This window comes from Dicentrarchus labrax, unplaced genomic scaffold (assembly GCF_905237075.1).
Source record: "Dicentrarchus labrax unplaced genomic scaffold, dlabrax2021, whole genome shotgun sequence".
Lineage (NCBI taxonomy): Eukaryota > Metazoa > Chordata > Actinopteri > Moronidae > Dicentrarchus > Dicentrarchus labrax.
In genome coordinates this window covers 28948540-29001100 of record NW_026136714.1, presented here as the reverse complement: position 1 = coordinate 29001100, position 52561 = coordinate 28948540, and the positions used below count along the sequence as shown (strand labels likewise).

The window sequence follows — 52561 nt, the reverse complement described above, 5'->3', positions numbered from 1 at the left end:
TCTCCCAGTATTGAATTTATAGTGATTTTATTAAACTGAATTGTATTTGGTTCTTATTATACCATCATTATCTTAAATATCACCCACACTTCTGTTGTAACAATTAGTTTTTTTCTCATATGATTGACAGTAAGGACTGTTTGATTACATATAAATATACACATATGCACATATATGCAGCACACATATGGCCGCCCAAATACTCTGTGTGCATATATACATAACAACAACATCATCATCATCATCATCATCCGCTTATCTGGGGTTGGGTCGTGGGGGTAGCAGGTCCAGCAGAGGACCAAACTTCCCTTTCCATGGCCACATCGGCCAACTCTGACTCGGGGATCCCAGTGTGGAGATATAATCTCTCCACCTGGTCCTCGGTCTGCCCCGTGGCCTCCTCCCAGCTGGACGTGCCAGGAACACCTCCCTCGGAAGGCACCTTGGAGGCATCCTCACCAGATGCCCGAATCACCTCAACTGGCTCATTTCTACGTGAAGGAGCAGTGGCTCCACTCCGAGACCAAGCTTCTCACCTTATCCCTAAGGGAGACGCTGGACACCCTGCTGAGGAAACCCATTTTGGCCGCTTGTACCCGAGATCTCGTTCTTTCGGTCATGACCCATCGCTCATGAGCAAAGGTGAGGGTAGGAACAAAGATCGACCGGTAGATCGAGAGCTTCGCCTTTCGGCTGAACTCTCTTTTTGTGACAACAGTGCGATAAAGGCGAAAAACCTTTTCTAAGAAAAAAGCATATAAATAAAGGGACCTATGTATATGTGCGAGTCAAAGAACAATTTATATTTAAATTGTTTATTATAATTATCTGTAAAGTCTTTAACATCTCCCTCCCTCAAAACATGTATGGAAGGATGTACAACTGGCACTGCATCTAACAGCACATATGAGAATGGTATATATACTTACATACTGCACAAAGCCTCTACTGTGGTTACATACAATAATGAATTCTGAATGCATAGAGTATTATGTTACATTCACATCAGTTGACAATAATTAGGTGCTTAGTTGCATGTATGAACGCAAGCCTGGCCATTCAACTACATAGACTGAGGAAACTGCAATTGTACATGCTGTAGGAAATAATGATAGTTTTACCATATATTGTATATATACAGTATATACACAGTACAAGGTTGTATAAGAAAATGTACTTTTTCAGTTTCTTCATGCTACACACAGAATAAGATCATTTAATTTATAATAAAACATATTAAATAAAATAAGCCAATACAGCTACTTATAGATATCATAATAATATTGTTATCATGAATCTTTTGACCGCGATAATCATGTGGTGAAGGTCTAATATCTTGACAGCCCTATTCTTACCCCAGTGTTTCTCTTTCGGACCATTTTAGCTGCTGATCTTTCTGGAATGCAGATGTCATGAAATTTATGTCTAAGCTTGACCTAATTGTGTGGGTTATCATCCAAGTTTCTCAGAATAGCAGTAGCTAAAATTATCCATCATCATTGACATGACAGAGAAAGATTACTGTAAGCAAAAGACAGGTAGGGGGGATTCTTTTACAATAAAAACCTGAGAACCTCAATACTAAATAAAATAAAGTTTTGGATAGTGCTACAACTTCGAAACATGTGCATAAAATAGCCTGTTTCTGAAAAGGCACATAATAATCTGCAAACAGGAGTACGTACAGTACTTTTCCCTGATCAGCATGATGGGCAGTTTGTTAAAGTGTTAAGCCTCTTTGAATTTCTCTCTCCTGATTGAAATGAACGCTGGCGTTTCGCTACAGGCCTATCCCTCCCCCCAGCTACACACCCTTAATGACAATCCACACGTACAAGTGTTGACATGCTATGGACGTCTGTCACTCACCCAACGAATGGAGGTATGCATCCTTTTTATCAGATGTATCAGTGTAAACTAACTCCACGTGAGTGTGGCGAGCGTCATCATGGGAACCCTTGGGTTGGTTGGATTTTTTTTCTGCTCAAGAGACTATTTTTCAAGAGACCACACAGTTGCCTGCTGTAACCGATTGATCATGTGGATTAAACAGACTGGAGGATTATGTAGAGCTCACATCTCACGTTTAATTCCCAGTTACATTCTATAACCTACGTAAAAAGCATACTACTTCCTTCCATTGGTACTGAATGAATTTAAAATTCCATTCATTATTCATTTAATGTTGAATACAGCTTTATTGAATTGGCACTTGCACAGTGACTTGGAAGATAATGTGCAGGAAATGAAGGGTTGTTATAGCGTTATGTTGTTATGTGTTGTATGATAATGAGTATGGGAGAGGACAGAAAAGTATAATAATAACAGTAATACAAATATTATGGAAGAAGATTAGAGTTAAAGTCAGAACTCAAATACATTTTTCAAGGTGGGCCTAATCCTCTTCTGTTCTAATAGTAATAATAAAGATAAAAAATAAAAATAAAACCAATAATGAAGACCTTTGAGACTGGTTCTGCAGCACTCCAGACCCCAGGTTTGCAACTGCCTAATTTCTGTTCCAACTTCCGTGCCAACTAAAGAAGTTCTCGGATGACTCCTCAATTATTGCAATTAGGGGGAAAAGGGTAGAGATGATGGACACCTACAAGTTCCTGGGGTTGACACTCAATAACAAACTGGACGGACCACACTGAGGCCCTCTACGGGAAATGACAGAGCAGGCTGTTCTTTCTGAGGAGGCTCAGGTCCTTCAACGTGCACTCGGCTACTACGGATGTTCTACCAGTCTGTAGTGGCCAGTGTCATCTTCTTTGCTGTGGTGTGTTGGGGAGGAGACAGTGTGGAGGCTGTACTGAAAAGAGGATGAAAGGGAAGCTGAAAGCCATCTTGGACAACCCCTCTCATCCTCTCTACTCTGAGCTGAGGCAGCTCAGGAGCACTTTCAGCCACAGACTGTCCAAGCCCCGAGCCTCAAAGCGGTTTGGAGGCTCGTTTGTTCCATCTGCCATCAGACTCCACAACGCCACAGCACGCAGTACCTCCAACCCCCCACTGACTAAGAGTGGTTTTAACTTCAACCTACTTTGTACTTGCATAGTTCTTGCACTACATTCCCTATGCTGCTGTGTCTGACTTGAAATTTTCCTGTGGAGGATCAATAAAGGTACATCTTATCTTAATAATAATTCAAACAGTAAAAAAATAAATAATAATGATAATAATATTAATAAAAATTATAAATAAAAAGTTTTATAACCAGGTTCGGAGACAAACACCACGTCTTGCACTCATCTCATTTCCACTCATAACATACTTAAGCACACCTTATCCGTTCACTCCCTCCTTGACTCATTTTCCACATCCCTCCCCCCCAAACCCTTTCTTTTTCTCTCCCTCTCTTATCCAAATACAGGAACCACTGGGGCTCTCTACAAGAGATACAAAGAGACAGCTCCCCCACTCAGTCTCACAACCCACTCGGTTACCTCTTACCATCGTGCCAAGCCCCTCCATCCATCCGCCAACAAACCTTCATTCCTCAACCTTCAACCCTTCATCCCTGAACTCTCTTCCCTTCATCCCTCATCCCAACATCCCTCGACCCTCATCCCTTCATCCCTAAAACCCTTCCCCTCATCCCTCAGTATACCACATTGGTTCACATTTGTTCATTATGTGCAATAAACTTTTCTTATTTAATACATTCAATAGCCAACTGTCCTGAGTAACAAAGTCAATGGTCTTTGTTAGTGAATATTAATGATACTATGTATTGAGGAGGGAATAAATGTGTAATGAATGATGAAAAAAGAAAAGAATAATAAATAATGTGAATACATGTACTGAGAAAATAAATAGTGATAAGTGAAAAATTGTTTAAAGGATTTGAAGTCAAATTTAGAAGGAAAAAGTTTTTTAGTCCAGCAATGTGGTGACTACACCAAAATCATCTCACCCAGAGCTGTTCCTGGAGGCTTGGTTTTGCCACATTTAGGCTGTCCTTACAAAACACTCATCAAGTGTGCACCAATGCTTACTTGGTGGTTGTTACAGAGATAGATGAAATACCTTTGAGCAGAGGTGGGGAAACTAGGGGATGTAAAAAAAAACATTATGGAGGGGAACAGAAAAGAGGTGAGTGAGAGTGCTTAAGAAAGTTCATATTTACAAGAATGTGTTCATCTATCCTCTAAAAGTAAAGTAGTGAAGTACATACAAATAGTGAAATAGTCTAAATAGTTTTTGTTTCAAGAAGCAGCTAGATATCCTGGACTTACCTGAGCAATGTGCTGCTAGATGAGTGCTGATCCCTGAACAGCTTTGATTTGTTTATTGTCTCCTTGGTCTGATCAGCTACTACAGCTTATGCCTTTAAAGCTGTAGTAGGTAACTTTTATATATACTTTCATATTTGCTGAAACGTTCACTATATCCTGACAGTAGTACATTAGACAAAAAATCTGGTTCCTCTGGCTCTTGATTCCCATAGTACTCCCAATGACATTTGCAAGAATACACCGGGCCTGAATGAAAATGTTTGTTTTTGTCCAGGGCTGGTATATTCTTGTATCTTTAATAGATCTACAGAACATGAATGCTCCAGGTTTCTACACTCCTACCTCTGTTTGGTATGCATTCATACACCTTCAACCCATTGACGATGCCTCTACAGCTTTGTAACAAGAGTAAAAGTTTGTTATGCATACATGCATTTAAAAAGTTATCAACCATACTTTCATTGTTTTGGAGATGTTCATTTTATAGGGAAACAGTAAAAAGAACACAACAGCTAAGCTCAGGAGCTAACAAGAACAGGAGCAAGGCGTCTATCAGTATCCGTGGTGATGGATGTTTCCTGAGAGCGCTGAGTGTATCCCACAATTTACTTGTTTATTTATACCCGCCCCCTAACAATCCACAGCTGTGACTGTAGCTTCATGTGGAGATATTCTCTAAGTGCTAGTGTGGGAGAGCAGTTTTAGAGAGGTTCCTTAATGTCCAACATTAGCAATCTTCTCTACCACAGGAAGCAAAATCTACTAAACATCAGCTTACAAGGTTACCGCAGCTATTGGTTCAAAACCATTTAAAACTGCTTGGAGGGGGGTTGCCAGGAGTGGAGCTCAAAGGGCACAAAAAGGTTGGCAGCAAGGTTGGAAATGTGGCTCATGGGGAGCTCATGTCACATATCCCATGAGCTCCCCAGAAAGCTTTAAAAATTTAGGGAGAACTCTGAAATATCAAAATTTTCTCAAAATTGCGTGATTTTTTAAAAAGGAGTCTGGGGATATTACATTCGTCAGCTGAACAGTTTGCATTTACGAGGGAGCCCAAACACGTCATTTACATTACAGTGAACCAACCCTTCAGTGTGGCCCAGAACACATTGCGTACACACTGCTTAAGAAGAATGTGTTCATGTGCGACCCAGACTACGTTAGTATGGATTGGATCTGCATGCATCCTGAATGCATCTTGGGTGGATTCACACCTGTACTTGTAGCTGTCCACTTGTGATCACATCACCCATGAAACATGTTAATACCTGGGGCCTCATGTACTAAGACTTGCGTGGATTTTCTACTAGAATGTGGCGTACACTGAAAGAGTGAAAGTTCCCTACGCACAAAAAAATTCAGATGTATCAAAACGTGCGTACGCAGAATCCCACGCACATTGGCTTTGTACATCGCAATCAATGCGAAATTGAGCGCACATGCACGAGCACAACGCTCCACCATGTCCCCTCCCTCAAATACACCAATTTGAATATGCTAATTAGTATAAATAGGCCTAGATAGTGCTGTCTTTAGGAAAAGGGCAAAAGCCAGGAAAAAAATAAATTTTACAGAGTGTGAATTGGAGGTGCTGCTGACGGAGGTAGAGGCCAAAAAAAAAAATTATTTTGCGTGGCACAGGCAGTAAACTCAGTAGGGTCGGAGAACCGCACCGAAGCGGAGTTGAAAAGAAGTGGTCAGATATGAAGACATATCTGCCCATCGCCAGAGCCTTCAGGCCACAGGTGGTGGAGTCCCTGTATTACGGTAGACTGATATACTGTACTGCTGTATTGTGAAAGGGTTACGGTACGTACAAGACGTGACGTCACCACGATCCCAGTGAGCACGAGTTGTTGTTGTGTGTGAGCCATGCTGATGAGACGGCGGCACATCGGTCCGCACTTCATTGTTAACTGTTAAATAAATATGCCGAGAGGCTAAAGATAATTCGAGTGTGTTCTACTTCCTCCATACGCAGTAGAGGACTGCACGCTGCAGTAAATAACCCCTTAACACAAATAATCTGCAAATGATTTAAAATTGTGTAATTGCTTGATTGATTGTAAATAATAATGACTTTTGCATGCAGTGCAACTATCCGGAGAGCAATTGTTAATGTCGGCTTTGCAATTTCAATGCATCGCCTGTGAGTGTCGCCAACTGACAACTAACATAAGCAAAAAATATGTACGTACGCCAGCAATGAAACTGCCGTGGAGGACCACACATTCTCACGTTCATTTCACTTTTAGTACATCCGAACGTGAACGTGAAAAATGGCGTATGCACGAATTTTGTGCGTACGCAACGTTAGTAAATGAGGCCCCAGGTCTAAACAGGGCCTTAACTTTGGTTAGTTTTAAAGGGATACATCCATAAAGTTAAACTTGCCAGAGACAAATTTTAAAGAGAATAGACAAAATCAAAGCAGGAGAGGCTGAGATGAGATTTTTGGCTCAAGTGCCAAAAACACTGGATCCTACAATACCCATGATGCAACTATAATCGTCTTTCATGAGACCCTCCCTGCCTGGTAAACACAAGTCTGTCAAACTCCACACCTTTCAGTTCACAATGCAGACAGATGTCATGGATTTGCAGTCTCTAAGCCCAAGCTGAGCTAATATGAGAATATCATTATTGTTTTGCTTATTTTATAAGGAGTTCCATCTAGAACTACCCTATTTGAAGTGTCCTGAGATAACTTTAATTGAATTGAGAACCCATTTCTGTCACAAACAGATGCAAAAAAATAAATAAAATACTACATACTACATACTTACTACATTTAAATGTCTGCCAAGTTGCAAAATGGTGATAGTAAATATATCAACAAAAGGTTCACGGAGAGTGCATTTCATTTCTTATCTAGCAGCAACTAAAGCATGCACTTTCTTATGGTTATGTTTAGGCACTCTTGGTTAAGGTGCTTAAAGATTCAATTCAATTTTAGTTTGTGGTCTAGTCCATGCTGACTTCAATCCTAACAGGATGATTTTAACCAAAATCCTTAATCAAAGTGCTCCAGTTGCTTAAACCAAACCAGAATGTGAAACATGGTCTCTGCCATGACAATCCTGAACTTTGATGGGTTTTTAAGTGGTTCTGAAACAGTCTCAATTAAAAACTTAAAAATTCTCAAAATCCTCCTCAACTAAAAGTAGAGAAGCATTATCAGTAAACATACTTAAATGACCAGTGCGTAGGATTTAGTAGCATCTAGTTGTGGTGACGTTGCAGATTGCAACCAACTGATTACCATTCGCCTTCCAAGCATGTAGGAGAAACTACAGTGGCTGTGAAAGATGTTCAAAGTACCATAGGCCTCATCTTAAACCAGTGTCTGGTTTGTCTGTTCTGAGCTACAGTAGAAACAACATGGCAGAGGACCTGCTCCTTCTAGATAAAAACAGCTCATTCTAAAGTAATAAGAACACAACAATTGGGCGGCTGTGGCTCAGGCAGAGAGGGTCGTCCTCTAATCGGAAGGTTGGTTCGATCCCCAGCTCCTCCTGCCACATGCCGAAGTATCCTTGAGCAAGATACTGAACCCCAAATTGCTCCCAATGCTGTGAATCGGTGTGTGAATGTGTAGGAACGCATTAGTTTCCGTTCGATGGCCTTTGCCATCACTGAGTGAATTTGTGTGAAAGGGTGAATGTGGCATATAGTGTAAAAGACTAGAAAGGCGCTATACCAGTACAGGTCCATTTACCATTTACAATTCCTTTATTCAGGTGATTATACACTAATGAAAACATACCTATGAATATTATATTCCATTTCTGACAATAGAGCCTCCTAAATGTTACAATATTAATATTATAATGTTACCTATTATCATATGACATTATTAGATTGCATCAATGCATAAGTAGCATTTTTCTGCTGTAGCTGGCTGAAGTAGGCTAGTTGTTAGGTAGTTTAGTCTGGGGGTTCTCATCTGGCCCATTCCAAAGGGACACACCTGGGGGCTTGTGAGAAGATTAATGGGGTCAGACAGAAGAAAAATATAGTTCTACATCAGGGATCTCAACTCAAATTGTCTTAGGGCCACCGTGGGTGTTCTAATCTCATAGGAGGGCCACTGCAAGTACTGTTCAAGTACTACAAGAAAGAGCAATATTTCTGAAAATATTTCCCCCAAAGCTGACAAAAAAAAATTAAACAGCAGTTTCTATACATTTTTACTAAATTATTTTATATATTCCTTGTCCTAGTTCCTGGTCAGTGCCCCTCAGCTTCTAAATATTATACTGAAGGTATCCCTCTTGTTACTTCTGGATGCGCAGGGATCTGCTGTCAAGTTAGCAATAATAAATGGGCAACATCAGACAATACTTTTTTGAAAGTGTGTCAGTTTCACATTAACCATGTGGTTAGGATTAGCCACAAAAACTACATGGTCACGGTTAAGAAAATACATTGTGTACCTGACGTAACTTATTCAATTCAATTCAATTCAATTCAATTTTATTTGTATAGCGCCAATTCATAACAGAAGTTATCTTAGGACACTTTTCAAATAGAGCAGGTCTAGACCGAACTCCTTATAACATTATTTACAGAGACCCAACAGTACCACCATGAGCAAGACCTTGGAGACGGGGGCAAGGAAAAACTGCCTTTTAAGAGGCAGAAACCTAGGACAGATCCTTCGGCTCTAGGTGGGTGGTCGTCTGCCTCGACTTATGTACTCCTGTCATTTCTGGACATGTCAAGTTAGCAACAATATGTATTATCAATACATATATAGTTTTTATTAGTCATTTCTACAAGTATAGTTGTTACTGTTGCTATTGTTGTTGCTGTGCATCCTTGTCTCTCGCTTCTGCATTTTTTGTAATAAAATGTGATTGTTTAACTGCATGGTTAGGCACGGAAACTACTTGCCTATTTCCAATCACTCCATCTCATTTGTGATTTTAGCCAGTGTTTTTGACAGTATTCCTCTGAGGGGTTTTGTAGCTTAATAGTCAGTTGCATTAGTACCCCAGGCATCAGGAATGTAACAGTACAGGATCAACTAGGCCTGCATCATCATTCATTTATGGTAATTTATGATTAAGCTAACATCAGTGCACATGCTGTTCAGATTTCAGAGACAGAAAAAACTGTGTTGACATTATGCAGTTGCATGTGGGACTGGAAAACAGTGGCATCCAGGCGGGATGTTTGTAGTGATGGCTGAGGATTGATTGGTATCAATGTAAACATCACAGCGGGAGCCACTCAGCGTTAGCCTCAACAAAGAAAGCTCATTTCCCCATTATCCTTATCAGAAAGGCTATGATGTCCATGTGGACATTATCCATCTGGCCATCATCTGTTGACTTGGATGACGTCAACAACCTTTTATCAGATAGAATTCTCACACTCTACAAGGCCAAGTTGACAATTTGCAGTGGAATGCATTCCCTCTCAGCTTTGGAAGAAATGGCTTCCTTCCTTCTTTACTTTATACTTCCTTTCTCATTAGTCCTGTACATCTATCATGGTTGTTTGACTTTCCTCCTGCCTACCATGCTGTGTTTTTTTTTTTTTGTTTCACTTAATTTTATAGAAAAATATAATTTATTATTCTGAAAATAATCACTAAAATACTGACATTTCAAATGAATATCTCTGGGACAATAAATGAAAGGAACCTTTTACTCCATGACATTAAAAACAATAAAGTTTTTAAGACTTTGACAAAATGATTGCATCTAGGAACAACATTTACAAATCCTTTATCACAGCAGAGAAGACTCAAAATCTACTTAGTAAATAACAGATTATTCAACCTGGTCTCACTCTTAAGTCGTCAAATACTGCTGCTTGGTCGATTGCCCCCCGCTTCAAAAATGTCTGCATGTAATTTCTGGATGCTCCACAGTGAAATTAGCAAAAGAAAATATGCAAGGTCCAGCTAGAGTTTAAAAATAAAGCTTTTAAAAGCTAACGTTGTGAAATGGTCGTACTTTGGTCACACTTTTGGTTAAGTTTAGGCACAAACACAACTATTTCCTTAGGTTTTAGATTTAAGTAAGTTACATTAACTGACTTTTGTATGGAACTTTAAGCTGCAGTAGGTTACTTTTATAAAAATAAGTTTTTGTCATTTGCTGAAACTTTAACTATATCCTGACAGTAGTACGTGGGACAGATAATCTTTGACAAAAACAGGTTCCTTTCTAGTCTTCTGATAGGAAGGCTGGTATTTACAAGATCCTAAACCTTACCATTGTGCCTGAATGGAAGCAACCAATCAGAGCCAAGAAAGATAGTTGATTGTTTAGTGTCCTTCACAAGTCGTCAAATACACTTTGGGTCCTGGGAATGAGACTCAACCATCAACTATTTTCAAGCCACCAGAGCCAGAGCAACCTGATTTTTTCCACTTAAAGGGGAACTTTGGCAGATTTTTACTCTAGTCTTGATCACTGTAGGTCCCCGAGTACTGTCGATAGGAAAAAGAACGACCAGAATTGGTTCTAGCAAACTGGAGATCCTGCAGCTAATGGCCAGAGCTCCCAGTTAGTTATGATACACTTCTTGGGGGCATATCCTAAAGAGTGCCTTTTGCTCCTCTTAACAGACACAAAATGCAGTTAAAATGTCTGTGCAACATGCCCAGGGCCCTTACGTGACAACAACATGCCTTTTCAACTCATACGTTGTGCAGAAACCGTACAAAACAGTACTGTCGCCTACCTGTTTTTCCACCGCTCGCTTCACCGAAAGCCCAGAATAATCGATCACAGAGATAATGCCTTCACGACGAAAAAAAGTTTATTTCCCCTTCAAAAATGTCAATGTCTTCACACACTACTCTCGGATTTGCACACTTCCTGCAACAATCTCTTCTTCTGCGTTTACCTGCAACAAGTGAAATCCCACGGGACTTCAGCCCGGAAGGTGTGGAAGCCATCCACGGAGACGATCTGGTCCATAATGTCCCTGTGCAGCCATGTCTCAGTGAAACACATCAGACTGCACTCACGGTGGGTGGCTCCATGTCAGCGCCGTTAGCTCGTCCATTCATGAGCAAGCACTTGGCGACGGCGGCAAGGAAAAAACTTTTAAGAGGCAGAAACTTCGGACAGACCCTGGCTCTAGGTGGGTGGCTGTCTGGCTCGATCAGTTGGGGAGTGAGAGAGAGAGAGAGAGAGAGAGAGAGAGAGAGAGAGAGAGAGGAGAAACAGAGGTAACGACAGAGACAAAGGTGCACAGCAACAACAGTAGCAACAACTACACTAATGGTAGTGACTGATGGTGATAATGATGATGAACATGAAGAAGATGATGACGACGATGACAACAAGAACAATGGGGGACAATGAGCAGTGATTATAGTAATAATAGCAACTGTAATAATAATAGTAATAATTATAATGACAATAATATCAGTAATATTAGCAATGGGAGTCAATGGGAGTCAAGCAGCACCATAGTAGGAGGCTCCACCAGGATCAATGAGAACCTGCAAGATGAGAAAGCACAAGAACTCCGGGGAAGAAGTGAAGTTAGTAACATGCATTAATGGGACATGAATGAGTGCAGAAAGAGAGGGAGAGGATGAGAGGAGCTCAGTGCATCATGGGAAATCCCCCAATAGTCTAGGCCTATAGCAGCATAACTAAGGGATGGTTCAGGACTCACCTGAGCCAGCCCTAACTATAAGCTTTATCAAAGAGGAACGTCTTAAGCCTACTCTTGAATGTGGTGAGGGTGTCTGCCTCCCGAACCACAACTGGAAGCTGGTTCAACAGGAGAGGAGCTTGGTAACTGAAGGCTCTGGCTCCTGTTCTACTTTTTGAGACTATAGGAACCACAAGTAGCCCTGCATTCAGAGAACACAGTGTTCTAGAGGGGTAATAGGGTGCTATGAGCTCTTTAAGATATGAAGGGGCCTGACCATGAAGAGCTTTGTAGGTGAGGAGGAGGATTTTAAATTCTATTCTAAATTTTACAGGGAGCCAGTGCAGAGAAGCTAGTACAGGAGAGATGTGATCTCTTTTCCTAGTTCTTGTCAGTACTCGTGCTGCAGCGTTTTGAATTAATTGGAGCATCTTAATGGACTTATTGGGGCAGCCTGATAATAAAGAGTTGCAGTAATCCAGCCTTGAAGTAACAAATGCATGGATTAGTTTTTCTGCATCTGTCTGTGATAGTATGTGTCAAATTTTTGTAATATTACGTAAATTAAAGAAGGCAGTCCTGGAGATATCCTTTATGTGGGAGTTAAATGACATGTCCTGATCAAAGGTAACTCCAAGATTCCTGACAGTGGTGCTAGAGGCCAAGGTAATGCCATCTAGAGTAGCTATATCTTTAGACAGTGATTCTCTAAGCTTTTTGGGGCCAAGTACAAGAATTTAGATTTTTATGAGTTTAACATCAGAAAATTGCAGCTCATCCAGGATTTTATGTCCTTAAGACATGTTTGTAATTTAGATAATTGATTAATTTCATTGGGCTTGATCGATAGATATAACTGTGTATCATCTGTATAGCAATGAAAGTTAATGGAGTGATTCCTAATAATGTTGCCTAAAGCAGTATTTCTCAAATAGTGAGGTGTCGGGGGGGCGTGAGAGGCAGGGGGGACTGACGGAGGAGGAGAGATGGAGAAGTTTCTGACAGAAAGCAAAGAAAAGCAAGTGACAGTAACCGGCATAAACCTAATAAGAGCAGGAAATACAATGAAGCCTACATAGCCCTTGGGTTTACCGTGAATACGGTCGGAAATGAGGAAAGACCTGTGTGTTTTATGCCTAAAAACTCTGACAGCGGACTTTAGTTCGGCATGAAACCAAACTAAAGACGGCACCTGGAGAACTTACACCCCAGTTATGGCAATAAGCCACTGGACTTTTTTCATCGAAAACTCGATAAGTATCGCCAACAGGCCGGTCATTTTGTGTGCGCGGCATCAGTAAATAAAAAAGCACCGTTAGCCTCATACAATGTTGCCCACCACATCGCAAGGTGCGAAAAACCTCACATGATAGCAGAGGAGCTAATACTCCTGGAAGCATTGGACATGGTCATAATCATGCTAGGTGAGAAAAGTGCTGAGACACTGAATACTGTCCCTCTCTCCAATGACACTGTCGGGAGACAAATATATTTGACATTTCAGACGACCTCCAAGAACAACTTACAGAACATCTAACAGACAAACGTTAAATATAAGCAATATACCTTTTGAAAAGGAATAAGCTGATGAAGCTGACAAGTGACCAATATTTACGGTTTAAAGTTTTGAATGTTACTGTGTTAAGTCTATAAAAATGCACATCCCAGTGAATCATTTGCACTTTTTTCTCTGTTTTGAGAATCACACAGTCTTGTTTAAATGTTACAAATTGAGTTAATAAACTGAACTTGGGAATTGTTTTAAGTTGTTGCAGATGTTATCTCAGCTCATTTTATTAATCTATTTTGATAATCAGATAATTGTATGCAGAATGCTGGTGCCAGCAACTCATACAGGGGTTTGTACAGATAAATTAATAAATACTATCAGGTTCTCAATAGTATTTCAATTCAGGGGGGGCAGAATGTTTGTACCCTAGGGGGGGCATGACAGAAAATAATTGAGAACCACTAGCCTAAAGGGAGCATATATAAAGTAAATAGTATTGGTCCAAGTACAGAACCTTGTGGAACTCCATGACTAACTGTAGTATGTATTGAAGATTCATCGTTAACATGTACAAATTGCGAGCGATCTGATAAATATGACTTAAACCAGCTTAGTGTGGTTCCTTTAATGGAAATTTGATGCTCAAGTCTCTGTAAAAGAATATTATGGTCAATGGTGTCAAACGCAGCACTAAGATCTAATAATACAAGTACAGAGACAAGTCCATTGTCAGAAGCAATCAGAAGGTCATTATTAACTTTAACCAGAGCTGTCTCTGTGCTATGATGAACTCTAAATCCTGACTGAAAATCCTCAAATAAACTATTGTTATGTAGAAAGTCACACAACTGTTTGGCGAGTACTTTCTCCAGAATCTTAGAGAGGAAGGGGAGGTTAGAAATCGGTCTATAGTTTGCTAAAAACCCTGGGTCAAGAGTGGGCTTTTTAAGAAGGGGTTTAATTACAGCTACTTTAAAGGACTGTGGTACATATCCTGATAATAAAGAAAGATTAATCATATCCAGTAAAGAAGTGCCAATTAAGGGTACGACTTCTTTAAGCAGCCTAGTTGGGATCGGGTCTAATAGACAGGTTGATGGCTTCGATGAAGAAATTATTGAAGTTAACTGATGAAGATCGATAGCAGAAAAACATTCTAAATATATATCTGATTTTACATTAGTTAAAGTTCCTGAACTTGGAGAGCCACTGATAACTGTTAAGGGCATTTGGTTAGTAATTTTCTCTCTAATAGTAATAATTTTATTATAAAAGAAGCTTATGAAGTCATTGCTACTTAAGTTTATGGGGATATGTGACTCAATAGAGCTGTGACTCTCTGTCAGCCTGGCTACAGTGCTGAAGAGGAACCTAGGGTTGTTCTTATTTTCGTCTATTAGTGCTGAGTAATAGGCTCCTCTGGCATTACGGAGGGCCTTTCTGTAAGTTTTAAGATTATCTTGCCAAATTGAGCGATATTCTAATAATTTGGAAGAGCGCCATTTCCTTTCCAATTTCCTTGTTTTTTGCTTCAGTTGGCGGGTTTGGTGGTTCTACCATGGTGCTAATCTCCTATGTTTGAATAATTTCTTTTTATAGGAGCGATAGAGTCTAACGTTGATCGTAGTGAGCCTGCAGCACTATTAACAAGATTATCAATTTCGGAGGGACTAAAGTTATTTTAGGACTCTGTTATATTCAGACATGGCATTGAATTAAACACTGATGGAATCTCCTTCTTAAATTTAACTACAGCACTGTCAGATAGACATCTGCTGTAGGAGGTTTTGCCTAATGGCTTATAATCTAATAATAGAAATTCAAAAGTTATTAAATAATGGTCAGATAGAAAAGGATTATTATATTATTATTTCATTAAGGCTAACATACTCCTCGTGGTACAACCAGGTCTCAGTAAGACAAAGTAAATCAATGTCATAATCTGATATTAATAAATTCACTAAAACAGCTTTAGAGGACAGAGACCTGATATTTAACAGTCCACATTTCATTGTTTTATTTTGTGCTACTGAGGAGTTGGTTTTAATTTTTATTAGGTTTTTATATTTAATTCCTCTTGTTTTTATTTCTTTAAATAATTTCCGTGATCGGTCTGAAATGTATTATTAAGAACAAGAATCAATGGAGATAGCAAGGAGGCTGTATAGCAGTAGTGTACTAATTCATCATCTTCTAACTCTGTCTTATCTTTAGACTCTCTCTCACACACTCACACACACAAATGAAAAGTCTCTCAAATCATAAGAGTCTGCAAAAATAACTGACTTTAGGTTTTCGACATGGTATTGTAAGTAGGGTTGTGTTTGTAGCAGGTGTATAAATACAGCACACTCATGGAGCAACTCAGTCTAAGTATAAAGATAGCCAGTTTGAAGAGAGCTGTCACATGGCCATTGTTGAGAATTGCCCACAGCTGCCTCCACACCACTGGTTACCAAGGAAACAGCATATTATGCTTACTAGCTTAGTAGTTTCCTCTTGACTTGTTACTTTGACAACAGGAATGTCAATTAGCTGTGCTCGCAAAGAAAAAGTTTGACCAGCCTTTGTTTGCCCACCTCATTTCTTGTAAGGGTGATTGGAGCTGCTATAACTAAAAGCAGTAACGGTTTCTATAAATCAACATGGTTTCTCATTAACAACTGCCCCCCTTTAGACATGCATTCCAACATGATGCTACAGCATGTCAACATGTGTGCTTTTGTTTGCTGCATGGATGCTGTTGTTTGCAATCTGATACTCAGTCGTGTTAAGATTTTAAAACTTGATTTATGATTAATGGAAGGAATGCTATGTCTTGATCCCCATTGTGTCATCTGTGTTTTGTTCTTTCCTGTGTGATCCACACAGAGCTCACTCTGCCTGATCATATGACACACTGGTGACAGTTATGAACTTGAAATATACACCGATCAGCCATTACAGTATGACCACTTACAGGTGAAGTGGAAGGACACTGATTATAATGTTATCATGGCCACTGTCAGTGGGTGGTGGTGTCCAGGTACTTATAATGCTGATCGGTGTATATAAAATCACCAAAGCATGTTAGAATAAAGAAAAGTAATAGCATGCATCTCGTGAAGAAGATGTACATTTTGACATTAAAACAAAGTTTTAGGACAGAACAGTACAGAAACAGATACCTGGCTAGACATTTTTGGTTCTAAAAACATTCTGAGAAGGTTAATGTTTTCAGCAGGAAGTTCCCAGAATGTTCTTCTTAAAAATGAACAAAAGTGGGACCCCCATAGAGGTTGCCAAAGCATCACAGGGTGTGTGATTTTAAGGGGCGTAAGTTTAAAAAAAAAAATATTGATTCCTTTGTATAAAGAAAACTAAATGAAATGTTCTTTTTTCAAAACTTGAACACAAGCTATATTCATAGAGCCTTCACAGTCACAATGCAATGAAAAAGAAGCCTATTAAGCATGTCTGATGTTAAAAATGTGAAAATACACAATACAGGCAGATAATTGTATAAAAAGTTCCTAAAAATATAAACTATCAATAATCACAGGAAATAATCTGCTCGAAATTCATTCAAATCACAAATTTTACATAAGCTTCCTGCAGTTAGTTAGTTTAAAGTCATCTTCCTTGATTCATTTATAGTTTAGAGTAAACTTTATTCTCAGAATTATTACTTTTCTTTTTCTATTTTAAACTCAGCACTCAAATAATTTTTTCACCTGTGGCTCTAATCCTCTTCGGTACATAATGTCCAACAGCAGACTAACATAGAATAACAAGGACTTTTAATTATTCTCTATACTTTTATCCATAACACATCTGGGTAGATTTTTATTGTGGCTGTACAAGTTTGTTTTTTGTCTTTTTCCTGCCCACACCAGGAGGGAACGCAATCATTTTTAATCTCCTCACCAAATCTCCTCAAACGGACCATTCAGTTTCCTGTTTTATTTTATGTTGTGCATGAGATGTTGATTAATTGATAAATGTATGGCAATTACTTACTTACTATTTATGTCATATCTCTCTTTCTCTCCATGTTTCTTGTCTGCTTCTTCATACTGTTACCACAGGGATGTTGAGGAAAATTCCCAGTGGATTAAAGGATGTTCTACTATCCCCTGCCTTCCATTAGACTCAATTAGCAGGAACATCTCAGCTTGTTTTTACTCTGTAAATGTTTAGGATTTGGCTCTACTGTTGAGGAAAAACACCATTTAGAGTCTCTCTTGTGTTTTGGAAATGAAGTCCACGGGACTTCTGATATGTCCACCACAACTCAGAGGAAATCCAAACATGATGCCCCCTGGAGATTCTGCAGAGGAATGTGGAACTGTATATAGTTAAACTGTGTAATAAGAGTACATGCTAACCCTAACACTGGTCCATCATTTCTTATTCATTTCCAAGAAAGATTTCTGGAAATAATTTGGTCCAATTATACACTCTTAAAACAAATGTTTTGGTTCACCAAACAAAATTAATGCAGCAGGTTACATCAATCTTTTCCAGTTTTACTGGAATGACATTTTAAAATAAAGTTATGTTCAACAAATGTATTATATTGAGTTCGGGGAATTAGCTTTTCCTCTACAATCAAAAGGTATTTTAATTACCACTTACTTAATAAGTGGAAGTGTTTACACTATACTACACTACACTGTAAAACAAAATAATTTAATCTAACTCAAAACATTGTGGAAACTGATTACATCTAACACATATTCAATTTTGTAAGTTAAAAAAAAACTTTCTTGATCAAGTAGCTTTAGTAATTTTAAGTGACACTCAATTTTATAATTTTTGATGCTTCATGAAGAATCTTGTAGAACTTTTTGTGAAACTTAAATCAATAAATATATATATACAAATAATTTTCAATGTAAGCCATTTCAACAATCTTTTGAGTTAAAATAACAGCACATTACAATGCACTCATAAAAATGTAATTGTTTCAACAAATTTTTCCATTGGGTCAACACAACTTATCAAAGGGTTATTAAAACGGTTATCTAAATCAATAGTTATAATGTTTATCTTGCAAGCATGCATTTAATTAAGTGGTGGTAATAGGTTAACTGAATTACTTTCTACAGTGTACGTAAATGATGGGGGCAAAGTTTAATTTAGTACAATATCAGTAATTGAATTGCAAACGTAACCTAGAGTCATTTAATCAGAGCATAACAGGTCTGCTAAAAATGCAAAAGAGCCACCAAAAAATGTCTAGGATGCTGAATGCATTCATGTGGATCTTGCTCAACTCCCATGTTATTTTTACTTTATTGTTATTGTAATCATGTTGTTGATACTGTGTCCCTGTCATTTCACCTCATCTTCATTTATATTCATTTTAAACAAGCAATGTAAAGGTATGACCTGACTAACTAACATGTCTAATGTGTCAAGCAAACTCAATAATATCATCTATTTGTTGAAATATAGGCGCAGGTAAAATACTTTTACAATTTCGATGTTCGACCTTTATAATTACATGTATTATTCTTTTTTCTTATTTAATGATTATATAGTTGTGCATTGGCAAGAATCTATCTATCTCAATACATGGGTTATGATGGAGTATATTGTGATATACTGTAATACTGTAAACAAGGCAATATTTTAGGAAAATTGCATAGTATAAAGAACACACACCCTTAAAATCAGAGTTTACTTGTTTTATGCAACCAGAACAGTGGCATTTGCATATGTTTCTAACATCCAACATCATAAACCTCAGTTTACGTTACCAACATGGCTATCTAGCTGTTGGGAGTTTAAACACAAAAGTCAATACAGTGTTTGAGAATCAATACAAAATCAAAAAACTAAATATCACAATACAATATTTTTCTATATTTTCTTACATCCCTGTCATTGTGGTCATCATTTAAAGAGTAACCACAATACTTATTGAAGGGGACTTCTTATGCTTATTTTCAGGTTTATAATCTCAGTCTGAGACTCCACTAGAGGAGCTTTGCGTGATTGACTCTTCAAAAACATCCTCATTTATCTTGTTTATTTATCTTATCTTGTCTGGGCTTTAATGCAGTCACTCTTCATCCTCTGTTTGAAACAAACCGTCTCTTTCTCTGAGCAGAGCAGTGGGATAACGTAGAGCCCTGGTTCTCAAACTGTGGTACATGTACCACTGGTGGTATGCAAGCTGCCTCTAGTGGTATACGGAGGAATCTCTGAAATATGTTTTCAAAATTAAATTAATTAATTTGAACATATATACTGTCAAAATACAACACCATTTCAAAAGAAAATACTTCCACTATGAGATCATTGAAATATAATTTAAAATAAGTTTTGCATTTCCCGTAATATCTTCTTTCACACGCATATATCCATGATTAGTGAGTATATAAATGTGATGGTAAGATGGTAAGTGGAGGTCAAAAGAATGGTTCAAGAACACTGCAATCGTGGCTCCAAATGGTTCCATTCAGGATTCTACAACAGGCAGCAATAAATAATCCTATTAAGAGTAAACCTGCCTTCTGTGTGAACTGTCTGTAGCTGAATAGGGTCGGCCTCTGGTCTTGTATTTTAATGTCGGTCATAATGGTGGTACTTGGAGAGCCTGATATTTTCTGAGGTGGTACAAGGTGTACAAAGTTTGAGAAACACTGATTTTGACAGACTGAGCAGGTCCCTGTACTTTGTAGGAATGATCAGGCGTGCTCTGCCAGGAGCAGATAACCATATAAAGAAATATGTGATGAGCCAACATTGGCTAGTCGCGCAAAGGAGAAAAAGGGGTTGGAATTGTTGCATTCAGAGCAATCTGAATTATGAGCTTTTTGCTCACAGGTTACTTTTTGCACATGGGTTACTTTATTTTAAATTATGTCTATAGCAGAAAGTAAGGAAAAGCACAATAGGTCTTCCTTAAGACAATAGTAACAAGGTAGTGCACTTAGCAAGTGCATAGAGTACACAAAAGGTAAAATGCTGTCTTACTTATTCACTCTTCCACACCATAGCTAGGACTCAATCAGACCGGAGTGTATGTTGATGAAACTATCATTAAGTGTCACAAGCAAAACACAATCATAAATAAATGAAGAGCTGTTTGTAAATAAACACATTTCTGGGACAGCCTGAGCCATTTCCTGTATTTATACAAGAAAATGTTTATATCTCATACAGTGTTTAACAGTCTGTAAAGAACTTCCTTCATTAGCCAGTCTGGAAGACATGATGCACAATAATCCATCTGTGCTCATGCTGAGATGAACACTTAAAGGTCCAGTGTGTAACACTTAGGAGGATCTATTGTCAGGGGCCCGTTGCACAAAAGTAGGATAAGGGATTAAGCCGGGATATCTTGGTTATCCTGGCTCAACTTATCCGTGATCCGGTTGCACAAAAGGGGGCAGTAGGATATGTTATGGTATAAGTTACCATGGAGATTTATTCTGTGGAGCTAGCGTGCTCCAGACCAGGCTAAATTCCAGGATCTATTTAATGTCATCCCTTATCTCAGTCAGCAGTCACCACAAACGGAAACCAATAGTTATTCCTCTGCCCACTACACATTGTTATCACATATAACTAGACCCACTGTCATTATTTAAACGTTTGTGATCATTAATTTCAATCATTTTGGATAAATTATGATTTTAGATGATGTTGCTATCATTAGATAATTTACAGTTTCCCATAGACTATAAGGCTATATATAAAATGACGGAATATTAGGGCCACAGAGAAAAAATTAAAATTCAGACTTCGAGAATAAAGTCATAATATTGTAACCCGTTGTTAACCCGTTGGAGGAGAGTTGTTAAAATGAGGGCTGTGGAGCATTTTGTGGAATTGTACTTTAGTATAGGTTTCACAAACAAGGAGATACTTAATCTTTTGGCACATCAGCATCATATTGTCATAAGTATCAGGACCTTAAAAAGAATATGCAAGAAAATGCATCTTTTCCGCAAAAAGAACCAGTCTCATAAATGTATGACTTTTTCTTTCTTCCTCAGTGTGGCCCTAATACTCCGTCGTATAAAATACATATCCCATATAAATATAAATACACATCAAAGTGTAACATTATGTTCCTTTATTGAATAAGGATAAAGCAAAACAGGTAAACCATCAGCTCCTTTCCAAACTGAAGTCACACAGTGACTCTACAAGATGGAAAGCACAGAATCAAAGCATATTATATAACATAAGGATAAATACACATTCAAAGGTCTGTATATAATACACCCCGTATGCCTGCACACTGAAATAAATGCAGGACAAATCCATACACATCAAATGAACAGACAAATGAATGGATGCAGTAGCCTCCCTGCAAGCCTGTATACACGCAGTATACAGCACAAACATCATAAGAGGCCAAATCAATTTAAATTACAAAAAAATAAAAAATAAATAAAAACACAAATTCCTCTGCCACTGCAGGACATATTTAACTTAAATTCACAGCATGCGTCTCTACCACTGCAGGACATATTAACTAAAATAATTTAACACATATTGGTCCCTCACTAGCCGACCACTGTCGTCATCAGGGAAGATTGCAGGATTGTCCCAGTCCATGGGTGGTGGCACTCTGGGGGCCCTCTCCTTCCTCAGGCAGGCCACATTGTGGAGGACAGCACAAGCCACAGTAATGTCACATGCCTTCAAAGGGCTGACCCTTAATTTGTGAAGACAATGAAAGCGTGCCTTCAGGAGGCCAAAGGTCATTTCAACTCTGGCCCTGGTCCTGGCATGGGTATGGTTGTAGGCCTGCTGTGCTTCCTGGGGGTCTGTGAATGGTGTCAGGAGAAAAGGCTGGCAGGCCCCTGTCTCCCAGCAACACACCAGAGAATTCACCTGTCAACACAAAATCTCATCATTACAACCTCATAAACAGAGTGACATTCTTGACACAGCCAAGATGATGTAAAAAGTGGTTATTAATAGGGGTTGTGTGGCTCACCTTGTGATAGGCGCTGATAGATTTCAGAGGTCCGAAAGACTCTGGAGTCATGGACTGAGCCAGACCATTTTGCCACAACATTGCTGATCAGACAGTCAGCATTGCAGACCATCTGAAATCATAAGATGAGGACTATTAAACCAATCAGTGCACATCGCAAGCAATGTACAGTGTTCATCAATTGACAATATATAATGTAATGAGTATCCTACTATGACTGTTAACAGTTGTCCTGTAATTTGTAGATTCTCTTACCTGCAATCCTATAGAACTCCTCTTTGATGTCAGAGTCTTCTGTGGCCAGGGAAGGAGATGAAGACATCTAACAATGCTTTGATAGCCAGACACACACTCCTTATTGTGCGGCAAACTGTGGCCTTGTTCAGCTGTTCTGCATTCCCCACTGAGTACAGGAAGCCTCCACTTGCAAAAAAGCGCGAGGCCACACAAACAATTTGCTCCACACTCAGTGCATGGCTCCGTGCTGTGCGGTATTTAATCCTAGGACCCAGCAGTCTGCACAAATACCTGATGCCATCTGCAGAAAACCCTTTACTTTCATATAGATGGTCATCAGGGAAGGCCAGTGGGTCCAAACGGTCCCTGAAGACCCTCTCTCGCCTGAAGGCTCTCCTGAGCACAAGTGCTTCCTCATCCACCACATCTCGCAACAATGGGCACGCCATTGTCAGAGCAGAAAGGAACACTCCATTTTGGGCCTTCATATAGGCTATTGGCTGACTTGACTTTACGAGGATTGACCTTTTATTTTTTTATTTAAGATGTGTCATCTTCTTGGAGCTGGGGGAGGAAAGGAGAATAATGATTAATACATTTGTGTTACAGTCAGCATACAGTGTGCATTGAAGGCATAACTCACCTCCCGCTCAAGTTTTTTTATTTCAAGGTCCAATATATATAAATTAAAGTTATTATATTATTATTATTATTGTTAGGTCATCTATTTATCAAAGAGTTATACAGTCTGATGGAGTTATATTTACACAGTTTCACTCATATCTGCAGTCCATTTCAATTTAAAATTCAACTGATTCATAATCAGAGTACAACTGCGTTTTTGGAGATGTGAATTAACTATTTGGATTGTAATTGTGATGTTTCAGCACAACGGTGAGTGTGTAATTGTGCACTACTTATGCATTCAGGCGGTCAGCAATACTTTGCCACGCTTTTTCTCTTTGCTTTATCACTGTGGCGGTGTTGCCTTTCTTTTTAATTATGTCTTTTACCTCCTCCTATGCCTCCATGAGGATTTCTGCCTCCGGCGGGGAAAAGTAAGCCGCTCTACTTACCATGGTAAATCAGTGAATCTGTGATCGGCGGCGGGGTCTATTTGAGGGAGCCGTGAGCGCGCCCTTATCCAGGATTGGTTTCACCTGGCTTGATGAATCCATGTCTGCTAATCCTGGCTTGGTCTTTGTGCAACCAATTAAGCCTGGACGCTCTTGTTTTGGATTCATTGAGCTCAGCTCAGTCACTTATCCTGGATTTCTTAATCCTACTTTTGTGCAACGGGCCCCAGAAATTGAATATAATATTCATAGGTATGTTTTCATTAGTGTATAATCACTTGAAAATAGGAATCATTGTATTTACGTTTCCTTAGAATGAGATGTTTTTAATCTACTGGGGAGTCCACCGTGTTGAACCACCCTGTATCTATAGTATCCCAGAACGGACAAACCAAACACTAGGGGCCCTATCTTGTCGATCTGAAACGCAAGTATCAAACGCAAGTAACTTTGTGGGCGGATCTCGGGCGCTGTTGCTATTATGCCGGCGGGATAAATGACTTGCGCCTGGCGCAAATCTAAAATGGGTTGGTCTGAAGTAGCTACATTAGTCATAGGTGTGGTTTGGGCGTAACGTGCAATAAACCATTCAGAACACAACAATGTAACGCAGCTTCGCAGGAAGAAGACCCTGGCCTCGGGAGCAGTGTGCACGGGCCGAGCAGTGCGCAAGGGCCAGCTGAGGAGGGAGCAGCGCAAACACCAAGGTGCAGAGGATCCAGACCCACTACACGCTGGAGGACCACCCGTTCCTGCAGCAAACCAGGTTTGACATGCTGGAGCAGGAGCTGTCCGGGATGCGGCAAAGTATTAACATCCGTCTTGACCGGGTGGCGATGTTGCTGCTGCCTCTCAGGCACATCCCCTCAAGTCTGCGCCCTTAAAATAGCATCTGAATAAGTGCCACTGACTTTAGACTAGGTTTTTCCTGGTCTGTGGCAGAATTGCTTTCTGAAACAGCAAAATAGCACCAGGGAACGTTTGTGCCGGAACACGCCTCCTCTTTTCGCTGAACCGCCCCCCGAAGCGCAAGTTCATTCCCTAATTTAAGGACGTGCATCGGTGGAGGGAAAATTCCAATGTGCGTCAAGTGCAAAATAGGAATTATACAAGCGCCAGTGTACAAAGTCAATTGCGCTGAGTGCAAGATAGAGCCCTTGGTCTAAATAGGGCGAGTTTCATGGCCAACCTAGTTTCTCCTTAATGCTGGTCTACAGGGTGAGAGAAGGTTGTTGGAATCAACAAGATGCCTCTAAATCCTACACACTGCTCCTTTAAGATTGACAATTCGAGTAAAAACATTCTTTGCTCAAAGTGACGAAGGAGACACATTTACATCTATCAGCCATAAGATTCTGAGCGCTGACAGGTGAAGTGATTAACACTGATTATCTGGTTATCATGGCACCTGTCAGTGGGTGGGATATATTAGATAGTAAGTGAACATTTTCTCCTCAGAGTTGATGCGTTAGAAACAGGAAACAGGTCAGCAGGAGTGTTTGAGCCAAATTGTGTTGGCTAGAGTGACTTGTGGGGTGTTCCCGTTCTGCAGTGGTCAGTACCTATCAAAAGTGGTCAAAGGAAGGAAAAGCAGTGAACCAGCGACAGGGTCAAAGACTCATTGATGCACGTGGGGAGCGAAGGCTCAAACTGCTGAAAAAGTTAATGCTGGTTCTGATAGAAAGGTGTCAGAACACACAGTGCCGTGTAGCTCCTGTTCTACTTTTAGAGACTATAGGAACCACAAGTAGCCCTGCATTCAGAGAACGCAGTGCTCTAGTGGGGTAAAAGGGTACTATGAGCTCTTTAAGATATGAAGGGGCCTGACCATGAAGAGCTTTGTAGGTAAGTAGGAGGATTTTAAATTATGTTCAGAATTTTACAGGGAGCCAACGTAGAGAAGCTAGTACAGGAGAAATATGATCACATTTCCTAGTTCCTGTCAGTACTCGTGCTGCAGCTTTCTAAATTAATTGGAGCGTTATAATGGACTTATTGGGGCAGCCTGATAATAAGGAGTTGCAGTAATCCAGCCTAGAAGTAACAAATGCATGGATTAGTTTTTCTGCATCCTTCTTCATGTTCACCATCATCACCATCAGTCACTACTATTAGTGCAGTTGTTGCTACTGTTGTTGCTGTGTACCTTTGTCTCTGTCTCTGTCCTTCTGTCTTTACCCCTCTTTCTCTCTCTCTCTCTCTCACCCAAACTGGTTGAGGCAGAAGGCCACCCACCTAGAGCCGGGGGGTCTGTCCGAGGTTTCTGCCTCCTAAAAGGAAGTTTTTCCTTGCCACCGTCGCCAAGTGCTTGCTCATGGTGGGAACTGTTGGGTCTCTGTAAATAATTTTGGGACAGAACGGTCTAGACATTCTAAGGGAAGCATATATAGAGTGAATAGAATAGGTCCAAGCACCGAACCTTGTGTCCATGACTAACTTTAGTGTTTATGGAGGATTTATCGTTAACATGTACAAACTGAGAAAGATCTGATAGATAAGACTTAAACCATCTTAGTGCAGTTCCTTTAATCCCAATTAGATGCTCAAGTCTCTGTTATAGAATATGATGGTCAATGGTGTCAAATGCAGCACTAAGATCTAACAATACTGTGGAGGTGGGTGCTGGTTTTGCAGGAGAGAGAGGTGTGGGGAAGGCTTGTGAGAGCAGCACCAGGAGAGTCAATTATCTCAGCTGCTACTCATTGTGTAATCACTCTACCCTAGAGTAGCTAGAGACTTGATACAAATACTAGTAATGAGACAAATCCATTGTCAGAAGCAATTAAAAGGTCGTTATTAACTTTAACCAGTGCTGTCTCTGTGCTTTGATGAACTCTAAATCCTGACTGGAAATCCTCAAATAAGCTGTTGCTATGTAGAAAGTGTTTGGCGACTACTTTCTCCAGAATTTTAGAGAGGAATGGGCGGTTAGAAATGGGTCTATAGTTGGCTAAAACCCCTGGGTCAAAAGTGGGGAAGAGAAGGGGTTTAATTACAGCTACTTTAAAGGACTGTGGTACATATCCTGATAATAAAGAAAGATTGACCATATCCAGTAAAGAAGTGCCAACTAAGGGTAAGACGTCTTTAAGCAGCCTAGTTGGGATGGGATCTAACACAGGTTGATGGCTTCGATGTAGAAATTATTACTCCCCTTTTTATAAATTCTGATATAGCTTGTGTTCAGGTCTTCAGAGTTTGAATATTAAATTATAAGATAGTAATCTGATTTAGTTTTCTTCACAGAAAGATGCTCATTGTCCCCCATCATCATCATCTTCATGTTCATCGTCATCAGTCAGTAGTAGTGTATTGTTGCTACTAGTGTTGCTTTGCACCTCTCTCTCTCTCTCTCACCCCAACTGGTCGAGGCAGACGAGCACCCACCTAGAGCCGGGGGGTCTGTCCTAGGTTTCTGCCTCTTAAAAGGCAGTTTTTCCTTGCCGCCATCGCCAAGTGCTTGCTCACGGTGGTACTGTTGGGTCTAGACCTGCTCTATTTGAAAAGTGTCCTGAGATAACTTCTGTTATGAATTGGCGCTAGGCTATACAAATAAAATTTAATTGAATTGAATACCTGCACATGACTTCTCTGTGCCTATCATTTATAAACTACCCAAGTGACATGGTATTATAAAGAATACCATGTTATTTCACTTCCTCCAAAGCCAGAACAAAGACTGCCATGTTTATGGTAGAGCTCTACCTTCCAGCACTTCTTCAACTCCTGAGTGCTCTTGATTAATGTTTGCCAAAATAAGAAAGAACAAAAGAGTAGAGGCAGTGCAGGCATGCTAGAGTCAACAGTGGCAGGGAGCATCTTTTCTAGCCTGGTGTCATTCCCTGTTGGAAACGTATTTACACACAGCAGCAAGTGCCTGGGAAAAGTCAACAAATACTCCACTCGCCTGTCCTTCCAGGGTCAGGACAGGTCACCAGTAAACAGTAAATTCTGTTCAAACAGTTACCGTCACGCTTTTCTTCTCAGCAGGCGTCAGGATGATGTGAACTTTACTTAAGAGTCACAACACCCTAATGGTTCCGGAAAATGGTGCAGATAGGTTTGCTGGAAATGTTGCGATGATTTGTCTGTGAGCATGTGGATTCTAACATAGGAGGGTGTGCTCAGAGCAAATCCACAGGGGCAATACGAGAAGAGCTGGTGAAAAGAGGAGGCTGGTGACTGTGTTTGTCAGAAAGGGTATATTTATACCAAGTGGCAACCTCTGTTGCCTACACTGAAGGAACTGCACTTGAGGCTGGCTCTAGTGGTGAGTCAATCTCCATCAGGCCCGATATTAAAATGTCCAACTTTACAGCAGGAATACACGTTTACAACCAGGTACAAAAAAACTGTTTTGGTCTCTATAGTTTATTTCACCATTCATTAAAACTGTTCCTTGCTTACTGATAGTAAATAGATAATTTGTAAAGTGGCAGTTACTTTTCATTTGCTATTGAACTTTACATACATCACCTTAACCTTCATTTTTCAAAATCTTATTTATGTCTAAATCTGATGAAATTGAACTGGAAACTGACTCATGTTCAGTGTAGCAGTAGAGAGGAACCTTTGCAGAAGAACTTTTTCTGTCAAACCCTGGTTCAGCCTGAGCTGAAGCTATGCTTGAAAACTAGCCTGATGGATCAAGCTGCTAGAGGAGTAAGTCTCCATGGTAATGATTTATGAAACGGAATTTTCTATACGCTGCCATTTTCGTCAGGTCCCCCTTGCAACAGAGCAGGGGTCTCAAACTGCCAGCCCAAATAGAATAAACCTTGTTAGGTGATGCAAATCTAATACAATAATTTAATATGCTGGTTGGTTTAATAGTATCATTTATTTTCAAAACCTAACCCATGGTTCTACCCATGAAACTAAAAACCTGCAGGTACAACACGACACACTCGGCTCGGCTTACTGAAATGAAGATACTGGGTGATACATATTACAACGGTCAGATGGAACTAAGTCTAATCATTTATATGTACATGATAGTCAAACATGAACTTACACATTAAACAACATTAAGCTAGTGCCTTGTTTTTATTATTCAATACAAAAACATCACTGTATTGATACACCCTACCCACCGACTGTAATAATCACCCTCCTTCTCATCCACCCAGACCTTTACTACAACAAGTGTCACACAGAAAAACCAAAGTATGCAGACGACACTAGATCTATACAACTACAAATTAAAATCAATTAGAAAACAATCCCAGGGTTTTTACAAAACTGATTAGCCAACATGTTCAATTGTCTCAGCAGATAACATTAAACGAATGCTTATATTCTCTTAATGGCGTCATCGATTTCTGAAATCTGGTCCTTCAGTTGGTTCCACTGTTCAGGGTTCAGGGAGATACCTACAAGAACATTTAAAACAGACAGTTTTAAGTTTAACTGTGTCTCACACCAAAACCACCAAAAACAAACATCTTTCCAGGTACTCGTGGAGTTATTCAGATAAATATACTGAAATGTATTTAAACATATCTGAAGCATATGCAGGGCTCACTGATGTGATTACCTTTTTTCCCTGGCTTCATCTCCCCGTCTTGGTTCATCCAGTACTCTCTGATGTCAATCAGGACTTTACCTTTGAAGTCCCTGACGCTGACATATCTCATCTTTCCAATCTATAAGAAGCAAACTAACAGTCAACTTATCAATATCATTCAATTCAATTCAATTTTATTTGTATAGCACCAATTCATAACAGAAGTTATCTCAGGACACTTTTCAAATAGAGCAGGTCTAGACCGAACTCTTTAACATTAATTACAGAGACCCAACAGTACCACCATGAGCAAGCACTTGGCGATGGCGTCAAGGAAAAACTTCCTTTTAAGAGGCAGAAACCTCGGTCAGACCCCGGCTCTAGGTAATAGTACTAAGCAATAACTCCATCTACACAAAAACTGAAGTTAAAATACTTAAGGCAGAGGTCTCCAATGTGGTGCCCGAGGACACCTAGTAGCCTGCAAGTAGCTAATTAGCCCTTTTCCATGCACATGTCTTGGCTGGGCTTGGGATTGGCAAGGATTTGCCTCTAAATTATAACAGGGCTACCCTTTGGAAGGTGTGCCTTTACAGGCCGAGAGAGCTGCGATGGTCAAGAGAAGGTAGCTACATTAATGAGAACGAAGCAGTGAATAAAATGTTATTTTCTGAATGTTTCAGTTATGTTCTAAAGCCACCTTTCTCCCTGCAGTATGTAGGCTAGTTTTTACTGAAGAATAACAGCAAACTAAGCTACGCTAATTTGCTATACAAATTTGACTATTTCAGAGCTTTTACTATATAGCAGCCATTTTCTGTAGTGACATATTTTCAGTCTCAATGGAATGGTAAATGGACTGTACTTATATAGTCATATAGCACCTTTCTAGTCTTTTGACCACTCACTGCACTGTACACTACATGCTACTCACCCATTCACACACATTCATACACTGATGGCAGTGGCTGCCATGCATTGTCAAGCAAGGTGCCAACTGCTCATCACAAACAGAAACTAAGCATTCATACACCTTCAAACACCGATTTGCAGCATTAGGAGCAGTTTGGGGTTCAGTACCTTGCTCAAGGACATTTTGAGAGGAGCTGGGATTGAACTGCCAACCTTCTGATTAGTGGACCACCTACCTCTGAGCCACAGCCACCCCTGTATGGGGAATACTTCCCTCGTATGGAAATATGCATTGTTTTAAACATTGTTTAGCATAACTCAGACTAAAAAAAAAAAATATTGAATTTAATAAAGAAATATAAGAGAAGATTAGATTTTTGTCTGGTCGAGAATCGAGAATTGTATTGAATCATGAGTTGAGTGTATCATTAAATTTCTAGTTGAAACTAGATTATACCCACCTGAAACATGTTGTCGTCACTGTTACTGCTGCTCTTGGATGAGCCGCCTGGCTTGGAACTCTCTCCGCTCTTTGGTTTCTTGGCTGGTTTCTCCGGTGCGCTTGACTTCTTTCTCTTTGCCTACAAAAAAAAAAAATAGACAAAAGGTATAAAGAAGTGAAAAGGAACACTGTGTCTAACTGCACTAAGATTTTATTCACATAGTTATGTCGGTGCTGATGAGCAGTAACAATATCAATAAATTCCTAGCTATACTCATCCCTGTGTCCCTTGTATCTGACTTCGCTCCTTCAGTGTTGTACCTTGTTGTTTGGTCCTGTAACGTTGGCTTTGTGTGGACTTTTTTTTTTTTTCCCAAAAAAAAAATTCGGGGGGGGGGGCGGTGGTGGGTTTTTTTTAAAAAAAACCCTTTTTTTTTTCGGGGGTTTTTTTTCCAAAAAAAAGAGAGGGGGGAGGAAAGAAAAAGGACAGCCTTCTCCACGTACAGCTGTGTATTTCTCTTTATTAAGTTGAAAAAGTGAGAGACCTGTGCAGTTTTCAGACTGTACGTTGCCGGCTTTTTATTAAGTAGTAGAGACCGCCAGTTTCAGACTGACTGACCGACACGCCCTCGCTCCTGCGTCCCTGATACTACCTCCAGAGGAGGATCAGGGATGCAGGAGCGACATTTCCCCCCTCGCCGCATCTGAAACTTTCACACAGAGGAGGGTGCGGAGAATTGGCCTTGCTAAAAGCCAAATTCTATGAAAACACAATAGTTATCAATCTACACATTTCACAACAAACCTAAATGTCCCTGATGTCCCACCTTCAAACACAACCTCATTTGGCAATCCATGAAAAAGCTACTTAACCTCCCACTTTTCTATAGCAATACATACTTCCTACGGGCACGGCCCTAGTACTTATAGAATTACAAACTGTGTATCTGTGGTGAAAAAAGTTGTATTAAGGTACTGCTAATGCAAACTGAACACTTTCTACTGCTGCAGTTTCACATTAAAAGTGTTTAGCTGGAGAAACACAAGTTGACTTTTATTGTGACGTAGTCACAGGAAATGCAATGTACTGAGCTTGACAATGCTATCGTTCATTATTGTTTTTTGACAGTGGATCAGCTGTAAATATGTCAGGGAGTAATGGCACCAGAAGCAGCCACAGTTAGCTGTTAGAGGAACATCCAGGTAATGTTAACCAACTACTTTCACTGTTCACAGAATCATGATAAAAATCAGACCACGGCTGCTCACATTATGAGATTGTTTTATTGCACATCTATCTCAGGGTTCTCTCTAAGATATCCTCTTCCACAACATTTTCTTGACAATACAGGACAACACTTGCTCACAAACGGTTATATAATTTACTGGAAGACCTAGTATTGACACATTTTCCCCAGGTTTATTCCTTACTTTTTTCATGATGAGTGTCTCAGGGTCATACAGGTAGGTGTTTATGGTACATGTCAGCTTGCTTTCCACTTTTCTCACAACAGACAATTTTCCTGCAGCATCTATTTAACTACAGTTCACTACAGCTTCCTCCTACCTTGGTTTACATAGGTGATCTGACTGAGGGGCTAAAAAGCAATTACAATATTCCAGGACAACATAGATTATTTTCAGGGTATTTGGCCATTTTAATTCATTACCATGACTGGAAAACAAGTCCCTAAATTTTCCAGGGCGTGAGGATAACATGAACTCTGGATTCTAGCAGTATAAAGTGGTTACATTCTGGAACTCTGCTATATGCTCCAAAAGTTAAATCTGTGACTCAAATAGTCAGACAGTATTTACCATGGTTATCATCCTATTTGGATCATATCTTTGGGCAATAATATCTCTGGATTCTCTGCTTATATTGCGCAGTTTACAATAACAGTGCAACTGCACAATAGCACCAAGAATGGTTAAAGATGATTAATCAATCAGGACTACATTCTGCACCTATTTCATTTTAGCAATCACCTCTTTCCTTGGTGAAAGTTGAATTATGGATGGTTTTTCACGAGTCTGTCCACAATGATATAGGCTAATAAAAATAACATCTATTTTGTTATAAAGTGAAAATATAAAATAATAATAGGCCAATTAGGCCTGAATTATTTTCTGTTTGTCCAAGAGCTAGAACCTTTTGAAGCAGACACTGGGTTCTGCTTCAAAAGGTTCTAGCTCTTGGACAAAAAGACACTATGACCCTAAACTATCAGACACCTACTATTGTCTGTCTATCTCAGACACATCCAAAGTACATGAAGCAATCAAAAGGTAGTATTAAAGCACAAACCTTGGTCTCTACTTCACTGTCCGAGTCACTTCCAGATGTGGAAGACAGAACTTCCTTTGATTTTGGCATTCTGCTGAGACAGGGATCAAATATCAGAACACTATTTCAGTGCAAAACCACTATAAGGGTTCATTAAACAGACTACCTACAGAGACACAGAGAGGAACAAGTACTTTGGGTGTTAATGCTCGTGAAACCTTTCAGATTTGATCCTAAAAGGTAATGATATTCGCCAGTCTGTGTAAATGAAAAAGAATAGATTGCAAAATTCTGCTGTGCATACTACAAAAATTAGTCCTTACAGAATACTTGATATATGTGCATTATGAAGGGATCTCTTCACAGACAGCATGGAAAGCAGGAATGATTACAGTGACCAATAAGTGTAACCAATCAGAGCCAAGAAAGTTTGCCAATTGTTGAGTCCTGTTCCCAGATTGTCAGATATCAATGCTGGGAATTATACAATCCACTATCCTTAAGCCATCAACCCAAACCCTCTTTCTATCTTTCTCGGCTCTGATTGGTTGTTTACGTTGGGGCCCAGTGGATTCTTGCATTAGGAGCACTAGGAGGAGGCTCAGTGTTTCCTCTAAGATTTTTTGTAGCAGTGGAGGCAGGCCCATCCGAATAGGTAAAAAAAATTGTGAAGTCATGATGATTTGACATTTGTTGGGGTCTGTAGCAAAACAAACATGTTTTCTTACATCTGGAGAACAAGATCGATGTAGGCTAGGGCATCTCTGCAGCTCTACAGTATTTCATTATAAAGCTGTTTGTCACACATTTTACTTTTTTTTTTAAAAATGTTGCAATTTTTATAAAATTTCAATAAACTGTGCAATACTAGTGAGCAAGTGTTTCACTGACAAATAACTAGGGCTGCTTGATCTGGTAACGTCATATTGCGATTATCCTGACAGACACTGTGGTTGCGATGTTTCACGGTTAGTGGGAATGATCACTTTGCATCGCAAATGAAATGTACATCTGGAGAATCCCGTGTATCATTCGTTCTTTTCATATTCAATTGAGATTCCAAAATCGGAAAATGAAAAAACGGTTTGTTATTTCCTTATTCGTTTATGAATCTGATACCAAAAAAAACGGTTCATTTTTTGTACTTTCGATTTATTGCTCAGATCAAACATAGGAAATGAAATAACGGGCCACGGATCGATTTTGATATTTAATTTTTTCGTTTTGTGTGAACCAGAAGTTATTGTCTCTCTAGCTTGATTCACTTCTTCAGTTTAACTAACGTTAGTCTTCAAAACTGAGGATCAATCATGGAGAGTTTCATCTTTTCATTCATCTTTCACCTTCATCTTCCTGGCGCGTGCGCGAAAAAGCTGCATGCTGCCTGTTACTCCAGTCTGCTTTCTAACTTCTTAACTTTTATTCTCTTTTTGTTCGTTCTTATTTTTTCACTGTAACTCTATGAAGTCCTGTCCTCTCTAACAAGGTTGTTTGAGAGAGTTTTTGTGTTCATTTTCGTGTTTTAATGTCGCTTCCACCGGGACAGCTGCCGTTGTTTACTCCGGAGAACAGCTGATCTAATGCCGGTCAGTACGGTGGACAGAACAGCTGATCTAATGCCGGTCGGTACGGTGGACAGAACAGCTGATCTAATGCCGTCAGTAGGTGGACAGAACAGCTGATCTAATGCCGTCGGGGAAGAACAGCTGATCTAATGCCGGGTACGGTGGACAGAACAGCTGATCTACCAGCTGAACTCTGGAGGAAACACACCGGGGATGCAGAGGAGGGAAGTAACGTCGGGGGAAGAGAGGAGGGTCGAGACGGGACGGGTTTATGGAGAAGGAGAAGATTGAAGCAGAGTCTCCCCTCTGTTGTTATGGTGGATGCACGGTCTCCTAGCAACGGAATGTACGAACTGACGGCATTAACGCGCAGCCACACAGAGTACCGGGAGTCTGGTGTGTGTCACTGAGACAGGGCTGCACAGGGACATCACGGACCGGAGCATATCTGTCGCTTCCACACCGTCCGGGTGGACCGGTGTTGTACCGAGAGCGAACAGCTCTGTGGCCGGATGCTGAACTGCTGCCGTTGGACTCCGTCCATATCATCTACCGAGAGAGATCCTGCACGTCATCATCGTTGTCGTACATCCCTCTGCAAACCCAACATCTGCTATGTGCCTCTGCTGAAGAGGAAGCCTGCGACCACTTTACACTGTGTGACTTTAAAAATTATACTATATGTATATTCTTAATATATTTACGTCTAATTCATATGGAGCATGTAAGGAAAGTAATTTGTCTGATTGTGATTCTGATTGTTCAGAGGAACTAAACGGGTGACTGTCAGAACATCGCTGGATCTCCATCTGCTGCAGCCTAGTAGAAATCTCTACATGTGTCTTGCCAGTTTCAAATAAGTCCTTAATAAGTCCTTATAGTTTCAAATAAGTCCTTAAATACAGAGTACAATCACTGCATGATTGAGTTTTTTCAGGCTTTGCGAAACTGCTGCAAACTTCCGATTGCAACACACGAAGATGACAATAACTTCCGGTTCACACAAAGCGAAAAAATTAAATATCAAAATCAAAATCGATCCGTGGCCCGTTATTTCATTTCCTATGTTTGATCTGAGCAATAAATCGAAAGTACAAAAAATGAACCGTTATTTGTTTTTTGGTATCAGATTCATAAACGAATAAGGAAATAACAAACCGTTTTTTCATTTTCCGATTTTGGAATCTCAATTGAATATGAAAAGAACAAATGATACACGGATTTTTGTGGGCAGCACTTCATTACAATGCTGTTTGTCACACATTTTATCTTCATCAAACAAATAGCAGCTTCTGCCATTTGGATATTGTAAAATATTGCATTTTCCACAACATTTGCATTAATTGTGCAGCCCTTGTAACAAAGTGCTTCTCAGACAAATAACTCCTGAAAACCCCTAAAGCCTTTCCACATCTTTAACCACGGTCGAGTTAACGTTCCTGGCTAATTTAAACAAAGACGGCAGCTAGCCGGTTACCTGCACAGGTAACGGTTTACAGCTTGTTGTCATGCAGCGGGTGGAATGAGTCTTTGAGGATTGTGGCAATAACGTAATCCTCACAGCATCGGTAAGTGCTTCTAAATTACCTCGTTTTATATATATATCGTGTCTTTGTAAGAAACTGGTGGCTCCCTCTGTGTGTCGGCTGTACTAACGTTAGCTAGCTTTCTGTAGGACAGTCCCATTAGGTCCGGACCTGAGGACTAACGTCATTAGCGCACGTTATTTAACGACGTTTAAGGGTTGACCGATAAAAACACCATTCTCCTTCATGAGGCGTTTTAGCGCTTTAAACTGCGCACATTCCACCATGTTTGACTTCAGACTGTTTAAACTTGAACTAACGTTATATATTTCATCTGGCTAACTACCTCACTGAGACTCTGGCATGCAAGGTGATTCAACAAAGGCAAGGCAGGTGTGTGATCGATGGCTGCACTGTAATGATAAGACTGTGCTTGTATACGGGCATGAACGTTAGCTAACTACGTTACCTAACGTTAGCTAAATGCTTATTTAGATAGCTTAGCCACGGTTGCTAGCTAACGTCAGCAGAGAGGAATCCCGGTTGTATGTATGCAGCTGGACTGTCTTTAGCCAGAGCCCTGGATTCTAACAGCTGTGCAGGAAAACAGCGACCTGTTCTTATATTAAAGCAACAATCCCCGCAACACACACTTTTCAGCGTGTTCTTTTCAAACTGTTAATGCTTACATGATACGATGTAGTAGAGCGGTTCTCTTGACAGGAAGCGGAAAGCCGATTTACTTTCCGGTCGGTTCTGCCTAGCCGGAAGTTTATTTTTTATTTTTTTAAATGACTTTGAATACAATCAGATTTCCAAAGAATAGGAATGTTGTTCGCCAGATAGACTTAGCTTTGTCCTATGGCAAGTCCATAAACAATACATTATGAGAGAAGATATTTATTCTATTTATTTATTTAATGTTTATTTAGCTGGGACAATGCACAATATAGCTATAGTAGCAGATATACAGTAGCTAAAAGCCAATTAAAAGGAAAAAAGCCGGGGACTACCCTGTGCAGAGGCCACTAGTGATGCATATACATTTATTTGTATGTCTATGTATAGATGTGTATATATATATTTATTTCTATTGTATGTTTTTCTTTTTATATTTGTATATGTTTGATCATAATCAATGTATCATTTTATATTGCCATTGCCTTGCTCATTTATAAGTGCAAATTGTTCTAAATAAAGTATGTAAAAAGAAAGAAAGAAAGCCATAAAGCTTCGGAATACACTGGAAAAATTATCATTGATTTCAGTTTCATCACAACATACACAATTATTGGTTTCAAATCCAAATCGTTGCCATAACTGTAGTGGATGGACACACTCCTTTTCATTTTTTAAAATTGATTTCTTTTGCTTTGGCAAATTTAAATATTGAATTCATATTTAGTTAACATGCAAACATTTCTTTTCAAATAGTTTTACACTAAACCACATGCAAAAAACTGCATTAGCATAAAGTTGGCATATCTGCAAAATAAATAAAATAACAAGTGTTGGATATTGAACCCTGAAACTGGTGTATGTGGGAATCGGCCTCTACAGAGCTCCGGTCAGAGAAATGCGCGAAAACAGGGAAAACAACCGCTCTGTACTTTCAAAATAAGGGTTGTGGTTTCAAATTAAAAGTCTCTGAACCAAATGTCTCTGAACATGAAGAATTCACAACAAAGGTTAGGTAAAGGTACAGAGCTAACTTTGGCAGCTGTGGCTCAGAGGCAGAGCGGGTCATCCCCTAATCGGAAGGTTGTTGGTCCGATACCCGGCTCCTGCCGCCACATGTCGAAGTATCCATGAACAAGATACTGAACCCCAAATTGCTCCCAATGCTGAGCATCGGTGTGTGAATGTGTATGAATGAGGTAGGGGCTTTGCCATCACTGTGTGAAAGGGTGAATGTGGCATGCAGTGTAAAAGTGCTTTGAGTGGTCAGAAGACTAGAAAGGCGCTATAGAAGTACAGGTCCATTTACCATTTAAATGGTGGAAACATTAATATTTATTGAAAGTGGATTATATATGTAGTCGAAATGTAACATACATTTTGAATTTGGTGCCTATTTGACCGAGAAAAGACAGAAAGTGACTTTAGGGCGCATTTGTATTAAAGACAACAACTCCCACAATGCACAGCTCCGCAAGCCGCTCCCACTAACACTATCAAGGACTACAACAACGTGAATGTAAACCATTTATTTACAGAAATATATCAGCAACAACAAAAATAAATATGTTAACAATGACAGTTGTAGTTCCTCCTGAGCGTCCTCAACGTCTCGGTGCCGCAGTACTGGCCATCTGGAGCTGGATATTTCTGTCAGATAGCCTGCACCACATCAGCGGGTAAAACGACACGATGGCCTCGACCCAATCTCTCGCCTTGCAGGACCCATTCCAGAAAGGCTGTTAGGCGATATTGTCTACAAGACATTGAGCACACAGTTAGAGATACATGGTCTTTGTGTTTAGCGTGCCACAGTAGTTAGCAATGCAACTGCAAGCTGTTTGTGCAGTAAAGAAGCTAATGTTAGTTCAGTTGGCTGACGTTACGTATTAACCGGGAATAACTTTGTGATAATACAAATACAAAACAAATTGTGTGCATACATGCCACGTTGTTATAAGACAGACAATGGAAACACTCACTTTACAGTCAGACGTCCGTGTGTCCGTAGGCGCACAGCGAGAGCACAGGCACCAGCAGTCCGCCCCAGCTCGAGCCAGTCCGGGCTCCTCGTCCGCGACAGGCAGGTCCTCTGCCTCGGCTGCAGAAGCCTCAGCTGCTCTTCGCTATATTGCGGCTCATAAAGGTAGCCACGAACATCCGATTCGACCATCATACTTTCGAAATTTCTTCCATATTACATTGATTACCATAGTCGTAACGTCTGGCTCGTCAGCGCCTTCCAAACTAGATGGCGGTTATATTTTTTAGTTTCTGCAGGTGAAGTCCCACCCACTGATCTGTAATAGGTCTGTAGCGTGAGTGAAAAAAAAATGAGGAAGTAGTGCTTGTAGTCTCACCCCCTCTACAGAGATATGAGACTTCCTGCTTCCAATGACGCAAAATGAAGATTTTTACATCATTGGAAGCAGGAAGTGCAACACTAACATCCGTATTTCTCCCCTCTCAGGGAAAGTGAGGGAATGATGCACGACCATTCAAAAATATGACTGGGGTTCTAATGATACAAAGCTTAATGCAAATGGGTGAAGTGTCCCTTTAACTATTGCCTTCTGCTAGCCATGAGGGAATTGAGGCAGGGGCATCCAACCAACTAACTGTAGCTAAGCTGGCTGTGGCTTGGCTGCGTTGGTTGCTTAGTGGTGTTGGCTGATGGGGTGATTTGTAAATGGCAAGCTAGTTAATAGCATGGAGTCAATGGTTCAAATAAAATATAGGAACATGGGCGCCTGGTTAGCTCAGTCGGTAGAGCTGGCAACCCATATACGCAGCGGCCTGGGTTCGAATCTGACCTGCGGCCCTCTGGTGCATGCCATCCCCTGCCCCCGCCCATCCCCAGCCGCCCCCCCATCAAACAAAGGCACAAAGGCACAAAGGCCAAAAAATAATACTACAAAAAAAAAAATATATATATATATATAGGAACATTACAGATTATTATTAAGTTATTCTAAATATGATATGATATGATATAATGGTATGAATATGATTTATATATAGGCTACAATGGTTTGCTTAAAGTTACATAAGTGAGGTAAAGAAGAGAGAGAGCAGAGTGCGACAACATCATAACCTACAGTGAGGACAGACTATAGTTCCACTGCTGAGAAATTCAGAGATGCAGACAGGATAGATAGATAGATAGATAGATAGATAGATAGATAGATAGATAGGACAGGATAGAGGAAGCAGTTTTAATGAGGAAGCTACCCCCTTAAATAGGAAATTGAGGTAATACGAGATTTAGGTAAGTACAGAGTTACACTACAAATAATAGTTGGTGTTAATTTGGCCAACTGTTTACCTTTGGGGTTAGGTTAGGTAAGGGACATTATGCCTGTTAAAACTATTGTTTTTAGTTCACACAGACAAATGTAGGATATCTCTCAGGCTATGCTGAGGTACCTTGCTGGTTGTTCTGTTTTTTCCATAGCCACCCACATGTACTCCTGCATAACCCAAGACGTAGTGTAACTGTTACATCATGGCTGTGTGCAGAAGGAAAAACGTATAAAGCCAAAATCATTATCTTTATCATTTATTTTTACTACTTTTATGATGTTGTTTCTACTCAGAAACATTGTACTGGTATTGCTTTGTTTTTTTAATGTTAATTTGATAGAATAACCACAACAGTGACAATAGTGACACAGGCAGAGAAAACAACCACAAAGAGATAATTTTTTAGAATGTATTCAATTGGAAAATTATAAATAGCTGACTGTTTGATTACCTTTGATCACATGTTCTTGTTAAAGGTCCGGTGTGTAACACTGGTCTATTGTCACTAATGGAATATAATGATCATAACCATATTTTCATTGGCAAAACTGAAAATAAGAATTGTTATGTTTTTGTTACCTTAGAATGAGCCCTTTAGAATTACAGAAGCTGCAGATCGGTCAAACAAAGCACTAGTATTTATAAATAAAAACATAAAATACATATCTTTAGTGCAGATAGAGCAATGAAGAATGGCCAGGCCGGGCTAGCGAGAAATAGCCCCTTCCCCACCCAGCCCCCCAGCAACACAACCAGAAGCCCAGTTGGGAGACAGGCGGGGGCTGTGCCAGCGATGATCCACTGTTTAATTCTCTGTGTCATCTCCAATTTTTCATATGTGCTGCCGGAGCAAACACTGTGTCATCAGGCTTCCGGCCCCACCTGTTTTGCGTGGACGAGCAAATGTACATTATAATCCCCCAAAAATCGCTATGTATACCATAGTACAGCAGCATCTTCAAATGTAAACTGGGGAAAAACGACTTTGATTAAAGCTACACTAATGGCAAACCTGATTTCTCTCCCACTCTTCTCTCAGCAGCTCTTCTTTACTGTAATTGCAAAGTGTGGACGCCCCTCCTATTCAGTGTTGGTCATGTAGGCATGTTCTTACTGCCAGTTGAAAGACAGAGGCCTCAGTTGTCTTTCCTCCTCCCGCCTCCTCCTCTTCCTCCTCATACCTGTCTGTCGTCAGTTAACACTGGGAATGACTAGGAACAACACCAAAACACTGCTAACTAGTTAAGGTAAGCCTTTAGATATTTTATCATTTACGTTATGATTGTTTGAATTAGTTAATCCAAGTATTTAGACTATGACTGTACAGATAATAACTTTATTTGCAACATACAAAAACAAATTAAAACAGTTAGTGACATAAAGTTATATGTAATATTGCTGTCGGAGACAGTAAAGTAGGCATTAATCAACATTCATTAAAACAAAAATCAATATGATGTGAAGAAATATTCAAGGATTCATGAATATAATATATACTATAATCTAAAATAGTCATTTACAGAACATTAGTGAAACTGGAGGAGGTTGTATGGCCTGTTGAAGTGAAGTCCATAAACAAGAACTAAGTTCTTTAACATTTTTAAAGAGAACACATTCTCTGACATCAAGGTAACAACTTGCAGAAAATGGTTAATGTGGAGATAAGAGCAGAAAATAATGATTAACTGGATCCTGAATAGGTCACAGATGTCCATTGTGCCTCATGGCTCAGTGTTGCCATATCAAACAGTGTTGTCCTGTAAACACTCTGCCACCAACAGGAGCAGCACCTTAACTTGTTTTGCTTCACAAGTATTTTACGATACGTATTTTAATAAACTAACTTGTCTACTGTTACAGACCTTACAGAGGAAGATAATCAGGAAGGATGAATCGCTCATGTGTGAACTGCTTAAAAACTATGCTGATACATCTCAACTTTCTGTGCTGGGTAGGTTGTTAAGCACCCCGATACACTGTGGCCGTCACACACTGTCAAACCAAACACTGGATCATCTCATCAATGTGTAATACCTGTTACAACCAATAGGTTAGATTAGATAGATACTTTATTCATCTATAAATATCAATATCAATAGTTGGTTTTATGAACTTATGGTCATCATTGCCAATGTAAAAAAGCCAATGTATTTTGGTAACCTTTTGTTGTTCAGGATGGTTGAAATAAAGTTTCCTTATAGGACCAGTGTGTAGGATTTATTGGCATCTAGCAGTGAAGTTTCATATTGTGACCATTTGAATACAGCTTAGCTTTACAAAATTGATCCTCTTAAATGTTACACTCTGGATCTTTATAAAGAGAGAAAATCATGAAGATTCTCAATGGCTAGTTATTAGTTTGGGTCATCCTGCTGTTTTGAATGAAGTTAGTTTTTTTCTTAAATGAATAGGATGTATCTCTTCCTCTCACAAGAATAATACACACTAAAAATAATAGCGTCAATATAGCAACGACACAATACTGTGTTGGTGCTATACAAAATACATGTAGAATTATTAATTATTATAATTATTATTGTGTATGCCCTAAAATTGGTCACATTCGTTTAGGTGAGATAGCAGTTTTAAATGTTAAAGGTAATAGTTAAAATAGATTTATCTTCTAATATTATTATTATTATCTCATCTCATCTCTCATCTCATCTTCATCCACTTATCCGGGATCGGGTCGCGGGGGTAGCAAGTTCAGCAGAGGACCCCAAACTTCCCTTTCCCTGGCCACATCGGCCAACTCTGACTGGGGGATCCCGAGGCGTTCCCAGGCCAGTGTTGAGATATAATCTCTCCACCTGGTCCTTGGTCTGCCCGTGGCCTCCTCCCAGCTGGATGTGCCAGGAACAGCTCCCTCGGGAGGCGCCCTGGAGGCATCCTCATCAGATGCCCGAACCATCTAAGCTGGCTCCTTTCGACGCAAAGGAGAAACGGCTCAACTCTGAGTCCCTTGCGGATGTCCGAGCTTCTCACCCTATCCCTAAGGGAGATGCCGGCCACCCTCCTGAGGAAACCCATTTCGGCCGCTTGTACCCGGGATCTCGTTCTTTCAGTCACGACCCATCTCTCATGACCATAGGTGAGGGTAGGAACAAAGATCGACCGGTAGGTCGAGAGCTTCACCTTTCGGCTCAACTCCCTCTTTGTGACAACTGTTTTATAAAGGGATTGCAAAACTGCCCCTGCTGCCACAATTCTCCGGCCAATCTCCTGCTCCATTCTACCCTCACTCATGAACAAAACCCTGAGGTACTTGAACTCCTTCACTTGGGGTAAGGACTCACTCCCTACCCGGAGTAGACAATCCACCGGTTTCCTGCTGAGAACCATGGCCTCCGATTTAGAGGTGCTGATCCTCATCCCAGCCGCTTGACACTCAGCTTCGAACCGATCCAATGAATGCTGAAGGTCACAGGCCGATGATGCCATCAGGACCACATCATCCGCAAAAAGCAACGATGCAATCCTCAGCCCACCAAACTGCAACCCCTCCCCCCCACGACTACGCCTCGATATCCTCTCCATGAAAGTCACAAACAGGAGCGCAGCCCTGGCGGAGGCCAACACCCACTGGAAACGAGTCCGACTTACAACCAAGAATCCAGACACAACTCTCGCTTTGGAAATACAAGGATTGGATGGCCCTGAGAAGTGGCCCCCTCACCCCATACTCCCGCAGCATTTCCCACAGGATACCCTGGGGAACCCGGTCATATGCCTTCTCCAAATCCACAAAGCACATGTAGACCGGATGGGCATATTCCCAGGCCCCTTCCAGGACACCTGAGAGAGTAAATACTTGGTCTGTTGTTCCAGGACCAGGACGGAACCCGCACTGTTCAATCAGAGTTTCGACAATCAACCGGACCCTCCTTTCCAGCACCTTAGAGTAAACTTTCCTGAGGCTGAGTAGTGTGATGCCTCTGTAGTTTGCACACACCCTCTGGTCCCCCTTTTTAAATAGGGGAACCACCACCCCAGTTCCGCCTGAAAAGGCGTGTCAACCAAGACAGCCCCTCAACACCCAGAGCCTTCAGCATTTCTGGCGAATCTCATCAATCCCCGGGGCTTTGCCACTGTGGAGTTGTTTGACTACCTCAGTGACTTTCCGCAGGGAAATTGATGCAGATCCCCCATCACACTCCAGCCCTACCTCTATCACAGAGGGCGGGTTTGTTGGTCTAGTCGGGTTCAGGAGTTCCCCAAAGTTTTCCTTCCACCGCCCAATTACCTCCTCAGTTGAGGTCAGCAGTGTCCCATCCCCGCTGTACACAGCTTGAATGGTTCCCCACTTCCCCCTCCTGAGGTGTTGGTCGGTTTTCCAGAAGCGCCTGGGTGCCGTCTGAAAGTCCTTCTCCATGACTTCTCCGAACTCCTCCCACACCCGCTGTTTTGCTTCCCTCACAGGTGCGGCTGCAGTCCTTCGGGCCTGTCGGTACCCTGCAACTGCCTTGGGAGCCCCCCGGGATAACATATCCCGGAAGGCCTCCTTCTTGGACGGATTCCCTGACCGCCATTGTCCACTACCGTGTTCGAGGGTTACCGCCCCTTGAGGCACCCAAGACCTTAAGACCACAGCTCACAGCCGCAGCTTCAGCAATAGAGGCTTTGAACACCAACCACTGCAGTTTGATGTCCCCCGCCTCCACAGGAATGCAGGAGAAGCTCCGCTGGAGGTGGGAGTTGAAGGTCTCCCGGACAGGGGCCTCCTCCAGATGTTCCCAGTTCACCCGTACTACACGTTTGGGTTTACCAGGTCTGTCCAGTGGCTTCCCCCGTCACCTCAACCAACTCATCACCAGATGGTGATCAGTTGACAGCTCCGCCCCTCTCTTTACCCGAGTGTCCAATACATGCGGCCTCAGGTCTGATGATGAAGGTGCTCTGGTACCACGTACACTTCCCATCCCTATGTAGGAACATGGTGTTCGTTATGGACAATCCATGACTAGCACAGAAGTCCAGCAACAAAACACCACTATGGTTCAAATCGGGGAGGCTGTTCCTCCCAATCACGCCCCTCCAAGTATCTCCATCATTGCCCACATGTGCGTTGAAGTCTCCCAGGAGCACGATGGAGTCCCCTACTGGAGCCCTATACAGGACTTCATTCAGGGTCTCCAAGAAGGCCGAATATTCTGCACTGCTGTTTGGTGCATAAGCACAAACAACAGTCATAGTTCCACCCCCCACAGATCGTAGGTGTAGGGAGGCGACCCTCTCGTCCACCGGGGTGAACTCCAATGTAGCGGCGCTCAGCCGGGGGCTAGTTAGTATCCCCACACCAGCCCGGCGCACCAGCCCGGCACCTCACACCTTGAGCATTATTATTATTATTATTATTATTATTATTATTATTATTAATTCAGCTGGAACTTTCAGTGTGCCTTCACACTTCACTAACCCTGCAATAGAACTGGTCCGCCAGTGCCTACATTGATATTTTTGTTTATTGTGATGTAATTTCTTTAAGTATCTTGATCTTTAATTTTTACTTTCATTTTCTAGCTACTCTTCTCCACCAGCAGCAATCAGCTGATGCCACCGCAAATCACCCATAGCGCACAATGTGATGATGTTACAGACCGAAGCTTTAGCTTTCTGCTGCAAAAAGAATGAGTGTTCTAGCTATTATAGTTTTCGGAAGGTCTGCTTTCAGAAGGTTAAAGGGGTTTGGTGTTTCACTTCCATGAAGGGGACTTGAAAGAGAATGAAGCAGAGCAGCAGAGCAGCAGAGGGCAAGATATTCTGACATAATGGATAACATGAGTGCTCCTTTTGTAAAAAGTCACTAGAAGAAGTTGTCTTGTGGTAACAAACTAAATTAATCTGGAGAAGGTCTGACAAAAGTCCGGTGTTTGAATTTGTGAGAAGTCTAAGTTTCATTGTTATTATCCTGGCTTTCAGTTGAGAGATAGAGTGTATTATGAACAGAATAATAAGGTGAGGTGTCTTTTATCTTTCCTGTGTATTGGAGCTGTGCGGTGCGTTTGTAGTGGCATTTGGAGAGTTCCAGATGATACACTCCAACTTCGCCTCTCTCATCACCAGCTTCTGGCCCATCTACCCCGCCAACACTCTGGTGGTCACCGGCACCATTGTTACCTGTGTGTGCTACCTGGGAGTGTTAGGAGGCATGAGGGAGAACCGCTGCATGCTCATTACTGTGAGTATGAAGCATGATATTAAACATGATTTGCAGGGTTAAATAGCTTCATTATTCTAAAAACTACCGCCTGTCCTATGCTTTTAATGAGTTTGCAGTTTATTTGTAATGCATCAGAATGCAGCTCATGTTAATAAGACTGAAACACTATTTTATCTGACTCAATTATAAATAGCAAACTACAGTACAGATTTATACAAACTCACTCCGGTTTGAATCTGATCTGATTCCAGTTTTTCGTCCTGCTCTTCATCCTGATGCTGGTGGAGCTGGCCATGGCCTGTGTGTTCCTGGTCTACAGCAGAAAGGTAGGAGAGTTTATATGTAGCCTGTACAATACATTTATAAAAGGTGTTGATTCCAAGGAATCAAAGAATGATCATTATCAGCACAAGCTTGTACAGCAAAATGAAAGTTTGCAGTTCCTTCATGGTACATGCATAGAATAACAGATCATTAAATTTCTATTGGATTCACATAAAAAAAAATAAACCAATATATACAGTTATTAATATAAATATGTACATATACATATACACATATACCCAGGAAATTACTCTGCAGTGTATCTTTTGAATTTGCCCTGACATAAAAATAAAACAGTGTCTATCTACTTTCACTGCGTTTGAGCACTAAGCATCATCAGTGCCCCTTCCTCTCGTCCTGCACTCTATCTGCTCGCTACGATCAGCCCGTTGAGCGCTTGATCCAGGATGTTGATGGAGCAGGTCTCTGTAAAGATGTGGGCACAAGAGTCTCTGATTTCCCGTCCCATTCCGTCCAGACCGGACATTAGCCAGCAGCAGCCTTAAGTCCAAGCTGGTCCAGTATGGCTCCTATCCGACTCTCTTCCTCTCCTCTTGCCTGAAATGGAGAGCTGGTCCTACTGATCTGGTTGGGTGGATCATCTAAAGATCCACTGTTCTTTAATCCAAACTCCATGCTGCAGACTATTTCTGTCAAAGATAATACGTGTTTTAGCAAAAAACCTGAAAATAAATTTGAAAAAAAGTTGAATGTGCAGCTGTTGTCATAGTCAGAATCTTCGGATCCAGTTTATTTGAATCTGACTTAGTGCTTAAAAACCAATTAGACATAATTTAATTATGTTTCAGCAATAAAGCTTAAGTAAGTATATGCCAGGTAATATACTTGCGCAGCTGTTGCCAGAGATTGTATTGATATGGCACTCCATTGGAAACATTTTCACCTGAAACAACTTGGATTCCAGAATTTTCCAAATAAACTTCTGTCGAATTGTAATGAGGTGCATGATATCAGTAGCTGATGACTGGTAGAGGGACACCCAACTTGTATCACCAGCTTTGGTCTTTCCACTAGCACATACTGCTATAAAAGCAAGGTTAATGTTTTTAATGTCCAGTAGGCAGCAGTATGTAACATACCTATCTGTTGTGCAGATTGACACATACTTTGAGAAAGACTTGATGCAAAGCTTGGAGACCTACAAACAGTCCAGTCCAGAAGGCAACAAGACCCTTAAAGATGACTTTGATGCTGTCCAGCACCTGGTAAACGATCCACTGCTGCTTACAATGAACACCAGAGCTATTTGTCTTTCTAACAGTTCCATGTTAATATTTTCATTTTATCTTGAATATGTTTTACTGCTGATATTTAACACACCCTTGTGTATATTAAAGTAGTTGTCATTCATTTTCCCCTGCTTTTTTCCCCTTACAGTTCCAGTGCTGTGGAGTTCATGGTGTGGCAGACTGGAGAGGTAACATCCCATTATCCTGTTGTACCAAGGACCCCTGTAACATCCTCCCCCAATCCAACTGGCAAGAGGTTATTATACTGTATTATCACTGTATATACACCTGGTTCTCAAAAGAATCCCCAAATGCACACACACAATACATTTTGTTTACAGTTAAATAAGCAAAGGTTAGTTAGTATACAGCTTATTATACAGGGTTTGGGTTGTTACTCAAAAAAAGTAATGTATTACACATTACTCATTATGTTTTTTCGAAAGCTAATGCATTACTTTACTTAATTACTCCCTGTTGGAAGTCAGAATCAGAATCAGAATTAGGTTTATTGCCAAGTAAGTTTTTACACATACGAGGAATTTGTCTTGGTGCATTGGTGCATAAAATATAAAAATCACACAAAAATAGGGTACTTTTAAAATAGAAATAAATAACAATAAGAAAACTGTACAGGAAACGGGAGTGCATTAATGTAATGTGTGTGTGTGTGTGTGTGTGTGTGTGTGTGTGTGTGTATGTATATATATATATATATATATATATATATATATATATACAAATTTTGTCTTTCAGGGTTGTCTCGTGAAAGTGAGGGACTGGTTTGCCAGAAACTATCTTAGCACAGGTGCAGGTGTTGTCACAATGTTTATCATACAGGTACAGTACATTCAGCCTTCTTGTGGTCCTTATTATGAGGCTCTTGCAGGTGTTGTCCTTTAGCTATTAGACCAGACCAGACATACTTTAAAATGTAAAGGTCCAGTGTGTAACATTTAAGAGGCTCTATTGTCAAAAATTGTATCTACAGAGGGAGCAGGTCCTCTTCTACAGAGTCCGCCATGTTGAACCACCATGTTTCTACAGTAGTCCAGAACGGATAAACCGAACACTGGCTCGAGATAGGGCCTTTCCCATTTTTCGCAAGTTTGGCAGCCACCATACTTTCACCTACATGCTTGAAAGGCTAAGCTGTATTCAATTGGTTGCAATCTTCCATTTAACTGTTAGATGCTACTAAATCCTACACACTGGTACTTAAAACTGACAGAGAGCAGTGGAGCTGCAGGTTACTGCTCTGAGATTCAGTACTGAATTGTTGATGTAGTAACAATGGTTGCCATTTTGGAGTCTGTGAGTTTTATACAGCAACAGAATGAAACTGCTTTTGGCTGTCTCAACAGTTAAATAGGCATGGTTAATTTAAGTTCTGTTTGTGGACTGGAACGCTTAATATTAAGCCAGCTAGCTAAGCACTACTAGCCATCATTGCCTTTTGGTCTACTTTGAGGCAGTGGAACAAGCTGCAAACAATGGCATATTATCACCATATAAAGTTGATATGGCAAATTTGTTAGCAAACAGTTAATCTCCTTTTAGCTCTGGTTTTGGTCCCCACCAACCCCTGAGAAAATATCTCTTAAATGTCTCTTTGCCTGCTAAATGTTCCACTATGTTCTCTATGTTAACTTTGCTGTTTTGTGATGATAGGTTTCTCAAAGCTTTTTGTCCAATAATGTTGATTAGAGCAGTTAGAGTGAATCAAAGCAGAACGTTTTGTTGTGTAAAATCAAAATAGTCAGCTGCAAGGAGCTAAAATATTCTGTATAAATGAGGGGAACTGCCAGATGTTGGGTAATAATCCTCTATGGGTTTGTCAGTACACAAATCCTTTAACATAAGTCGATTAATTGGTAATATAAAATATTGATAAGAGCAGTTTTGAGATGTCAGATTTGCAGAGCATTTGTTTAGCTTATCTGTAGTTTAAAGCCAGAACAATGTACATTATATTCTCTGTCAGTTTCCTGTTCCTGCTTTTATACATTATGTTCTTTTGTGTCTTGGAGAAACAGTGTTTATCATTGGTGAAACTATATTTTTCTTGTCTTCTTTGTTTACAGTTTATTTGTCTGTCTATCACCATCCCTCTCTTTTGCCACTTCAGTCGACATGGACTGGGTTACCAGTGAAAAAGGGACAAGAAAACTGCACTTGCAACTTACAGCGACTTTCCACATTCCAACAGGACAGATTGCTTTTATCTGTATGAACTTCTTATGAATATGTTCCGAAAACCAGAAAGGTGCCATTTCCGGCCATCAAAAAGGGAGACAAAAGCCTGAGCTGAGGATTGCATCAGGTGACCAATAGGAAACATTTAGTTGGTAGGACACAAACTAATACAATAAATTCAACTTAGACCTTTAGAAACTAAAATAAATAAAGCCTACAGGATTTTGCCTATTATCATTAGCAAACCCCCTAATCAATTTTTTTGTTTTCAATCATTTTCTTCCTGTTACATGATTTGATTTTGTGATTGCACTTGTTTTGGGCATCAAGGACTTATACTCTTTTACTTTTCTTAATAAACCCACCCACATTTGAGTTGTTTTCATTTGTGAATTGCTTTTTCTTTGTATTGAGCCCATGGTCTCTTTGAGACGGGGTTCAATACACAGAAAAAACTTGAACCACAGGTCACTGTAATGTTCTCTCATATGAAAAATGAAAACTCTGTCGAATGAACTTAAACTGTGTGTTTGTAACACCATTTAATTGTCCACAGACCATTGACAGTATATAAATAGTGGACAGAGCTTCCGGGTCTGTAAAGTGAAGTCAACCCAGAATGTCTTAAACCTGCATTCTTTCAAATAGCCTGTGGGACGCTGCTCTGTGGGTTGCAAAAAAGTCAAATATAACTGAGTATTAAGAAAATTGAGGCTACTTCTCACTTGATTTACTAGCTTAGTAAATCGTTGCCTAATGAGTTTATGGTCTCAATCGCCTAAAGTCTTCTTCCATGCAGCATGACTTTCATTTTGTGAATTATGGTCACATTTAGTGTAATTAATTATGGCTGATTTCTGACACTGTGGGACACATGTTTTAAGAATACTCATGACATAATTTTTTAATCAGTTACATGCAAAGACTGTGTTATGAAAAATTTAAGTAGTCTCCGTGATGTCACCCACAGTTTCTGCAGAGCCATTGTGAAGCTCAGTGTGGTCGGCTCTGGCCGTCTCCATCTTGGCATTTACCATTCCAACCATAAAAAATACAGTTGAAAAGAGATATCATTTCTCCAAGACAAAAACATGAACTTCTAAGAATGGCTGGATCAAAACCAAGATCAGATTTGGAAAAATGTATGCTCATCAGCTAGAAATGGGAAGACTGCTTTTGTCTACCCCTTGACCCGTTGTTTAAAAAATTTAGAATTTTCATGGTAAATCTGTGACAGTTATGATTGCATATGTGCTGTAAAATGAAAGCTTATCCCAAAACCCATCACAAACAAATGTCCTTTTACGAACATTACTGTAGCTGTATTACACAGGCATATACTGTAACTAAACGTATCACATGGGATCAAATAAGATGATATGTGTGGGTGGGCAATGCTGAAGCTATGTGCATAATGGGAGTAGTCTACTGACAATGTTAGCTAATCTCCCTTAAAATCCTCAAAATTCAAAATTGATGTTAAGTTTTTATCACAAATGCCTTGTGCTATACATCACCTATACTCCAGTCTGGCCCAACAATGACACAAAAGTCATTTTATAGGTATTTTCAGGTATTCTTAGTGGCATTCCTGATGACTCATCCTCCACTCAGGGGCGTATACTAATGTTGTGTCCAGTGAAATGCTTTCGCTCTTACGACACCACCAGAGTGGAGCGTTTCTCAGGGCTAATGTATTACAGACATCTATGGCTGGGCCTCACTATTACTGTACAAAAGCACAGCTTTATTGTATGGGTATAATGTTATGGTACCAAGGTTATTTACACAGTTTCCTGATAGACAAATAATAACTGTATCTGCCATTTACGGGTAACAGAACCAGGATCAGCAGCTGGACGGGGGTCGAACACAGCCAGTGATACCAACAGGGAATATTGTTACAGTACCGCGGTCTGCAACAAATTCCTCCCTGGCTGCCTGTTTGTACAGGAAACACATAAATATGAGGAAGCAAATAACACTCTGCTTTATGTTTCATGTGGATTTAAGGCAGAATGAGTAGAATTTGACTCTCACACCCTCTGCGCTGTTATTGGCTGAGGGCTACAAACCCACTGGCGCCCAATAATGTCACAAACACTGCAAAATATGTAAAGATCAGGCAGAGAACAGGGTCTCTGCAGATACAGACAGTAGTAGTGTAGTGTAGTGTGTGTCGAGTGAGAGGGATTATTCTTGTATGAGTCTATTGTTTTTTGGGAATAACCTACTCATTTTTCCTTTAAGGTCAGTCATTGCGGAAAACGGCATACTATGTGCTGTAGAATGGAAAAAAATTTGTGTAGCAACAGTAACTAAGGAAAACTGAAACTGAATCATTTGAAGTGGCTACCAGAATTTGGAACACATTTAAATAAAATTAAGCTTAATGTTACTTGATTAACTCAAGTAAGCTTACAGGTAACTGCTAGATAGTTGTTTACAAATAAAAATGAATTATACTTCCTCTACAAAGATGAAAGATGCAAGGACTTCAACGCCACATCGAATCAAAACCTCAGGTAGGCTATTTGAAAAGTTAGTTATAGCTAAACTAGTTGGCATAACCAGCAGCCTGTTTTAAGGCTTAAGTTTAAAGGACCAGTATGTAGATTTAGTGGCATCTAGCGGTGTAGTTGCAGATTGCAACTCCCTCGCTTTACCCTCCCTTGCCCCTCTATACAGCCAGTGTTTGGTTTGTCTGGATGTGATTGGACTGTTGGATGTCAAATCAGTAGGGGGTGACAAAAAAAGTAATGCAATTATGTTTTGGGG

General features: G+C 40.3%; 2 protein-coding genes across 4 annotated transcripts; one reads left to right on the top strand and one right to left on the bottom strand.

Annotated features, from left to right (window-relative positions):
• Positions 1-28455: 28455 nt before the first annotated feature.
• On the bottom strand, positions 28456-36657 carry sub1b (SUB1 regulator of transcription b). 2 transcript variants are annotated; one of them, XM_051422410.1, is made up of 5 exons: positions 36562-36657; positions 32803-32872; positions 30514-30633; positions 29171-29279; positions 28456-29006 (listed from the first exon to the last, which is right to left on the bottom strand). In XM_051422410.1, the coding sequence occupies exons 2-5, from the start codon at positions 32869-32871 to the stop codon at positions 28927-28929; spliced, it is 378 nt and encodes a 125-aa protein (XP_051278370.1). In that variant the 5' UTR covers position 32872; positions 36562-36657; the 3' UTR covers positions 28456-28926. The 2 variants fall into 2 exon arrangements, with proteins under 2 accessions (XP_051278370.1, XP_051278371.1); XM_051422411.1 differs by having other exon boundaries at positions 32803-32875; positions 36562-36627.
• Positions 35785-50158, top strand: LOC127375948 (leukocyte surface antigen CD53). Of its 2 annotated transcripts, none has more exons than XM_051422388.1 (9): positions 35785-35914; positions 40896-41100; positions 41714-41804; positions 45843-46031; positions 46265-46339; positions 47453-47563; positions 47736-47843; positions 48344-48427; positions 49672-50158. In XM_051422388.1, exons 3-9 carry the CDS (start codon positions 41742-41744, stop codon positions 49738-49740), a joined length of 699 nt encoding a protein of 232 aa, XP_051278348.1. In that variant the 5' UTR covers positions 35785-35914; positions 40896-41100; positions 41714-41741; the 3' UTR covers positions 49741-50158. The 2 variants fall into 2 exon arrangements, with proteins under 2 accessions (XP_051278348.1, XP_051278347.1); XM_051422387.1 differs by having other exon boundaries at positions 40893-41100.
• Positions 50159-52561: the final 2403 nt, after the last annotated feature.

Bases quoted from the DNA above. Each gene is read 5' to 3' on its own strand.
- sub1b (XM_051422410.1), bottom strand. From the start codon at position 32,871: ATGCCAAAATCAAAGGAAGTTCTGTCTTCCACATCTGGAAGTGACTCG. The intron at 29,280-30,513 runs GTGGGTATAATC...TGCTTCTTATAG, and splicing joins GTGACGACAACATGTTTCAG to ATTGGAAAGATGAGATATGT. The intron at 29,007-29,170 runs GTAATCACATCA...ATGTTCTTGTAG, and splicing joins GATGAAGCCAGGGAAAAAAG to GTATCTCCCTGAACCCTGAA.
- LOC127375948 (XM_051422388.1), top strand. From the start codon at position 41,742: ATGAATCGCTCATGTGTGAACTGCTTAAAAACTATGCTGATACATCTC. The intron at 41,805-45,842 runs GTAGGTTGTTAA...TGTGTATTGGAG, and splicing joins ATCTCAACTTTCTGTGCTGG to CTGTGCGGTGCGTTTGTAGT. The intron at 48,428-49,671 runs GTACAGTACATT...CTTTGTTTACAG, and splicing joins TCACAATGTTTATCATACAG to TTTATTTGTCTGTCTATCAC.